This window comes from Nicotiana tabacum, chromosome 4, assembly GCF_000715075.1.
Source record: "Nicotiana tabacum cultivar K326 chromosome 4, ASM71507v2, whole genome shotgun sequence".
Classification (NCBI taxonomy): Eukaryota; Viridiplantae; Streptophyta; class Magnoliopsida; order Solanales; family Solanaceae; genus Nicotiana; species Nicotiana tabacum.
Window position 1 is genome coordinate 49,190,245 of NC_134083.1, and position 71,461 is coordinate 49,261,705.

The window sequence follows — 71,461 nt, forward strand, 5'->3', positions numbered from 1 at the left end:
GGAACAAATTTCACTTCTATTCTTCTCTGTCATGCGATTTTGTTCTCTCATTACTAATGGAACTCTTGTACTCTTGTTCTTTCACAGATGGCGAGAACACATACTGCATCTTCAGCTGAGCAGCAGCCAGAGCCCCCAGTGGCAGCTCCTACGAGGGGCAGAGGTCGAGGCCGAGGCCATGCCAGAGGCCGAGGCAAGGGTAGAGCTCAACCCAGAGCTTGAGCAGCAGCACCAGCAGTGGAGCCTCAAGTAGAGTTTGACGAGGAGGTTCCAGCCCAGACTGTTCCTGTCGGACCAGCTTAGGTCCCGGAGGGGTTCATCGCTACCCTAGTACTTCAGGATGCTTTGGTCCGTTTGGTGGGCCTTATGGAGAGTGTGGCCTAGGCCGGTACATTTCCTATTGCACCAGCCGTCTCTTAGGCTGGGGAAGGAGCACAAACTCCTACTACTCCCGCTCCGGAGCGGATTGCTCCCTAGTATCAGGCTCCAGCAGCCCCGCCAGTTGGAGTAGTTCAGCCGGTTATTGCAGCACAGGCCGGTGATAGACCAGCTATGTCTTCTGAGGGCTTATTGAGGTTGGACAAGTTCACCAAGCTCTTTCCAGTTCACTTCAGTGGTGCACCTTCTGAGGACCCACAGAATTATCTTGATCGCTGCCATGAGGTTCTGCGGAACATGGGGATAGTTGAGACCAATAGGGTCGATTTTGCTGTGTTTCAGATGACGGGTTATGCCAAGAGATAGTGGAAGGATTTTGTATCGACCAGACCAGCTGGGTCGCCTGCTCTTACTTGGGACCAGTTCTCTCAGATATTTCTTGAGAAGTTCCTTCCTGTCACATTGAGAAAGGATTTTTGCAGGCAGTTCGAGCGTCTCCAGCAGGGCAGTATGTCAGTCACTCAATATGAGACCTGTTTTGTAGATCTGGCTCGTCATGCTATTCTCCTGCTTCCTACCAAGAGAGAGAGAGGGTGATGAGGTTTATTGAGGGACTTGATCAGCCTATCAAGTTGCAGATGGCTAAGGAGACCGGGAGTGATATTTCTTTTCAGACGGCTACCAATGTTGCCAGGCGAGTCGAGATGGTTCTTGCACAAGGGGGAGGTCAGGGGTCTGACAAGAGGCCTCGTCATTCCAGTGGGTTTAGCAGTGCCTCGTCTGGAGGTAGGGGTACTTTTGGTAGAGACCATCCTCACAGGCCATTTTATTCAGCACTCCAGGCATCCCACGATGCTTCAGGTGGTCGTGGCCCTCATATGCCTTATTCCGACCAGCTAGCCTACAGTGCACCACCAGCTCCTATTAGTGCACCTCCGCTCCAAAGTTTTCAGGGTGGTTACTCAGGTCGGCATGGTCAGTTTCAGGGCCAGTAGTCATAACAGCTGAGGTCCTGTTATACTTATGGTGATCCAAGGCACATTGCTAGATTTTGCCCTCGTGCATCGAGCAGTTAAAATCAGGGTTCTCGTGCCATGGTCCTGGCACCGGGTGCTCCACCGCCCGCTTAGCCAGCTAGAGGTAGGGGTCAGGCAGCTAGAGGCGGAGGTCAGGCCATTAGAGGTAGAGGTCAGGCCGCTAGATGTGGACGCCAGCCAGTTAGGGCCTGTCCTAGAGATATAGTTCAGAGTGGTGGGGCCCAGCCCCGATGCTATGCTTTTCCATTCAGGCATGAGGCAGAGTCATCTGATGCTGTTATCACAGGACTATTTCAATTTTCAGTAGAGATGCTTCAGTTCTATTTGATCCAGGTTTTACTTATTCCTACGTGTTATCCAATTTTGCTTCATATTTGGTTATGCCTCGTGATTCTTTGAGTGCTAATGTGTATGTGTCCACACCTGTCGGAGATGCTATTGTTGTAGACCGTGTTTATCGTTTGTGTGCGGTCACCATTGGGAATCTTGAGACTAGTGTAGATCTTCTACTTCTCGATATGGTAGATTTTGATGTTATCTTGGGAATGTATTGGTTGTCACCTTATCACGCTATAATGGATTGTCACGCTAATACAGTGACCTTAGCCTTGCCGGGGTTGCCTCGATTAGAGTGGAGAGGAACTCCTAGCCATTCTACCAGCAGGGTCATCTCTTATATGAAGGCTCGGCGTATAGTCGAGAAGGGGTATCTAGCTTATTTGGCTTATGTACGTGATTATAGCGCGGAGGTTCCTTCCATAGATTCAGTACCAGTTGTCCATGAGTTTCCAGATGTGTTTCATGTAAACCTACCGGGGATGCCACCCGACAGGGATATCGACTTCTGTATTGACTTGGTTCCGGGCACTCAGCCCAATTCTATTCTGCTGTACCGTATGGCCCCGCCAGAGTTGAAAGAATTGAAGGAGCAATTGCAAGATTTTCTTAATAAGGGCTTTATTAGACCTAGTGTCTCGCCCTGGGGTGCGCTTGTGTTGTTCGTGAAGAAGAAGGATGGATCGATGAGGATGTGCATAGATTATTGGCAGTTGAACAAGGTCAGCATCAAGAACAAGTATCCATTGCCGAGGATTGATGACTTATTTGATAAGCTTCAGGGTGCCAAAGTATTCTCAAAGCTTTATTTGAGGTCTGGCTACCATCAGTTGAGGATTAGGGCATCTGATGTCCCTAAGACAGCTTTTCGGACTCGGTACGAGCATTATGAGTTTCTAGTGATGTCCTTTGGGTTGACAAATGCCCCAACAACATTTATGGATTTGATGAACCGAGTGTTCAAGCCCTACTTGGACTCCTTTGTGATTATGTCTATTTATGATATCTTGATCTACTCCCGCAGTCGAGGGGAGCACAAGCAGCATCTTCGGATTCTACTTCAGACCCTAAGAGATAGCAGTTATATGCTAAGTTTTCAAAGTGTGGGTTTTGGTTGGATTCGTCGCTTTATTGGGGCATTGATACACGTTGTATCAGCAGAGGGCATTCGGGTAGACCCTAAGAAAATTGAGGCAGTTCAGAACTAGCCCAGACCCACTTCAACCAAGGAGATCCGGAGTTTCTTGGGTTTGGCGGGCTATTACCATCGGTTTGTGGAGGGGTTCTCATCTATAGCATCCCTATTGACCAGGTTGACCCAGAAGGGTGCCCCGTTCAGATGGTCAGACGAATGTGAGGCAAGCTTTCAGAAGCTCAAGACTGCTTTGACTACGGCGCCGATGTTGGTGTTGCCCACAGGTTCAGGATCTTATACGATATATTATGATGCATCCCGTGTTGGGATCAGTGTAGTATTGATGCAGGATGGCAGGGTGATTGCATATGCATCGCGGCAGTTGAAGGTTCATAAGAAGAATTACCCTGTCCATGACTTAGAGTTGGCAGCCATTGTTCATGCGCTGAAGATTTGGAGGCACTATCTTTATGGCATGTCGTGTGAGGTTTTCACGGATCATCGGAGCCTACAGTATTTGTTCAAGCAAAAGGATCTCAATTTGAGACAGAGGAGGTGGTTGGAGCTATTGAAAGACTATGATATCACCATCTTATATCATCCCGGGAAGGCCAATGTGGTGGCCGACGCCTTGAGTAGTAAGGCAACGAGTATGGGCAGCCCTGCGTACATTCCAGTCGGTGAGAGACCATTTGCATCAGATGTTTAGACTTTGGCCAATCAGTTTATAAGGTTGGATATTTCGGAGCCCAGTCGTGTCCTAGCTTGTACAGTCGCTCGGTCTTCCTTGTTTGAGCGCATCAGGGAGCGGCAGTATGATGACCCTCATTTGCTGGTCCTTAGGGACATAGTGCGGCACGGTGGTGCCAAGCAAGTTACTGTTGGAGATGATGGAGTTTTGAGGATGCAGGGTCGTGTTTGTGCGCCTAATGTGGATGGACTTCGTGAGTTGATTCTTGAGGAGGCCCACAGTTCTCGGTATTCTATTCATCCGGGCGCTGCCAAGATGTATCAGGACTTGCGACAACATTATTGGTGGAGGAGAATGAAGAAGGACATAGTTGCATATATAGCTCGGTGTCTAAATTGTCAGCAGGTAAAGTGTGAGCATCAAAGACCTGGTGGTTTGCTTCATAAGTTAGAGATTCCTGAGTGGAAGTAGGAGCGTATCACTATGGATTTCGTTGTTGGATTCCCACGGACTCAGAGAAAGTTCGATGCAGTTTGGGTCATTGTGGATAGGCTGACCAAGTCAGCGCACTTTATTCCTATGGCAGTTACCTATTCTTCAGAGCGGTTGGCAGAGATTTACATCCGCGAGATCATCCGTCTTCATGGTGTGCCCGTGTCTATCATTTCTGATCGAGGTACGCAGTTCACCTCGCACTTTTGGAGGGAAGTACAACATGAGTTGGGCACGTAGGTTGAGTTGAGCACGACATTGCATCCTCAGTCGGACGGACAGTCTGAGCGCACTATTCAGATATTGGAGGATATGCTCTGCTCTTGTGTTATAGACTTCGGAGGTTCTTGAGATCAGTTCTTTTTGCTTACGAAGTTTGCTTACAATAACAGCTACCAGTCGAGCATCCAGATGGCTCCCTATGAGGCATTATACGGTAGGCGGTGCCGATCGTCAGTTGGATGGTTCGAGCCGGGGGAGGCTCGGTTGTTGGGTATAGATTTTGTACAGGATGCCTTGGATAAGGTCAAGATTATTCAGGATTGACTTCGCACAGCTCAGTCCAGGCAGAAGAGTTATGCCGACCGTACAGTTCGTGATGTTGCATTCATGGTCAGAGAGAGAGTGTTGCTTAGGGTATTACCCATGAAGGGTGTGATGAGGTTCAGAAAGAAGGGCAAGTTGAGCCCAAGGTATATCGGGCCTTTTGAGATTCTTGAGAGAGTGGGAGAGGTGGCTTACAGGCTTGTGTTGCCACCGAGTTTATCAGCAATTCATCCGGTGTTCCATATGTCCATGCTCCGGAATTATCACGGCGATCTGTCCCACATGTTAGATTTCAGCTCTGTCTAGTTGAACAAGGATTTGACTTACGAGGAGGAGCCGATGGCTATTCTAGCCCGACAGATTCGTCAGTTGAGGTCGAAGAGTTATCCTTCAGTCCGAGTGAAATGGAGAGGTCAGCCCATCGAGGCAGCTACTTGGGAGTCAGAGTCGGACATGCAGAGTAGATATCCCCACCTTTTCACCAGCCTAGGTACTTTTCTATGTCCGTTCGAGGACAAACAGTTATTTTAGAGGTAGAGAATATGATGACCCGATAGGTCATCTTATGTTTTAAAACCTAATTCTGCGCTATGAATCCTTATATACCTCATTCTAGCCTTCCTCGATTTGCATGCGCAGTCCGGGTATTTTTTTTCGAAAAGCTTTTATGTTAAAAACTAAGAAAATATGAAATTTTTGCCTTAAAATCCATTTGAGTTGACTTCGATCAATGTTTGTGCAAACGGACCCGAATTCATATTTTGACGGTCCCGGTGGGTCCGTATCGTAATTTGGAACTTGGGCGTATGCCCGGAATCGAATTTGGAAGTCCTTAGCTCGAGTTATCGCACTTTGTTGAAATTTGAAAGTTAAAGGCTTAATGACTTTGAAATATTTGACTTTTTGGATATTGGGTCCGTATTTTGGTTCCGGAATTCGGTATAGGTCCAATACTATATTTATGACTTGTCTGTCAAATTTGGTGAGAAACGGAGTTGGTTTGACGTGATTCGGATGTCCGGTTGTGAAATTAGAAGTTCATGAGTTTTCTTGAAAATTTCCTTTGATTTGATGCTAAATTCATAGTTCTAGGTATTATTTTGGCGATTTGATTGTGCAAGCAAGTTTGTATGACATTTTTAAACTTGTGTGCATGTTTGATTTGGAGCCCCGAGGGCTCGGGTGAGTTTCAGATAAGCTACAGAGTGGTTTGGACTTAGAAAACTCAGCTGGTTCTACAATTTCTGGTAACTGGTGTCTGATCTCGCAATTGCGAGATCAGTGTTCGCATTTGCGAACATTCCCCAATCCTGATAGGTTCGCATTTGCGAGCAAATTCTTCGCATTTGCGAAGAGTACCTGGGTCAGCATGAGTTCGCATTTGCGATCAAGAGGTCGCAATTGCGGGGAGGCCAGAGTTCGCATTTGCGAACAATACTTCGCATTTGCGAAGTGGGGCTGGGGCAGGCTTGGTCGCATTTGCGATCAATTTGGTTGAAAATGCGGAAGATCAATATTCGCATTTGCGAATAAGTCATCGCAAATGCGATGAAAGCGGAGATGGGAGGACTTCACTTTTGCGATTGATTCTTCGCATTTGCGGGATTCGCATTTGCGAACCCCAGGTTGCAAATGCGACATCTGCAAATGATCAAAATGGGACTTAGACGGGATTTTGGTTCATTCTCTCAAATTTTCAAAACAAGAAACCCTAGAGGCGATTTTTCAAAGAACCTTTCTTCCCCAAATCATTAGTAAGTGATTCTAAACTAGTTTCTTTCAATCTTTCACTACATTTTCTAAGATTTCAACCAAAAATCTTGTATTTTCATGGTGGAAATTGGGGGGTTTGGGTAGAATTAGGGATTTTTGTAAAATGGGGATTTAGACCTCAAATTGAGGTCGGATTCCAAAACAAATTACATAACCGGGCTCGGGGTTGAATGGGTAATCGGGTTTTGGTCTGAATTTCGGGTTTGAACCAAGCGGCCCCGGGAGTTGACTTTTGTTGACTTTTTCAATAATGACCTAAATTGAATCCTTTGCAATCGTGGGTAGTTCCTAAGGCTTAATTTGAATTGGTTGGTTGGTAATTTGCTAGATTCTATTGGTTCGAAGGCTTGTTTGAAAGGCAAATCTGTGATTGAGCTTTGAAGTGGACCTTGGGAGCGAGGTAAATATCGTGGTTAACCTTGACTTGAGGGATTAGTACTTGTTTGTCTATTTGCTACATGTTTAGATATTGGGTACAATGTATATGTGAGGTGACGAGTACTTATGCATTGTTGTCGGGTTAAAGCATGCAGGTGGGGACTTGTTCCTTGTAGTTTATTGCCTACTTTGATCTTGTTATCCATGATTAGACTAGTTACTTACTAAATTGATCGTTCTTATCGTGTTTACGGGCTTTTGTGATAAATTGAGTATTGATTCCAAAGTTGAGATTGGTATTGTGGAACCATTGTTGAATTAAGGCTTGTTCTTGTTGATTCTATCTCCCTACTATTACTTATTCATTGGTAAGTGGTAAGGGAGAGTGTTAATGCATGAAAGGTGATGACGTGCCATATTGTGAGTATTAATGCACGAAGGGTGATGCCGTGCCATATTGTGAGTACTAATGCACGAAGGGTGATGTCGTGCCACATTGTGAGTGTTAATGCATGAATGGTGATGTCGTACCATGTTATGAGAGTTAATGCACGAAGGGTGATGCTGTGCCATATCTATTGATTTATATTGTAAGGCTGAGAGTAAAAGCACGAAGGGTGATGCCGTGCAGTATTATTGTTTCATTGTGAGGTTGAGAGTATAAGCACGAAGGATGATGCCGTGTAATATTCTTCATTGTGTTTAGTTGTTTTCACTGGTTAAAAGCATGTTGACTGTCCGGGTAATCATTTCCGTTGTATATCTTACATCTTGTGCCCCTTTATCATGTCCCCCTCCCAATAGTACATGTTTAGTTGTTATTGTTATTTTCTTGTACATATATTATTATTTGCACAGGTTTATTATGTGGGTGTCTTGTTATAGCCTCGTCACTACTTCGTCAAGGTTAGGCTCGACACTTACAAGTACATGGGGTCGGTTGTACTCATACTATATGTTGTACTTCTTGTGCAGATTTTGGTACCGGCCCTAGTTGATCGCGAGACTCGGTAGTCCGGACCTGCTTATTGGAGACTCAAGGTAGATCTACTGGCGTCCGCAGACCTTGGAGTCCCTTCCTAGTTTCCTTATTTTACTATTTCTTTTCATTCAGAAGAGTTGTATTTTCTTTCAGACTCTATTTGTAGTAAATTTTAGAAGCTCGTGAGTTATGACTCCAGATCCGCATTGTATCAAATATGATGGGCTTTATGTTATTCCGCATTTTGGTTTTAGCATCTATTTAGCTTTATTGATTCTGCTATTGAAATTGACTAAAAAAAAATTAGTTTAAAGAATCCTCTAACGTTGGCTTGCCTAGCAAGTGAAATGTTAAGTGCCATCACGGTCTCGAATGTAGGAATTTCGGGTCGTGACATGCGACCTGTTGAAGGTTATGTCAAGAAGGTGGATCAAATTTATTTTGTCAGAAAATTCAGGTCAAGAGGAGAACTGTTAGGTGTTTCTCTTGATTTTCTTACCATATTTAGTTTTTCTATCTTTTGAAGGAAATGGCAACATATTTACCATAATTGAGTTTTTCTTTTCTTGGAAGAAAATTACAAATCTCTCATATTTGGCTAGTCCTTTTTCTTGTAGGAAAAGGTTTGGACTTCTATAAATTAATAATCCTTCCTTGTCATTCGGTAGCATCTACAATATAGCCATATAGGGTTTGAGAGTCTTGTTTAGAGAGAAAATTTCGGGACAAATGTTAGCCTGCCACTTGTGTTTGCCTCTTCGTGAGATTATTTTCTAGATATTTTGTACTCTCTTTTATATAGTGGATTGCTCATCTCCGCCCGTAGACATAGGTAAATCGACTGAACCACATTAATATTTGTGTCTTTGTAAAGCCCCGTATGTTTTTGCAAATGATTCGGGTTGATTTCAAGCTTAAAGATTATAATTTAGATATAACGCGAGGCTAGCACGAGTGGAACAAGTCCATTGGAATACTCGGATATGAAGATCATCAGGGCCGGAGGTCCCTAAGTTAAGTGCCTAAGAAAGTAATTTTGGAAAATCAAATAAAGAGGATCAGAAAATCATTGATGCCCTGCGTGGCCCACACAGGTTACGTGGCCTATTCCAGAAGAAGGGAGGAAGAGTAGAAGAAAGGACTCAAGCTACGTGACCGGGTTAGGTGGCCCACACATGCTGCTTGGCTAGGATGCGTGGCCCACCCAGACGCATGTGCTGTAAAATAGGGGAAGTTCGGGGAGAGAGAAAGAGATGATATTTTTGGCTAAGTCTTGGGTTCTAGAGAGAAGGTGGAGCATCCCCAACCCAAATACACTTAAAAGGTGAGTTTCATGATATTTTTATGATGGATTAACATTGATTAATACTAGTATTAACATCTACATGGATTAAAATTCATAGGAATTGATCCAAATCTTCAAGAACACCAAGTGAACCCTAGTTAGGATTTTGACTTTAAGAGGTAATTTTTCTACTCTATACTTGCATATAATTATGGATTATGTATGTGGAGGAGATTGTGATTTAGAAAATGTTACTTCTTTGGAATATTACACGAGTCTTGAAAATGGGTATTGTGAGCTAGGGTTCTTGAAAGAGAAAGATGGTGAATAATAAAATTGTGAACTTTGTTAAGTTGTTTGGTGGTTCTTTAGTTAAAAAATACTAAAGTATCCCATGGATTGAACAAGACCTAAAATATATAATTCTTCACCATTGTTGAGCTAAGCGAAGAAAACGATAAATAGTGTTGATTTGGTAAAAATGAGTTAAATACTATTCTTTATTTGTGAGCAATTCATGATTGAATAACCTCAAAATGAGAGAATTAGAGTTAACAACTCAAGTATCGACATCTATGATGAGAATATGAATCTTTACTAGACTTGTGAAGTTGGACCTAAGTATTGAACACTTAGTTGACTTAGTTGGTATTGCCGTAACGCATCGTTGATGTATATGAGTTCATTATGTAGATATCGGCTTGTTTGGCAATGTTTGAGTATGTTAGTCAATTTGGAGCTTGGAATTGAGGTAAGTTGATTAAATTTACTTTTCTCGAGGGACTTACATGAAATGCATGATATATATATATATATATATATATATATATATATATATATATATATATATATATATATATATATATATTATGTATGTTGTGTCCGTATTTGTGGGAACAAGCGGGTGTGAATATCTCCATGTACTAAAATATTATATTGCATATGAAGTGTCATGTTATTTTCTAAAAACTTTGTTTTAAATATTAGTTGGTAAAATGACACTTGAGACTAACGTTATAAGTTTTATTAAAGAACTTATGTTGATGATAAAGGGATTAAACATTTGAGTTTTATTGTTACCTTTATTTTATAAAATGAGAAATATAATATTTTTAAAATATTTATATTTCGAAGTACCACTTGTTAAATTTTTAAGGATTGAAATCTCATTTTGTTAATTGATTAATATGAAATAAGAAAAGATTTCATTTTATTTTGTTCAAAAGGCTTGGATTGACTGTAAACGTCATGGTTTGATAAAATATATACTTTGAGTCTATTTTCTATGAATCTATTTTTGGGTATCAAATATTTTGGGAGTTACGTGTGTTCGCCAAAATTGACTTCAAATATATCGTATTTGTCGTCATAAAACTACACGTGCCGGTGTAGGCGTAGATGGTCACTTCGTGGTATAGACTACGACAAAGTATCCTCCTTAAGAGGGTGATATTTTGTGCTATTAATAGCATGGATGATTCAATTCGTACGGCACTGCAATGAGACGACCTAAGCAAGTAGGGTATATGATACTTGCCGCTAGGTACATAACCTAGTTGACCTTCTTGTGTCGGTGATGGCATAGTACTCCTGGTAAAAAGGTAAAAGATAATTTTGTTATGTTTAGGCCTAAGGAGCCGAAAGGAATTTCAATGACTTAATGAAGTTGAAATGGTTTTACATGATTTTTATTAGAATCATGGGTCGATATAAATATTTTAAAATTTTGTATCATGATTTACATTTTTCAAATCTTTTTATTTGAAAGATAAATTAAAGAACATGAATTGATATAATTGTTATTGTTTTATATCAAATAGTGGTTGCATTATTTTTGTAAAGCCTTGTCCCAAGAACTTGAGTTAGAGAGAGCTTATGATACTTATTGAGTACCGTGGTGGTGTACTCAGCCCTCAGGGGCCCCTCTCCAGGGTCCCGCTTACTTTACATATTTTCAGGATGAGACGTGGTACCTTATGGGCAGATGAGGCTTGGATGACTCTCTTTTCGAGGCATATAGCAAGGCACCACTTCTATTCCGTGGTAGCCTTCATGTTAATCTTAATTACTTTTAGTTGGGGTTTATCCCAAGTATTTATTCCATCTGTGTGTCTTAGAGATTCCATACACAAATGTTATTCTTTTAGAGTTGTAATCGAGAGTAATTCATATGGCATGCATGAAAGAAATATTATTATTCTTTTGTATCTTTCAATTATAAAAAAAATGATGGATTTAAAGATTTTGTTTCATGTATGGTTTTTATCATTTCAAATGATTGTGTTTTCAAAAAGGCTTTCGTATGTATCTATTTTGCATATAGATGGGCATTCTTGTACGGTTTGGTTCACCCGGATTGGATTATGTGTCGGGTGCCGGCCACGTGATTTTGGGTCGTGACAATCTCTTTTGGTATATTTCTCTTTTGTTGTCTGATTTATCGTCGTTTAAGGTTTACTTTACTAACTTTCACATGACACCTGATTATTTCGATCATAACAAATGGTATCAGAGCAAGGTTCAAGACAGGTTCATCTTGGCGGGTTTAGTTCTAGCCGCAATCTATTTAACGGTAATCATAATTTTTATCTGAGAAATTTGATCGAAATGCTACTTACGTTGAGACAAATTTTGTGATGGAGATTTGAAGATGCTACCTGTTTAAGGTTATGTGAAAAAGGTGGATCAAGTTTATTTTATAAGAAAATTCAGGCCAAGGGGAGAATTGTTAGGTGTTTATCCTGATTTTCTTACCATATTTCGTTTTTCTACCTCTTGAAGGAAAGGACAACATATTTACCATAATTCAGTTTTTCTTTTCTTGGAAGGAAATTATAAATCTCTCATATTTGGCTAGTCTCTTTTTTTGTAGGAAAATGTTTGGACTTCTATAAATTAAGGATCCTTCCTTGTTATTCGGTAACATCCACAATCTAGCCATATGAGGTTTGAGAGTTTTGTTTAGAGGGAGAATTTGGGGACAAGTGTTAGCCTCCCATTTGTATTTGTATCTTCGTGAGGTTGTTCTCTCGATATTTTGTACTCTCTTTTATATAGTGGATTGCTCATCTCTGCCTGTGGACGTAGATCGATTGAACGAACCACGTTAATGTTTGTGTCTCTTTTGGTATATTTATATTTTGTTGTCTGATTTATTATCGTTCAAGGTTTGCTTTACTAGCTTCCGCATGACACTTGATTATTTCGATTATAACACCTATATGTCTAGAGACGGATTCAAAATTTGAATTTTATGAGTTCAGATTTATAATTTTACCGTATCATATCTAATTTAATGGATTCAAAATTTATTATTTATATATATTTAATGATTTTTTAGGCAAAAATACATGGTATGAGCAAAAACTATAAGTGCCATACGTATTTATGTGCCTAAAACACAATATGTAGGTTGAACCGAATTAATGAAGTTGATTAATTATCTTCACATATTGCTCTATATATCCACGAATTCACTTGTCACTTGAGATACACCAACACGTTTTACGACACATTTCCTAGTCTCACTATACTAATTTAACAATAGTAATGAAGCTCAAACCAAAAAGGAAAAAGAAACAACTCTAGATTTAAAGTTTTAATTATAGGCTGTATTAATTAATTTGCACATGATTAGAGACAGCCGATTTGAATAACCTTTCATGTTTTCTCCTTGCGTTAGGCATTAAACATCACGAGATAAAGCAAAGGGTGGCTGACTGGCCTCTCTGCCGCATGCAGTTTTTATATTTTAGTGAAAAGAGCTAGTTTTTGCAGAAATAACCACTAAAGAAGTAGTAGTACGTAGTGTTAACCAACCAGTAGTATGAAAGAAGACAGTACTAGTAGTGCTTGAGAGAAACGTTTTATGAGAATCTGGAAAAGAGATAAAGTGAAGGAAAAAAAAAATGACTCAATCAAAGACAAAGGACTTTGAATCCCTTTTATATATATACACTACATTATTGTATCATAGATACTAATCCTAAAGCAAACTAAAGGCCCTGATCATTCAATAGGGAGTCTCGCGGTGGTGGCAGTGGCTGACGGCGGCGGAGGAATTTAAGAGATAATGGCACCCGTTGGACTACCACCTGGTTTTAGGTTCCATCCCACTGATGAAGAGCTTGTCAATTATTATCTAAAGAGAAAAATTCATGGTCAAGAAATTGAACTTGATATTATTCCTGAAGTTGATCTCTACAAATGTGAGCCTTGGGAATTAGCAGGTTAATTTAATTTCCTCATCTTACACTCCCTTTTCAATCAGTATTAACGATAGATTTGTTTAATTAGTTCAATTAATGCTGCACTTTAATTTTTGACTACCCTTTAGTTTTCGTCAAATATGTCATGATTATCGACAATGTAATCATTTCATTAAATTAAAGTACCTTGCAACATTTTCTTTTTGCAGAGAAATCATTTTTGCCAAGTAGGGATCCAGAATGGTATTTCTTTGGTCCAAGGGACAGGAAATATCCAAATGGATTCAGAACGAATAGAGCGACAAGAGCTGGATACTGGAAATCTACAGGGAAAGATCGGAGAGTAAGTTCACAGAATAGGGCAATTGGAATGAAGAAAACACTGGTTTACTACAGGGGAAGAGCACCTCAGGGGATTAGGACTGATTGGGTAATGCATGAATATCGACTGGATGATAAAGAATGCGACGAAATCTCCAGCATTCAGGTAGTTCGTATGTGATTCTAATTTATAATTAATTAATATACCAATTTAATCACTGGGATCATTACAGGTACCTTAATTAGTTAACAGCAGTCCTGATTGAAATGTCGATCTAATAATCCATGAAAAATCTTCATTACTCTTTCTCTCTCTTTTTTTTTTTTTTAATTTTTTTTTTTTTTGTGATTCTTATTTATATACTAACAACAAGCTGTATTCTGCTTTTCGTAATATACTCAGAATAGAAAGGTAATCATTAAAACAGATTGTACCATGTGTGTTTTGAAAGATTGCTTGGCGAGATCAGTATGATTTGGCTCCTTAAGTACATCATTATCGACTTTCCTGCATTTTCTTCTGCACCATATCTTCATTTTTTTTATCTATTGATGATTTTCCTGCGTTAATATTTGGAGCATTCAAATAGTTGGAAATGCGTGTAGAGAGATTGTAACAAAGAAAAAAAATTACAAAAGAACTAATTACTCATAGAATTTAAGCTGTATATAATGTGAAATTTTATACACTATAAGTGGATTTTAATATGTGACGTTAGATTAGTTATCATTTTTATGAGATTACCAAATAATGCTAGTTTTTCAAGAGATACATGCAAGTGAATTGATCATGTAAATATATTTTATACTGTGCAAGTACGAAAATTTTCACTGTTTAAATATCAGCACACTAAGTCTTGTTTTTAAAATTCAAGAGAAAGAAACGCTTTCTTGTTTATGGGAAATTTGATCTAGATCATTTAGTCTACATTTATTTAAATCATTTTTTTTTTACATTTAGCTTTTACAATCCCTCCCTGTTAGTACCTTTTCTCATGCGTTAATTACGATTTCAAAACTTTTAATCTCTTTGAAAAATTACCAACCAGGCCTCTCTTTATTACTCGTTAACATCACTTAGGCGCAGGTGTCAGCATTTGACTTTAAAAGCATGGATTTTGTAAGCCGTAATTTGCTGGAAAATTAAAAAAGCATTAGCTCTCGATATGTCTCATCAATCCTCTTTTTACACTTAAAGGATGGATAAAAAGCAAGAAGATTAAATGTCTAAATGTCTTTACCATGTGCCCCATGTTATCTGGCTTTTGATTTACCCTCTCTCTCTCTCAACTCAAGAGTTATTTGAGAAAGCAAGGGAGAAACACGGGAAAAAAAGAAAGTAAAAGAACATCAAAAGAGTGAAAAAATTATTTTCATACAAAAGCAAGGGAAAGGGTGTAAAAACCATTTTCTCAGATCATAAGCTAAGATAGTACAACTTAAAATTTGATAAGGAGATAGTAAAAGAGATAGAGGAACGTGGACTGCATGGCATTGCATGGAAAGCTAGGGCTTTTGTCTCTTACTAACACTAACTTTCTCTTTCCTTCTTTAGTTCTTTTTCTCTTTTTTACTATTTTGTGTTATATTATATAATATATGATAAGATTCTCTTATGATGATTTTAATTTTATATGAACAAATAGCTAACTGACATATTCGTTACTTGAGTGACAAAAGTGTATAGTTTCACTTTGTCTTTTGGATAGTAAGACAAAAGTAACATCCTTCCCTAAGACTGAATCTGTTATAGCCTCCAATCATCAAGTACTCCACTTGCTTTATTTTTTTGTTGATTTTTCTCCTCATCTTTCATGATCATTGATTAAAAAACACTCTGATCTCGCAATCAAAGATTCTTCCACAAAAAACTGAAATCATTATCCCTTGGTTTTTACCTAAAAGCACAGGGGGGCCACCCCTCCATTCACTTTCATTTTTTGTAAGAAGCTAAGGTGTCGGTTGCTTTTCACTTTATTCCAGTTTACTTGAATAAGCCAATGGATGTTCACTATTAGCCATTGCCCCAACGTATACATTTAACAATGACCTTAACCATAGAACTGAATTCTCCTTTTTGTTCAAACTTTCTTGATTTGAAGTTAGAACTCCCTTAATTAGAAAATATTAAATAATAAAATGATTCCATTCTGTTAGTGTCCATTGTTTTGCTTATTATTGGCATTTTAAGTTGAGTGAAATTGTACTTTTAAATTCTAATTAAGATTGGATAGCAAAGGAGAGAGAGAGAGAAGAGGGAGGGGAGAATTAAGGAATAGGGACAAGAAGAATCTGTGAACTATACTTTGTTTTACATAGAAGTAGAGAAGCGAATGATCTTCCCTTTTTCAGCATTTGTCCCTCCTTTAGGATCTCTTCTAGGGAGCTAGCTATTTTTATCAAATCAAAATCCAGCAGCCCCAATTATTGACTAGTACAAAGTCTATGACTCAATCTTTTGTTGTCAGCAAATGTACTTGTTATGTTCTCATTTAGCAGAAAATCTTTTCTTCTCTCTCTGAAAACAATAAAGATGCTAGATTTGACAACTCATACATAATACTAATATCACTTTTGTTACAGTTACTTAGTTATCTGATATTATAGTATAATTTTTTTTAAATTATCGTTGTATAGAAGTTAATCAAACTCGTACCAATATACCTAATTGACATTCTTGTTTGTTTGTTTATTTGTTTGTTGTTATGCGAGCAGGATTCATATGCATTGTGTCGTGTTTTCAAGAAAAATGGTGTTTGTTCTGAAATAGAAGAGCTAGGCCAACCTAGTACTGTACCATCATTTGAGTACCCATTAACCCAAAGCATTAATGTTCATGAGTACGAAACGACATCGCCTGATGTACCATTAGCATCATCTTCCTGTATGGAAGAAGAAGAAGAAGAAAAGGATGATTCTTGGATGCAGTTCATTACAGAAGATGCATGGTGTTCTTCCAACTCTCCCTTTCAAGGCGAAGAGATCTCTCCACTTGCTTTCACAAACTAAACACGAGCTTTCTGTGACCGATGACATATAATTCTTCTTAATAATCCATATTATTTGATAAAGTTTGTAACTTTTGTTTATCTTGATTATGGACAATGATTTCACTAATTGTATTTAGGGGTTTTTAAATTATATATCTATACAGCCGGCCAGTTTATCTTGTGGCTTTACAGGTTCAGATTTTGGCCTCTTTCTTGAGGCTGTCATGGTGTTATACTTGTGAAATAAAGGGTAATGGGTTGTTATTTTCTGTTTTCTTCTTCTTATTTCGTTCTTCTTTTTCCAATTCTTCTGAGAGCAGTACACAAATTGTATGGAAATTTGACTACCATAAGGTAATATTAGGTTGTCGATAGCCACTATCTAAATATCGCAATCAGCAATTACTCTATACACATTTGTAATGAGCATCATCTCTTTTTCGCCTTTCTTGTTTCTACTATACTTGAACCGATGTCGATAAATTGGTAGGGGCCTAATTTTATAGCACAGTCTAGCTTAATGATGGGCCAGAGGCTATATGGAAAATGGAAAATGCGTCAATGTCTATAGACCATATTTCCTCAACGAGACTCCTGACCTGGATGTGACAATCCTTAAACATATTTCAGATTATAGAATCAATGTGATAATGGAATTTCAGTATTAGCAAAAACAGCTATGTAATTGGAAAAGTTGCGCCAACCATAAAACAATAGATGTTCGTGACAATATGGATGCTGTATTCCAATATTTCACGCGGAAGCAAATAAAGGTTCATACTGAAATGCAATCCAACTACTAAAAGAAAGTTATTGCCGAAAGAGCACCAATCAGCACTACCTAGACGTGAGAAGATGCTCGGCATTCTTAGTTTCTCTGTGTTTTATCATCTGAAATCAATAAAATTGTCCATTTTTGTCCAAAAGAAAACCACCAGAGACTGGACCACTGCATGCCTTGCAAAAGTAGATCCCACTACACAAAAGGATGATTCTCCAGAATTCAACTAATTCCAATTCATCAGCAGTAAATAGCATAGCAAGTGCTCCACATTCTTTTAGATCAGGGAGGTTGTCACAGCACGTCACACTGGTAAAGTTTTTACATAAAACATAGAGCTATATTGACCACCTTTGACTCTAAGACTGACACTAGTAGAAGGTTTGAAGTCTAGCTCTAGAATGAACAAGCAATCCTATAAATCCCGACTGCATTTGCTGCCAAGAGATTATGCTACTTCTGTTGTCATGGGACAAAAGATGTATGCAGATAGCAAGTAGGGATCATGTGCACATATGGAAAAAAAGTGCAGCATGGGTAGGCTCTGGATTATTCAGTTTTGACTGTTAGCATTTCCTAAGACCTAGTTGCCAGACAGTAAATAGCCAAGACCAAGGGTCAAACATCAATTAGATCTGGCATTTCAAAACATTCAGGGTAATATTTCACCTATGTCGAAGTTCTATTTGAAACCTTCCAATTCTCAAACTCAGCTGAGTTTAACATAAACGAACTGGCATTTCGATGCCCACCACCACCAAATGCCTGCGAAATCCCAAGAAATACATTATATATTACGACAAACTATATTTTATTACTCATTGAAAGATAAGAAAAGTAAACAAAGCAAGAAGACCCTAAGAACCTGAGAGATAGATGTCGTATCCTCATCACCAATGCTCCTCAGACTAACTTTTAACATTTGATCATTTTCAAGCTCCGGTACCTTATAAACAACAGCTCCAATCCCCCTGACATACAGCCCACGAGAACAATGAAGTATTATTTCTACAAGCATCATTCAGCAATTAATTAAATAAGATTAATGATCATTGCTAGCTTGATTTTGAAGCTTCGTGAAATGATATGATTATCGAAATTCAAAAGTATGGTTCAAGAAGAAACCATGACTATTTTTCTTTAAAATTAGTTCAAGTTATCATTATTTTTCACGAAAGGATAAAAAGTTATCTTCTTTTTTATTCACCAATTTCTTCTTTCATCATCATATCATGATCATCCACTTTTTTTGGGCTATATGACCGAGCGACATTGAGTCAGTTTGTCACTCACCCTATACCATATATATTCAGTAATCAAGTCTTGGTTTTTATATGACACAAAGAACAAGTTTACTGTTGCATTGGAGGTATTAGCTGCAGTGGTAATGAAGAATAATTTTTTTAAAAGTTAGAACTAATGAAGACCCTTTTTTTTTTCTGTTATAGTTCTTGTAACCTCCCTTCTGCTATTCTCCTGCACATTAAGACAAGATTCATACAGAAGTCCACACTGTTCCTGACCATCTCCCAAAATTACAGCATTCTAGGACCTCCAGCAAAGACAACTTGCAGCATGCTTACTCAACAGCATCAACTCATTCTTTCATTTTCTCACTATCCCTAGAACATAATATTCAGCCAACTTTCTTTGAACTGTCCAATTCTATATTTTGCATAAACCCTCCAATATTTTTAACAGCTTATTGTCTGACAAAAAACTCGAAACAGCTGCTCTCTCAACTTTCTTAAGCAAGTCCTCAACTACATGTAAATCGGAACCAAATCTACTGATCTGTGAACATCTTTGGGGTCAAAATACTCAAATTGCTGCTCTTTCAACTTTTTTCAGCAAGTCCTCAACTTTATGCAAGTCAAAACAGATCTATTCAGCCTTCTGTTATATATAAATTCTTTAATAAACTATGCCAGAATAAGTCACGTCGATACGAATTTCTATGAATGAACTGGGCCAAATGCAAAAAATTGTAAACACTGACCAACACAATCATCGTATGCCAAGAGAGTAACACCACACTGCTTTGTACTCTCTAATATACCAAGTTCTGCTTATTATGTCATGTGAACTCTTCATTTGCCTAATACACAATGTCAGCTCATTTAGATCTTTCAACAGCCAACCTATCAAAAATTACAAAAACAGAAACAGAAAAAATGCAAGTAGCAATCTGGGTTCAGATTATAAGTATATTTGAAGTAGCCACCTGAAATCTACTTTTCAAGGTAAATGCCTTATAGTTTTCTGACACAAACCCCATTGATCCAACTTCCAACCTATAAATGAAATGAGTGCCATTAGCAAAACAAATTTGCAACTTCGACATGCAAAAAGCCGTCTTTTTCATCGCTTTAGACTATTATAAGCTGTTAAGAACTTAACACATAACTAAATGTGTCCTCTATCCAACCAATTTATCTTCTAAATGAGGTCATCACGTACTTCAACATGGTAGTTGAGCAGGTAGAGATCCTTGATTCAAGTTTCACCACTACCAACTATCAAAAAGCATTTCCACGTCCTTGACCCAAGGAAAAAAAATCAAGCTTCATGTTAGAAGCATGTTAAGACATAATTAAATAAATAAAGGTATCATCCTTTTACCAACTTAAGCTTTTCGATAAGGTGATCATATACTTCAAAAAATTGAAAGTGCATTTACATCACAATTTCTTTGAATAAAGCATGTTCATGAAATCAAAAGTGCTTGCTTCAACTATAAGATCAGCAATAAATAATATTAACCTTTATGTCAAACTTATATCATGAGCAATGCATACAAGAAGCTGGGAAGTACAAACCTCAACTTCATATTACGACTTCTAACAGCCAACTGGTTCCCAAGCTCACTTCTTAACTCGGACAAAGAATCTGCATTAACTGCCTGCAGAAACAGATTGAATCATCTTGTCACTCAAATCATCAGAGCAATACGTAAATAATTTAAAAATCTAGTCTATAGTAAATATTGCACCAAACCATAACATCTGGTTGCTGATAATTTCTGAGTTTAAGCATTGTGCCCAAAATAAGGTATATTAGTATTAAGTGAAATTAGAGGAGCACCCTTAGAAAGAATTCATGTATCAGGGAAAGCATAGCTTGCTTGTTGCTAAGGAATTATATCTTTTAACGTACACTTGAAAAGTTTTTTTTCGTCAGCCACAAACACCGGGCATATTCATTCATTTCTTCCAAGGCACCAGATACATATAAAGTAGTTTATTGAGCCATTGAGCATTCGCAGATAAGCAGCCTCCATAGTCCTTCGGGGACATCTTATAAAATTGGAGACATAAACAGCGTCCAAATAATAGACACTGATATCCATACCCTCGAATGAATTAGATAAATAAATGACTTCATCCCCATGCACACCTTTGAATTGTTAAATTCACATACCTTAAACAGGCAGGAGCTTTCAATAATCAGGACACCACTAGGGAGAAATGACACATTAAGATTCAACTTCCACTTGATAGAAGAATGAATGACACTTTAGGAATTCTTGACATGAGTGGGATAAACACAAAACAGGAGTTTCCAGGGGTAAATAAAGGCAATCTAGAATTTAATCTACTCAACTACAAACCTTATATTACGTGACTGACATTAAGTATGATGATTATAAGACATAAAACAGCAACCTCACATGATTACTACAGACCTTATATTATTTCTAACAGATTAACTCAATCTCCTGCCTGTGTTTGCTCTAAGTGAAGCACACAATTATCAATGAGCCAATAGATCGCACAAAATGTACAGAAGAACTATTTTTAGGGAAAACCTCAGCAAGCAACATAGCATGTTTTCTAGCTTTGCGCGGGGAATATATTGCACTTTTTCCCTGCCCTTGATGATTTAGCACATTGTTCGTCTCGTAGACCTTTGTGCAGTAAATGATAACAACTTCTCATATCACTCGGGAAAATGTACATGTGCACATTTCTGTGGGTACACTTTAAACAAAAAGAGTGGTAGTAGCTTGCCAGGCAGCCCAAGGCCACTTTACAATTGAGGTCTCTAATATGAAATGAACATTAGTCAGGAATTCCATTGGCAGGTTAAATGACGCAAAGAATATTCAAAGAAATGTCAGAACTACTACATTGAACCTTGAATGGTTTGACACTGCAAATCACCTCTCCAACATTATAATCTGATTTCTGGTATAAACTAAGAGATTGCAGCAATCTCACAAAATCAGATAGATTTTATGCTATTGTGTATGGTGAGCTTGCTTATCCTTAATCCAGAGAAATAAAAGGTACTGGGAGGATATATAATTAACTTAGAGAGTAAAATACAGATATCTTTGGCTTTCAATTCCTATATTCTGCAGCCAAACCTCAAAAAGTTTATAAGGAGTTGACTTTCTAGTTCCCATCTGATATTACCTATGTATATCTTTTGCATATGTATCCACCTGAATGCTTATGACTGGTAAGATTATATAGTCTCTTAAATGCCCTGCGAGGGGATTAGACACGTGGAAAGGAGGGAGGGTGATATTTTACAAATTTAAAGAAAAGGCTCTTAAAGGAGCAAGAAAATAAGGATGTATTTAAGAGATACGTTAAAGTGAAAAAGGAGAAAAGAAAGAATATAAACACTTCCAATATTACCTTGTCTTCTTGCTCTAAATATGGTTAAAAGCAGTTCCGCAGTAGAAAATTGATTTCTTTTCTGAAAAGAGGCTGAGTTTTACAGAATTTGTGCCTAAAGTGGCAGGGGTCATTATTGGACATATAACTGGTTAACATAACTGTTGTATTCCTCTTTTTTCTTTAGTTTTTGGCCCCCTTTGAATAAGTCAAAATCTATCACAAATGAGCCAATAGAAGCAAAACCTAGAAGTCGAAACAGCCAAACCAAAACAAAAAAGCAACATATCAGAAACAACAAAGTGAATGCCCTGCTCGAGCTCCATATAGCACAGACAGGGAGGGGGGTTTATCAAAAAACATGTCCCTTTTCAGAAAATTATCCTTCACTTCGGCAATTCCACACACGACTTGCCTACATCCTTTGTATTATGCCTAATCAGCTAAGACACTTTCCTTCCGACCTTCTACAATATTAAACAGTGCTTTCATTGCCTCCTCAAATCAAAATTAAGTAGCCAGACAATTTTCCGCAAGTTGTTGTACTTCTTTGTGTTTTCTTCTGCAATCAAGATAACTAAGAGGATCACTAGTAGAATAATAGCTGCTAAAGGATATGGTTCCCTACGACTTTAATACTTCAATAGCTCAATCTCATATGATCCGTAAAATCCTAAAGAACAGCCTTTGCATGATAAACAAAAGAAATCTCAATGACCAGTCATACAAGAGGAACCAGCCTAATCATTTGACTGACGTGACTTTGGCAACTAGTTCATGTCAGCCAAGAGTAAGATTGGGAAAGAGCAGGTTAGAGCCTGTGAAAGGTAAAGAAACACTGACCATAAAACAAAAGATCTCTGGCTAGTTATTTTGCTAAGCTTCTAACACAGCTTGAAGAGTCGACTCCTGAAAGAGTTGTTCTCATATGAAAACAAGAAGTAACAGACACATAACCTATATCGTAGAAGCTTGAAAATTTGGAGGGCAACACGTTATACGCTGTTCAATTTTTCATTCACCCTCCTCAAAAAGAAATAGTCATTAAGTACATCCCAAGATATTCAGATGTAGAACAGTGTTGTCAAAGGCGCGCTTAAGCCGTGAAGCGAGGCTCAAAACATGTTGCGCGCTTCGCCTCGCTTTGTGGGCACTTTAATGTCGCATCAAGGCTCTAAGGCATACTTTTCCTTGTCAATGAGTATAATCCTGAAAATGCGACATTAAACATTTGATATTTCACTTTATCGTAATTTTTTTAAATTTCTTTGTCCATATATTTGTTATTTAACAACAACAACAACAACAACAACCCAGTAATATTTGTTATTCATGCTTATAATTATTAGTCTTGGAATACATATACATATTTTTACTTTTTCTCCCGTTGCGCCTTTTTTCATTAAAGCCCACGCTTTATTTGCACTTTGCGCTTAAAGCCCCAACGGACCTTAGAGCTTTTTTGCGCATTTCGCCTTTGATTACACTGATGTAGAATACATAAGGCACCTTGTAAACTTTATTTTTTAAATAAGAAAAAAAAGTATCATTTTTCATACCTTATACACGTTCCACCTCCTAGACCCCCCCCCCCCGGCCCCATCATTTTTCATTTGAAAGCTTAAATTCCAATTACAAGTGATGGCAGCAACTTTTTTTGATGAAGTAAGATAATATCATTGAAAGAGCATCGGGATACAAGTGATGGCAGCAACTTAGTCTTTGGCTCATTGACAACTTCCAAAAAGTGATCTAGTACTATTAAGATGATCTCACAAGCTCTAAAGCCATGAAAGGCGTATCATGGGTTATAAGAATAACAATACTCGCTTTTAACAATCAAAAAATAAATACTCGCTTGCATTTGTGCATTCATCATTCTTCAGAAGGATTCAAAACCCGGTGTGAGTCCTTCAGCAATCAATAGATTTTCCGTGAGCATTGGGAGTTAGCACAAAGTCATTTGTTTATCCATGTGTGAAGAGCAAGCCATAAAGCCTAGAATGTGTTCGTGCTAATTAAATGCATATGATGGCATATTGCCTATTTAACAACCAAAAGTTCATTACAAAAAACCTCCATGGTCACGAGATGAACAAGTCTTGGATCTTTACCAGGCAACAACCAAATGTTCCAGCTCCAAGTGCTATCTCAAATGACTTCTCAAGGACCTCATCAATTCGTTTCTGCTTGTGGGACAAACTTATCTTTCCTTGCTCAATAACAGATTTTAGATTCAAAGCAAGCAACTGCAGGAAAGGAAATCATTAGAGTAGGGAACAGCCTGCAAGACACAAATTTGGGCAATAGAAAACTGCTTTGATTATGTTCAAGTATATGAAATTGGTGCATGTAACCAGGATTCAAAAATTCAACGAATCTGCTGGACTTTGTGCCAAAGAACATCACCAATTTCCCCAAACTTCTAAGCCTCTCAGTTATTTACGGAAGCAAAAAGGGTCGGAGCTATACTGAGTTGCTGCATCAGTTCCTTACTTCAAGTGGATCTAATTCTGGCATGTGATATAACTAACACTTCTTTATTAAGAAAACCTATTCAACCACGGGTATATTCTGTGTGCATGAATACATCAGCCACGAAATCGACACTTTAATTATCATTTGCACTTCAATAGGACTCTCAATTAGTTGGGTTTATAACCACTTCAATAACAAAACAGTTGCTCATTAGAAAATAACACAGCCAGTAGGAACAACCTGTTGAAACAAGGAGGGGTTCAAATTGACATCATATTCAATATTACGATCATCCAAGCCGCTGCTGAATGCTTTACTGTCTGGAAGTTTCCATCTCCACAAATCTCTGTCCTCTATATATTCGAATAATCTCCTCACTCTGTCAAATTCACCAATCTTTAGTGCATTGCCATCGGCAGCTCTGTTATTGTCCCCCCCATTTATGAGCTTCTCCTTGAAATAATCATAAGCAATCGTAGCCCCACTTCTACCCATGTCGATCACTTTAATCAAATTTTCACTCACATATGTCCCTCCACCTAACAGCTCTCGTGCAGTCTTGTGATGGTCTAATACAACAACACTGCATACCAAATAAAAGGAAAAAGAAAAAAAGCAATGAGCATAGAAACTGTGATTCCATTAATTTCTCGAATACATACAGAAATACAAACATTTTTGCCCAAAAAATGAACTTTAACCACAGAAAAATCAGATAGTTGATTTTGAAAAAAACTGCCACTGCAACCGTGTTCAAACATTTATGAAGGCATTAGTAAACATAAATCCCACATGCTGAAATATAGAAAACTGAGAAGACAAAAGACTTACCAGTCAACTTTAGAGTGGAGTTGGGGAACAAAACCAGATGGACCCACAAAATCCAAGAGGTAAACATGATCAATTTCATTTAGAGGAAGGTCTTCCGCCCTATAAATAAAAAGATGGTTAGAAAACAAAAATAACCCTTTAACAGTGACTTAAAAGGGAATGTGCAAAGAAACAAAGAGAGATATCTATCTACCTGAGAGGAGAGTAAACGGTGTTTGGGAAGTAAAGAGGAGTTATGTGTATGGAAGAAAAATAAAGGTGAGCGGCCAAAGCAGCAAAAGCTCCATCGGGGCAGGGGTAATGGTAAAGAACTGCGGGTCTCTTCATCTGGGTTGACGGCGGCGGTTTTGTTTCTCCTCGGGAACAGTTGCTGGTAACGCTAACGCCGCTTCCTGTTGTTATACGAGGTACTGAGGCAATTGTCGTAGTCCTAAACTTGGAAATCAAACTGGGAACTCTATGATGTCTACACAAGCAGAACATCCACTTCTAGTTCTAGGTTAATAACGCCGTTCGGTTTAGAAAGCTCTTTTTTCTCAAAAGGTCTAAGGAAAGCACTGTCTCATAAATTCACAGTTTAATACTGTATTTGTTTAGTTTAAATAAAAGATAATTATCAAAAATTAAATACTACTCGTACTAGCTTCTCCACGTTACACTAATTCCTTTTTCTTTTTGTGCCCTAAATGATCATGCTATTTTTCTGTCCCACATCACAGAAAAACAAAAGGAAATAAATAGGAAAAACAAAAATTAGAGACTCTAAAGATTTCTCCTTTTTCATATTCCTTGATTTTCTCTTTCCAAAATCAGTGTTCCCCCTCACTCGCTTTCTCTCTCTGCAGACCTCTTTGGGTGCTGTGGAGAGTGCTAAAATCAGCATTCTAACGGCAGTTTTCAGGTAATAATCGGGTTTCTGATGTTTTCTAATAGATGTGGTTGGTTTGTGTACTTTTGGTCTATCTGATTTTCACCTGTAAGCTTTACTCTCGTTACAGATAGAAGGATAATGGGATCTCGGTTACAGATTGAAGGAGATGAATCCGTACTTGTACGGGTCACTCACTCCAATATTAAGAGCTTTTCCCCTGAAATCCGGTTTTCTCTTCAGGTACTCGCAAGTTTCTTACCTTTGCTTAGTGGTAGTATCAGTTATGCAGGTTCCACTATTACTATAATTAGATCAATTATATAATTGGAACTTAAATTTTAAATCTGCAAAGACATATAATCGGCTTTACATCTGTTCTCGATGAGTTTATTAGTTAGACTTTCAAATGGCTCATCTTTGATATAATAGAAGTAACGATTGAGGCTCGTAATTCATTTTGAATGTACTTGTGCGGTGCATTACAGTCCATTGTCTCTTTGTTTTCAGATGACAGTGGAAGCCGTTAAAGAGAAGCTTTGGAAAAAGTGTGGTACTTCCGTCAATTCAATGTCCCTAGAGCTCTATGATGAAACTGGTGCTAAAATCTCAGTCCTAAGTGATAATGCAAGACCACTTGGTTTTTATTCCCCATTGGACGGGTTAGTAAAATTCTTTTTGTCCGAAGACCTAGTATATTTTAATTGTCCTTTTCTAGACAATGAACTCTCTGTATTATGTATTGAAATCATGTCCTGTCTGCATTTTGTGCAGAAAGAACTTGAACTAATACAGAGATATGTATTTGGATTAACCAGTCTGCCTTTGCAGTTATCGCCTGCATGTTATTGATCTTGATCCATCATCAGTGACTTCTGGAGGTTGGCTTGAGGACACATCACTTGTGGAAAAGTACACTATCTCTGAAGAGGCTTATGGGAAACTTGGCGGTAAATGCTGACGAGTTTCACTTGGCATATTTGCTTTATAAAATGTCTTCTCTAATTTTATTTATCCTTGGCTCGAATACAATGCCTCTTCAAGTCAATTTAATCCTCAATTTGTTTCCCGGCAATTAGGGTTTATTAGTGGATGACATAATTTGAAAAATAATTCCCTGAGAAGTAGAGCCTTTGGATCTTCCTGAATTTGCTTCAGTTTCTTGCCCTTGTGGTTCTAAGATGACTGTAGAACACTCATACTCTTTAGATCTTTGGTTTTCCTCCATTTTTCTGACGTAAGTCACTATGGACATCTTTCTAATTTTACATGACAAGTTACCTATTATGGTTTAACCAGGAAGGAGCCACACGGTACAAATGATTATATATATTAGAGCACACTTTACCCGTTCCAAAAAAAAAAGGATATAGATTTTGTAGCAAGATTTGTTTGTCCAATCAAACATCTTTTGTTTTGCTATTACGTTAGGTGCAAGTTTTATCTAATTAATCACGTTCCTAACCTACAAATGATACTCTTGTAATTTTTGACTGGTTGACTTATGTCTTAATATCCAACTGCATGGTCCATGAAGTTAAAATGGAGGCATGTTCAGTCTATTTGAAGATGCAAAGAAGTAGCCGTATGACTAATTCTTTTTTTTCCATTTGTAGAAGAAAATACATTCAAATGACAGTTTCGCGATGGATTATAGTATGTTTTCAGTCGCTAAATTAACATGATTTCATTGGAGGACCAAATGCTGCCATATGCTAGCAAATATCTTTTTTCTTTGATAAAGTAATTTTTTTTTTTATAAATGTGGAATTACTCGAGCATATAAGTCGTGCACCAAAATATAGATACCCTACATGATAATACGGCTTTCTACAAATGACATTCAATCTTGTAAGCAAACATGGATTTCATGGGTGCCAGAAACTAAGTATAAAAGGCTATACCAGAACTTATTTTGTGTCCCCTTAAAAGCTCTGATATTTCTCTCTTTCCACAAGAACCACATGAATCATGATGGCTCCTGGGGTGGCGTCCCATGCTCTATGTCTTTTCTTCCTGGGATGGGTCCTAGAGGTGACAAGTTTGCTGTGACTTTCTAGGTACTTTCAGAAAATTCAAGGATACATTGCCGCTTAAGCAACCGCCTGGTCAAGAATCTAAAGTAAGTTTTCTACTAATATTCCAATGTTTATAAAAAGTTAAAAACTTATGGTAAATTACTTAGACTTCTGCTCAAGTTTAACAAAATATCATGGATCTCCCCTTTAGTTTACTATGTTATTAGTTAGGACCTTAAATGGCTAAATTGTTTTGAAATTTTCAACTTTATCTCCAAATTAACCCTCCAATCCGATTATATTACCCCAATAACATATGGTGGAGAGTAAGAGAAAAAGGTTGTTACTATGTTGATAGATCATTTTGTACATATATTTGGCAGCAGCCTGATGCAACAATGGCAATAAAATTATCCTGATTTGTATAAATAAAAAGAAGATGAAAGGGCTGTTTTTCAAACTTTAGCTGATTAACAGTTAATTCAACCGGCTCATTTTAACTGGATCACTCCCTTTCCCCTTTTCCCAGCATATTTAGTCTCCCACTCCCATCTTCAGAGCAACCACTTTCACTTGACAAGCTCTAGCCTCACAACCCTCCCAGGCTCCCAGCACTTCACCCTTTCCCTCCCACATATCTTGTCTTATACCCACCTCTTCAGCACTTCACCCTTAAATGAAGGGCATTTTTTGGCATCATACCAAATTTAGATGCCATTTTTTTTTATAAGGTAAATTGTATTAATCAAAAAGGAGAAAAAACTCCCGTATACAAAAAGTATACCAAAAAGTAGAGAATTTACATCAAAACATGATTCTCTACAAAAAACGCCCAATCTTCTACACAAGTAGGGGCTATATGAGTGCACCAAAAAGCGATCAAAGATAAAAGACTATTCTTAAGATGTGAAAAAGGAGACGCAATCCCCTCAAAAGCTCTCCTATTTCTCTCCCCCCAAACTATCCACATGAGAGCTAACGGGGCGAACTTCCACGCCTTTTGCTTGCTTCTTCTACGGAAACCGGCCCAGCTATATAACATTTCCTTTACAATGCTTGGCATCACCCATTGAACACCAAAAAGATTCAGGATTGCCCTCCACAAACCTGAGGACACAGGGCAATGCAATAAGATGATCAACTTCTTCCCCTGAGCTTTTACGCATGTAGCACCAACTAACAAGCGTAATTCCTACTCTTTCGCAGATTTTCAGCAGTCAAGATCACTCTCCTCGCCGCTAGCCATGCAAAAAAGCACACCTTCGTGGGCGCCTTAGGAATCCAGATCGAGGAGTATGGAAAAGTAGCCTCATCTCTCACCAACATACTCTGGTAAAAGGACTTTACGGTGAACAAACCATCGCCACGCAACCCCCATCTCCAAGAATCACAAAATGGTTGGGGCCTGTCTTGCCCATATAGCAGTGCCAACAAATCTTGGAGCTCCGCAATCTCCCAATCTTGCATGTTCCTTCTAAATGAGAGGTCTCATACTACCCCATCCATGCTCCTTGCGAATCTGTTGGACCATCAATTCCTTCTGGTTTGAAACTCTGAAGACGTGGGGGAAAGAGACCCTCAGAGTATCCTCTCCACACCACCTGTGATTCCAAAAGCTGATTCTCCTTCCATCTCCCACCCTGTAAGTGATGTTGCCATTGAAGGCTTCCCAATTCTTCATGATGCTCCTCCACATGCCCCACCCAAAAGGTGCTGTGATTGCCTTGGTCCTCCAACCCCTTCCCGTGGAATCATACTTTTCTACTATGACCTCCCTCCATAGAGCATGCTCTTCTACCCCGAATCTCCACAGCCACTTCTCCAACAAAGCTCTGTTGAATACCCTAATATCTTTTACTCCAAGTCCACCCCACTTCTTTGGGGAAGTGACTGTCTGCCAATTCACTAGATGAAATTTTCTAGTTTCATCCGCCGCATCCCAAAGAAAATTCCTTTGAAGATGCTCCAGTTTATCTATGATGCTCACAGGAGCTTGCCACTGGGACAAGTAATAGGTAGGCATACTCGATAAAGTGCTTTTAATAAGCACTTCCTTACTGCCTTTTGACAAGTACCGTTTCTGCCATCCTGCTAATCTTTTTTCAACCCTTTCAATCACTTGATTCCAAACTATAGTATCCTTATGCGAAGCGCCCAATGGGATACCTAGGTAAGTAGTGGGAAGAGAGCCCACCTTACATCTGAGAACATGAGACAAAGCATCAATGTTAGCAACCTCACCCACCGGGAAAATCTTACACTTGTCGAGGTTGATTTTGAGTCCTGATACTATCTGAAACCACTGCAGGACCTGCTTCAGGTAGGTCAACTGATCCATATCGGCATCACAGAAAACCAGGGTGTCATCCGCAAAAAGCAAATGAGAGACTCTTCGGGCACTGAGCACCCCGATCGGAGTTGAGAATCCTCTCAAGAAGCCTCCGCCCGCCGCACGATCCATCATTTTACTCAGAGCATCCATCACTAGAATGAATAGCATGGGGGATAGGGGGTCACCTTGCTTGAGACCCTGGAGCTGCCAAAGAAACCACACGGGCTACCATTAACCAGGACAGAGAATTTGACTGAGGAAATGCAGAACTTGATCCATCCCCTCCATCTTACCCCAAACTCCATCCGCATCATAATGAAATCCAAGAACTCCCAATTGACATGGTCGAAAGCCTTCTCAAGGTCCAACTTGCACAGTAAGCTGTGTTCTCTATTTTTCCTTCTGGAGAGTACAAGTTCATTTGCCACCGAAGCAGCGTCCAGGATCTGCCTACCTTCCACAAACGCATTCTGGGATGACGAAACAGACACGTCAAGAACCTTCTTGAGTCTGTTCGAGAGCACTTTAGAAATAATCTTGTAAATGCTCCCCACGAGACTAATAGGCATGTAGCCTCTGATATAAGATACACCTTTTTTCTTAGGCACAATAGTAATAAAAGAAGTATTGATACTTCTCTCGAAAACACCATTCACGTGGAAGTATTCAATGGCTTCCATCAACTCCTCCTTAATGGTGTCCCAACAGAGCTGGAAGAAGGCCAAGGACAAACCATCAAGCCCGGGGGCCTTATCACCAGCACAACTCGACACAGCCTCGTGCACCTCCTCCTCCTCGGAAGCCCTTTCTAGCCACTCGTCGTCTCCTTCCCCTATGTGATTGAACTCTATTCCCCCAAAGTAGGCCTCCAACTAACTTCCTCTTTGTATTAGTTCTCATAAAACCCCATTATCGCCCATTTTACCTCCTCCTCTCCCTCAATCCTCACCCCATCCACAACTGAGGACTCTATGAAGTTTCTCCTTCGATTTGCGACCGCAACCCTGTGGAAAAACTCGGTATTCGAATCCCCCTCCTTTAACCAGAGCGCCCTCGATTTTTGCCGCCAACTAGTCTCCTGAGCTATTGCTAACTCGACTATTTCCCTCTTAATCTCCCCCAATCTCGCTTTCTCAGATTCATCTAGCCCCCTCGCCCCTTCCCCTCTCTCTAATTCCCCCAATTCATGCATAAGCTCCCTCATTTTAATCTCTACCCTTCCAAAAACCTCCTTATTCCACCTAATAATATCTCCCTTGAGCAATTTAAGTTTCTTCGAAAGACGGAATGAAGGTGACCCTGATACCCCGTAGCTTGTCCACCATTCTTTCACTTTGTCACCAAATCATGGCACTTTCAACCATATGTTCTCGAATCGGAAAAGAGCATGCGCCCCCCTCCCTCTGCATCCATCTAGCAAGATAGGCAAATGATCCGAAGTTAGCCTAGGTAAAGGAATCTGCAGCACATTCGACACCAGCTCATCCCAGGCCAGGAGGGCGATATCAGAAATCTATCAAGTCTAGACCTTGAATTGGAATCCTCCGCCCTGGCCCAAGTAAACCTTTCCCCTGACAGAGGAAGATCAATGAGAAAGTGATCATTGATAAAGGCAGAAAACTCCTCCGTGGCCCTCGAAATCAAACTACACCATAATCTCTCCTCCGGGAATCTATTAGTGTTAAAGTCTCCCCTAGAACCCATGGAATGTCCCATTCCCCCATAACATTGGCCAGTTCCTCCCAGAAAGACACCTTGGACCCTTCTCCTACCGGTCCGTACACTCCCCCAAACCCCCACTCCACCCCACTCATTCTATCTTTGACAAGAGCTGCTAAAGAAAAAACTCCCTTCTTAATCTCCTTTACCTCCAAGCTTCTATCATCCCACATAAGAAGAATGCCCCCGGCACTTCCCGCTACTAGGACCCAGTCATATTTCACCCAACTACCTCCCCAGACACTCCTCACAATCGCATCCGACAAAACTTACATTTTGGTCTCCTGAAAACAAACTAGGTTGGCACCCTACTCTCTAACTCCCACTTTGATGATGGCCTTTTTGGTTGGGCCATTCATCCCCCTCACATTCCATGAAAGAATCTTAACTTCCATAAGTAACAATATCCCTCTTTTCCCCACCCCCACCCCTCTAGCCGAGCTCCCTTCCTCCCTGTCACACACCTGACCCCTTCTCTGGTACACCACTACATCCCCTAAATTATTTTGCTTAACACCTTGACCCAACTCCCTCCCTGCACCATCATAAAAAGACTGTTTGCTCAATCTCCCTCAACAGTTCTAGCACCCTATCTTCCTTCCCTTCAAAAGAAACACCTAATAACTTTCCAAAGTTTAATAGTTTATCCTCCATCTAGAAGGACATATCCCCTCCTCCAATCCGTGACGAAATTGGATAGGCGTCTTCTGTATGTACCATTTCCTTGCTCCTACGGGAGGAATACAAGACCATAGCATTGCTAGCAATAGGAACTTTAGGTGCCGGAAGGATCTCACCATTTCCTTGAGAGGCACCAACCTCTGAAATTAACACCCCGCTGCTATAGGAATGACCAGAAACGCCAGCAGGGTAGCGGGAAGGGAGAGAGCATGGAACCCTTGGCGGTATATTAACTGGAATTACTGGTCCGGCACTAACATCAATTGGGGCAGGCGCAACAATCTCCCCAGGAATCTAAAGGCAGAAAACTCCTCCGTGGCCCTCGAAATCAAACTACACCATAATCTCTCCTCCGGGAATCTAATAGTGTTAAAGTCTCCCCCTAGAACCCATGGAATGTCCCATTCCCCCATAACATTGGCCAGTTCCTCCCAGAAAGACACCTTGGACCCTTCTCCTACCGGTCCGTACACTCCCCCAAACCCCCACTCCACCCCACTCATTCTATCTTTGACAAGAGCTGCTAATGAAAAAACTCCCTTCTTAATCTCCTTTACCTCCAAGCTTCTATCATCCCACATAAGAAGAATGCCCCCGGCACTTCCCGCTACTAGGACCCAGTCATATTTCACCCAACTACCTCCCCAGACACTCCTCACAATCGCATCCGACAAAACTTACATTTTGGTCTCCTGAAAACAAACTAGGTTGGCACCCTACTCTCTAACTCCCACTTTGATGATGGCCTTTTTGGTTGGGCCATTCATCCCCCTCACATTCCATGAAAGAATCTTAACTTCCATAAGTAACAATATCCTTCTTTTCCCCACCCCCACCCCTCTAGCCGAGCTCCCTTCCTCCCTGTCACACACCCGACCCCTTCTCTGGTACACCACTACATCCCCTAAATTATTTTGCTTAACACCTTGACCCAACTCCCTCCCTGCACCATCATAAAAAGACTGTTTGCTCAATCTCCCTCAACAGTTCTAGCACCCTATCTTCCTTCCCTTCAAAAGAAACACCTAATAACTTTCCAAAATTTAATAGTTTATCCTCCATCTAGAAGGACATATCCCCTCCTCCAATCCGTGACGAAATTGGATAGGCGTCTTCTGTATGTACCATTTCCTTGCTCCTACGGGAGGAATACAAGACCATAGCATTGCTAGCAATAGGAACTTTAGGTGCCGGAAGGATCTCACCATTTCCTTGAGAGGCACCAACCTCTGAAATTAACACCCCGCTGCTATAGGAATGACCAGAAACGCCAGCAGGGTAGCGGGAAGGGAGAGAGCATGGAACCCTTGGCGGTATATTAACTGGAATTACTGGTCCGGCACTAACATCAATTGGGGCAGGCGCAACAATCTCCCCAGAAGAAGAAGGAGCTTGAAGTGTAACCTCAGCACAGCTAAGCATAGGAGAATATAAGGGGGCGATGTAGCTGGGTCCATCAGAGGCGGGAGGCCGTGGAGTAACACCACCAGCTTTAGCCGGTGCTGCCCCTGAAGCAGGGGCCATCGAAGAGGGGCGCGGGTCACTAGAGCTCGGTGAAGAAATACCACTGTGTGAAGCACCATTGGCAGAAGAAGGAGCGACTGTTCCCATATGCTTAGGAGCCTTATCAGACGCAGCTTGAAATAATCAGGCCCCCTTAGGATCAATTCTATTAGAATTGGGAAAAGTTGCTGGGCCCATGTGTGGAAGCCCAGGCCTATACTTGCTGAAATCTTGATCGGCCCTATGATAATTAAAAGAGGACCGTCCCATTCTGCCTTTCCAGCCCTCATCACTAACCCAGGGACATTCACGTCTTTTCCTCCTGATAAAATTTTGTCGTCTTCTCCCAAATTCAAACCCCCCGTCTCTTCTCGATCTAACGTCTGATTCCGGCTTAGTCCACTGATCCGGTGAGCCCTCCCCTCCCTTCAGAGACTGATTTCCCCTCATCTCCCTTCTATTTGACCTTCCCTTTTCTCCCGCCACTATCACAGGCATAAAGATAGGGCGAAATTCAGGGCTCAACCAAACCCTATAACTCAAGTAGCCATCCTCCACCACAGTGGAGACATGGATTCTGCCCCTTTTCCTCACCACAATCCTCATTCGCGAGAGATCATGTAGGCTGCAAGTGACATCAATAAAACCCCCACAGATTTTCCCAATCTTCTTAAATAGGTCAAGGCACCAAAGATGCACCGGGAGACCCACCATGTTGACCCCCAATGTTTCGCCGGAGAAACGAGGGTCGAGACACCCATCGTGCTCCACCCATCTGTCTAGCTTTAAGAAGTTCCCATCGAACCACCTGTTTCCTCTGACAAGAATTTCTGAAGCTCGAGACTCGTCAACAAATCGAAAGAGATATTGCGTGTCCCCCAGTTGCGATATTTTCAGCCCGTCCTTGACGTTCCATACCTCTACTGCCCAGTTCCTAACAGCCTTTGGAGAACCAACCCATTTGGAGAAAGACCCAATCAGACAAGATTCCAAGAAACCCTTGCACCTGAGAGTGTGCTACTCAGACAGCGAGAAGTGCGGCTCCTGCCCTACATCGAGCTTTCGATGGCATCTTCCCCCACGTTCTAGGGCTGGCCAAGAGGCAGCTTTGATGGAAGACATGTTTTCTAGTTTTCTAGATTCTAGAGAGAAGTACGAGCTTCTCTATGTAGAATCCATCATATCTAAATTCGGTTGTCCGAAAAGCCTCGCGAAGAGGCTGGCCGAAGAAGAAGAAGTGAAATCTGGTCGGAAAAAGCCTCACCCGTCGCCGAAAAATAGTTTCAGACATCGGATTTTGGAGATACTTGGGTAGGTAGGCTCGGAACAGCCTCGCGATGAGGTTGTCCCGAAGAAGAAACGGTGAGATCTGGCCGGAAAAAGCCACATGCGTCGCCGGAAAAAGAAAAAGTCTTCGGATTTTGTTAAAACTGGGATGGGTAGGCTCGGAAAAGCCTCGCGAAGAGGCTGTCTGAAGAAGAAAAAGTGAGATCTAGCCGGAAAAAGCCACACGCGCCGGCGCGTGGCTGAGATCTCGCTGGAGCTGGGCCGCGCATGAGGGGTCGTACGCCGGAGAACTTTACTGGGTTTTGGTTGCGGGAAGCTTGGCTCTTGGTGGGTGGTGATGCAATCCTAGGAAGCATGAAGGAGAAGTGTCTCAGGGAAAGTGCCTGAGAGCATTTTCCCTTTCAGTTTCTTAACACAAAAGCTATTTAAAATTTAGATGCCATCTAGAGTGGATGTTTGGAAGGGAAAGTCAGGTGGTTATAGAACTGCTGCAACGTTTAAGTGAATCACTGTCACTAAAATATAGCAAGTTCCTTGCCTCACTACTTTTTGGGAAGAGCTTTTTGGTGCTGAACAATACCAGTTGCTGAAAGTACTATTTACTTGTCATTTTTGTGTCATGTTGGTATATTTTGCGATGCTAGATCTTTTATTCATTTCCTCACTTTGCGTTTTCTAACAGATATCTGACAACTATATGGGAGATCTATGTGTTAATTTTAAGGTTAGTTGATCTATCTCTATTGCAGTTCTCTTTCAAGCTATGTAATATGTCTATTGCATTCTCATATTAAAGTAGTATATACATTCTTGACCATACTTCAGTTTTCTCACGTGAGCCTTTTAAATATGCAGTTATTGAGGCTTGCCTTTATGTACATTATTTTGGTATACGCTATCTCTTGCTGAAGCAAAGAGTTTGTTTGCTGATTGTCAGAGAAGATGCTATTTACAAAATGAAATAGTTGACTAATATACCTGCCCTAAGTACCCAAAGAAATTTCCTTGTATGCATATGTACTTTTAAACAATTTGCAACAATGTATTTTCCTGCGACTAAAAGTGCCTCCAACCCAAATTAGAAAATATATACATTCAAATAAATAGAAAGAGAAAGGTTTAACTTAGCATAAATTAGTGAGTTATTGTAGATTAATTTTGTTCTTTGATTGGATCATTGATAGTTTGACTTGTAACTAAGGGTGGAGATACATAATCTATAGTAACACTTTTCATTTCATAGTTGTCACTACTGATACTTGATGGTAGGCCATCAATATGTTTATGACAAAACCATTTATACCTCGAGTGCTTCTATTTCTGAATGGAATTAAATTTGCAATTTGTTACCTAACCTGAAACACAACAGATAGGTTCTTTAGTTCATATACAGTACTTTTGTTGTTAAATTTGTTAAGATTCTTCCTTCTCTTTTATGTTTTTCTCTTCCCCTTTTTAGATATTTTTTTTCGCAGTGGGGGTGCAGGAGTTAATGTTCTTCTGGACACTTCTTTCCTTTATTTTCTTTCTGCAACTTAACGTTTTCTGTTTCAGAAGAATAATCGTTTAGCGTTATGGTTAACTTGTTTGGCTCCGGTTTTGTTATCTTCGTGATCGCAGATAGGGGACAGATGTGAAGTGGAACCTGGAGAGAGAAGAGGGACGGTCAAATTTGTTGGTCAGGCAGAAACACTTGCACCTGGATTTTGGGTTGGAGTTCAGTTTGATGAACCAGCAGGAAAACATGACGGCATGTATGTCAGAAACACAAACTTCCTAGTTAAATCTTAGTTTGAAGTAGCTATACATATATTTTATTGGTAGTAACTAGCAGTAGAGAGTTTACTCTGTGAGGAAGCATGTGTTATGCATCTCTCTTATGAATGACTTGCCTACCGGTGAAAGATCGTATGGTTTGCTTGTATTGGCTCGTTTGCACCAATCCTTATTTTAGAAACTTTAGCCATGTTTACATGTCCAATTTCAACTGTAGGACATGCGTTAACCAATTCTTCACCCTTGGTGCTTATTATAGTCAGAAAAAGTTTACCCTTGCATCCACAAGCTTAATCGATCTTTACTTGCATTAATTATTTTGAAGGAGATTTCAGATGATAAACTAGTTACGTGTTCCTTCTGTTATGGTTGAACTCAATCTGGTGTTGACGATCCTGTTTTCAAACAGCAGCATTAGATTTCTTCTTCTCCAGGTCTAACCAAATATTTAGTCAATTGACTGTAAATTCTTTTACTAGCCTCGAGTTATTTACTACTTTAGTTTCACGTCCTAAAGTTGGTGTACACAAATTTATGGCAGAGAACATACTAATTTTTGAGAAATGTGATTTTCTTTTCTGGTGGGGGTGTGGGGTGGGTGGGCAGGTAATGGTGCACGTAAATAGCTATTGGTATATGCATTCACCAAATTAATTGGAAAATTGTATTTGAACTATTGGGGTGCTACAGTATATATATATATAGGAGTGGAATATATCCAGTTCCGATGGGGTTATAACTTAGAGTTACTACCAAAGCACGGATGGTGCATAATCTACTCGAGATCTTGCTTCACAAGAGGTTGGGATAAGTTTCATTTATGTGAAGAAAATGATTATCAACAGAAAATTGGGAATTTTAGAATAATGGGATAGCAATTGATAGGTAACAAGTCATATGGAACTCACCCGTCATGAGCAGCAAATGATGTATCTGCTCTGCTGCATTATAAAGTGTAATGCTTGGCCAGTGTTCTCTTAAGCTCTATTGCTGCAGATTACTTATTCCAGAAATGCTTGCCTTGTGTATTGACACACCGCACAAGTGCTCTCTTTTTTACTCTGATACTCCACACTTGCAATTTCACTTCTGAAGAAATGCTATATTTCGGAAACTGTTCAAAAGGTTCCTACAATAATTGCTGCATCTAAACCAAATTCTTCTCATATGTTTCACAGGGTGAAAGGGAAACGTTACTTTGACTGCCCTCCCCTTCATGGTGCAATGGTCCGACCAGACAAAGTAAAGGTTTGTATTAAGGGTATCGTTGCCATATTTCAATGCCCTAATAAACATGCCGGATAATTTTCTGATAAAAAAATTGTACTTGTCAGTTAATGTTGCTAGTATCTGTTTCATGCTTGGGCTGAAATGTGATATGGTTTATCTTTCTTGAGATGAATATATTTACACTTATTACAAGTCATAGAATCTTGATTTGGGAATATTCATAATGTGAGAAGTTGGAGATGCTGTGATTAGAATGTCGTAAACAAACATCCAATTCCACTGTGCCTTTAGTGATTTATAAAATGAAGAGATTATTCTCAGTTGTTAATACTAGGCATTCAATATTAGCTATGGGACATCTAATGCAATTCAAGCTATACAACCTTGTTGCTCAGTTGAATATCAACGTTTAAGAGCATGCTATGAAGATAAGAAGAGTCAGAGTTGTATATCCTTTTCAAAAAAAAGTCAAGAGTTGTATATTTTAAATCAAATGACTGATAATTTAATGAGGAACATGGAGGACTCATGGCTTACCTTTTTAGTTGTAAGAAGTTGATAAAATAGAAGTCAAGCTGTATTGGAGAATGTAAAGGTGGGTTAACTGTTAAGTTTTGTGACTTGGGGGATACAGAACAGGATGTGTGGTTGACTTCACATACTCTGGCTGATCTAAAACTACAATTTTTGAAATTTCGTTTTCATAAAGGAGTCAAGAAATTAGAAATGGCTACCGGAAAACAAGTGCACCCCTATTCACCTTGACCGACTTCCCCAAGAAAAATGTTTGGGATGCAAAAGTGAAAACAGTTGTGTTAGTGTTGTAAATTACATTAGATCTGGCCTTTTGACAAGCTCTAAATTCTGCGTTGCAGATTGGAGATTATCCAGAAAAAGACCCCTTTGAGGAAGAGGAAATTTAAATTTCAAGAAATCGCCAGTCTGCTGCTCCGCTTGCTTTGCTTTGCTTAATCTTTTAATAGATAGGAGATGCCGGTTTTAAATATACAATTGAGCAGAAAAGATGAGCAAGCTTACCTAATTGAAAGTCACGGTAATACTCAGAAAAATTTTCACTTCGATGACAAAACCTGAGTGAGTTATAACATTTACTCGGCAGTTGTATACCAATTGCTATTGTGATTGTGAATGTGTTCTTACTGTTGATTATAAGTACAAATCGGTTAGCAAGTTTCAGAGATGTTTATTTCAGTGGACAAAAGCTAGTGATGGGGTGACATAGCAACCTAAGTGAAATATATCGTATAGGATAGTCTCCCTTTTAAACTTCATCCTTCGGGAAACATTCTCCTTAGCACTTGTAGCCATATATTCATCCCTTTCAAATCATTTACTGCAAGTGTCCTACTGTCTTTAACATTTATGTGGTCGCAATATTCAGATAGGAAACTATAGCTAACTTTCAGCCTCTCCAAGAGGGTGCAAACCTGCAAGATTATTGAATGGAATGACGTGAATGCAAGAACATGTGGCATTGGCTGTTCCAGTGTATACTTATCTATTGTAGTGGTTATCTACCTAGAAGTAATGCTGAAGAAATGAAAGAAACAAGAAATCAGAGGCTCAAATAATGATAAATGTAAATATGCGGCTATTGTCACTCATAACATAGAGAAATAGATACCAGAGAAATCCTCAGGGTCAAGAGAAAGGACATGCATTTCCCGTAATCCTTCGCAAGACAATATCTTTTCTTTTGGCTAATTCTTCTGTTGTTGGTAGAACATCGAGGGTAGCTGAAACATCAACCATCCACTTACCAAGTTACCAATGTACCACTACTAGCTGCTGATTTAATCACGTTAGGATGAATGATTACAGAAAAGGCATCACCAGGCTGTCATACAACCACACAAGTAATACACACGCAATATCTACAGTTTCTGTTATCTTCAATGGAAAGAAACATCTTTCTTTCCACTCACAACATGACAGTAATCAGCATGTACTAAGAGCAAAGGCATCACTCACGCCCTTGTACGAAGCCAACCAAGGGCAGGTGCTTCATAGTTAAGCCCTGACAACAGCCATGTAGCAGAATGTGACACGTCATATAACAGGCATGTAACCCATCCCAAACTGGCGAAATCTTGATTTTCACGACTTAAGATTCATCATCATCTTGCAATAGTATTTCATAAATATCAGTCCTCAAATTGAGTTCTTTATCCCGCATTACTTCCTGGAGATCCGACAACTCTTTTGCTGTAAGCACAGAAGCTAACTTGATGAAACCATCAAGCCAGAGCCTCTTTGACCTGTGAAAATGTAGAGCAACAGAAATGAGGTTATTACAAAGCACAGCAATAAAAATTAACTGAGTGGTGTTAAAATGAATATACTGCAATCTTTCAGGGTTGCAAACTACAGTTTTAAGGTTAGGTCAATGCTAAAGAAATATTAAAATAAGAGAGTAAGAAAACCCTACAATTGAGCGACATTTGTGTTATGGTAAGCAAGGAGACAACTTGGGAAATGTAGGAATCGACACCATAGTGCTAGAGGGACAAAAATGGTAGGCCATCCATGGCAAACAAAAAGTTATACAATAAATCCATGACTCGATAGAAATTGCACCAAGGCTACAAGATACGAGTAAACAGAGGCTCACTCCCTCAAGGGCATTTAACTGCTGAAGTGAAATGGGAAGCTCTAATACAAAGTACATCAATATTGTCCAACAGTTGGAAGAGGGGAATGACTAGAAATAAAGAGTTTGATTTCCCTTCCTCTCCCCGTGAACCCGGCTCTAGTAACAATTTCCTCTCTTTTTTCTTCTTTTTTTTTGTTTTAATAATATTATGTCGAGTTCTTTCCTTCTTGGCCTCTTAAAGTATGAAATTCCTTTTTATCCTGAATCATTTCACTGTTAAAGCATATCATGAATAATATACTCACCACGGGCAAGCATGGATGGCACGAAAAAAAGCTCTTCTAGCTGCAGAAGGGTTGCATGCTATATCACTTTCATAGGCAATATACGAGCGCCAGATTAAAACTGAGTTACGTAGCTTCACATTCTCCAATGCTCTCTCAAAAAGTCTGCGTATTCTATGCTCTGTACCACCTTTGCTCATGTCGAATGATAATGCAAAGAGCCAAGCAACAAGCGATGGTTTCCTGGAAGTTTAAGCAAGGACACAAGAAAGAGTGAGAATAAATCTTTGAATCCAGTAGATGCAAAACAATATAAACACAGCTTTAAACAGCTACATGTTTGGGTATGTATGCTTTCTGCATCTTCTTTCAAAAGGATAGATTTCAAATACAAACCAAGAAAGATTATAATACCGTCAAAAAAGGCGTCATCCTAACTTTTCTTGTTCGTGTTTTATTTTCATTTTTGAATTTACTGATTAAAGGAGGAGGGAAATTAGATCTAATTGTCCATTATAAGGCTCTCCGACATGAAAGAGGGGGAACTCGACATTGGAGACCTTCTATAATACATGCTTGACACAGCTTTTCATTCCTAAAGCCTGCCACAAACAGAGCCCTTAGAGAAAGATCTTTTAAGAAGTACTCAGATAGAAAAACGCACGTATAAACATGCATTTGAAAGTCAGATTAAATACTTTTAAGAAGCACTCAGATAGAAAAACGCATGTATAAACATGCATTTGAAAGTAAGATTCGCAAACTTAGCCGCTTGAGAAGTAGTACAAAAAATAAGAGAACTAACAGGGACTGACTACTGACATAGAATTGGGGGAAAAGTTAAGAGGGTCATACTTTTGGAAATTTTCATCAAAGATCCACCGCAGCTTATTGGGGGACACATACAGATGGCCAATTTCAACTAATGCATTGTAAACATTTGGACTGCATGGATATATATCCAATCCTTTCACTATATATTCCCAAAATTTTGACAGCTTCATTTCTTGATGATGTCTGCAAAGCATCGTCATGTAAAAGTTGAACAAGCGCTCCAGATGATAACTGTTCCGCCTCCTTTCTACAGCAAGGTCATTGCAGTAACCCTCAGTAAGATGAAATATTCCATCGGGAAGAGATGTGTGAGATTCAAGACAATGGTAAAGTACATAGATTATCAATTAGTAACACAACTTCTAAAAAAAAAAAACAAATAACATATTGCTGTTCCTCTCTTTTAATTCTTGGCTGTGAGGGCGTGGAGGAGAGGATTCCAAACTACAGAATAAGTTATAACTAGAGAAAGGTATGCCCGACAAGGATAACTTAATCTTAATGCAGCTTGGAGGATTCACACATAGTTAGTACTGTCAGTACAACTTTTAGGTCTAGCAGTATTTACATAAATGCAGGAGCAACTCAGATATGACTCCCCTCTCTTCAACTATCTAAACTCATCTACTTAAATGGACATCTACAACATACAAAGTATTTATTCTACACCAGAATTGCTCTTGAGTATTAGTAGAATTTCATTTGAATATAGTCCTACTCTATTGAAACAGACTCTGAACACCGAATAGTGGACTTGTATCCAACTAGCAGCTATACTGAAGACCTCTTTTTGATAAAGTAATACGTTTTTGTTAATGATGCTTGTATACAAGAAGTATATCAGAATGTAGAACCCTACACAAAGATATGGCTTTCTCCGAACAACAACCAATCTTCTACACATAAAGGAACCTAATCGATGCACCAAAAAGAAATAAGAGATAAGAGGCTACTCCTCAAATGTACAAAATCAATCTCTACACCTTTAAACACTCCTATAAAGCAAAACCCAATGAGAAAATTAGTTTGGTTCCAGACGCATATTACACCAGTATTCAGATGTCTAATTAATATATAACTTCCATGATCACAATCTGAAAAGAAAATAACCCCTTGATTCAAATAGCATAATAAACAAATCAAAATTTGTCTTTTCATTGGTTTCGGCTTCTTGTTCAGAAACACACATCAGGTAAGTTACATTAGATAAAAATGTTACTAGTTGCATTGATTAAGAAAACATTATCCAAAAGAGAAATCAAAATTCTCATGGAACTGCAAGATGAATTTCCAACAATCAATACTCCCACCCCCCACCCCCCAACCCCACAACAACCAAAAAAAAGGGCAAAAGAAAACGAACACCCAGTTTAAACATTTATATAGACACATTTTCAATAAAATTCATAACATTCAACCAGAAAAACAATAAGAAATCAAGAAATTAGAATGCCATGAAGGTCTAACTATGATATCCATATCCCCCTTGATTAATCTCCAACGGAATTAAAAGGCTTCGCTTCAACATAATGAAATATTTTTTAATTTAGGGACAAGTCCTCTGCTTCATATTTGCTGTCTAGTTCATTAAACTCTCTTTCTTATTAAAATACCAATTACAACGGTATACAATAATAACAATAATATGTGATATGACATGATAAAGGCACATAAATTGTTCACCAATTAATACTCCTCATGAAAGAAAGGAAAGCAAAAGTAATATAGTAAAATAATATGGAGCATGGAGATATAGCATCACCCAAGAATGCCGTTTACCCTTAACACAGTTTACATTTATCCTTAGCATCACGAAAGAACATAATTTACCCTTAACATTCTTTAGGTAAGACCATTTGTGCTTGAAAAATGAATTATGCAATAGCTTTAGAGATCCAGAAATAAACGTATTACGAACAAAGCTTGGAAATATCAAACTGAACGAGGGTATGCAAACAGGTGCAGCTAGCTACAATAGACCCAAAGGACATGAAATTTCAGGTTTAAAAGGGAGAAATGAGAGGCAGCGAAAAACTGATTACCAGGAAGCACCATCGTGAATGCTTGCTCCAAAATTTGAACACCTTCAGTCCATCCAATTGTTATCTCTTCAAATAAAGCAGCTGAACATATGAGAGCAACTGATTGATCATCAATTAAACCGCGTGTCCATGATGAACATAGCATATTCACTTGTTCTTTGAATCCTTGGTGTGCTTTCAGCTGTTGCAGGCTTGATGGTTTACATTTATATGGACTGTATTTCATACCGCTTCCCAAGCAAGATAAAATATGCATAGCACGTAAAGATGATTCCGCAGATACAGAGCCTCCACGAGAACCATTCTCGAGCTCCACTTCAGCGTACCAGAGATATAGGAGAGATGCACTTGTCTGAAAATCCTGCTTATTCAATAAAAAGTAACACTGCAACATCAAATGACAAAAAAATTTTATTGGAGTGCAAGTTCAATGATGGGATGCATGAAGAAGAAGTGGAAGTGAGGATTGGTACTCAGGTCATCCCTAAAAGAGATAGTTTCAAGTATCTTGGGTCTATTATGCAAGGCAACGGGGAGATTGACGAGGATGTTACTTATCGTATTGGAGCGGGGTGGATGAGATGGAGGCTCGCCTCGGGGGTTTTGTGTGATGAGAATGTGCCACCTGGACTTAAGGACAAGTTCTATAGAGTGGTGGTTAGACCGACTATGTTGTATGGAGCTGAGTGCTGACCCGTCAAGAAGGCCCATGTCCAGAAGATGAAAGTAGCTGAAATGAGGATGTTGAGATGGATGTGTGGGCATACTAGGAAAGACAGGATTAGGAATGAAGTTATTAGGGACAAGGTAGGAGTGGCATATGTGGAGGACAAGTTGCGCTCATTGCTTCAGCTTACCGAGGATATGACCCACGATAGGAAGGTGTGGAAGTCGAGGATTAGGGTTGTAGGTTGACAGATAGTAGTGTGTTCCTCCTAGGCCGACCAGTACTACTAGGACTATTTTTTGTAATTTCCTATTTATGGTTCTTTATTATGCATGTTGTGGCATTCACGCCCATTACCATGTTACATTGTTGCTAATATTCTTTGCTACTTGGTTGCTTTATCTTCACTGTTCCTTGAGCTGAGGGTCTATCGGAAACAGCCTCTCTATCTCTATGAGGTAGGGGTAAGGTCTGCGTACACACTACCCTCCCCAAACCCCATTTATAGGATCAAACTGGTTGTTGTTGTATAGGTAGTGAAGAAAAACTAACCAACAAGAAATAAGACCAGTAATTGACTGAGATTGCCAGATAAAATGTTGGCTGGAAAACCTTATTTCATGGTGAAGGAAATGGTGATTTAAGCACTATCTAGAAGAGGCCTCTTATAAATCACAGGGCCCGTTGAAGCGGTGCTGCTCTCCCAATGAAGGGATACAGCACGCGAACATCACGTTAAACAGGAAATAGAATATACCTGTGGAAGTCCATCTATTGAAGACAATGCCATGTCGAAAATCTTTCTAGCATGGTCAATATTTCCAAATACTGCTTCTCTTCGTGCATAAACTCCACAAAGCAATACATCCTGTGAGAAAAAAAAAGGTAAAAGACAAACAAGTGACTTTCAAGTTGAGCCATCAGAAGCAAAAACCCAATGGAGGCATCAGAAGCACATAAAAATTATAATACATATCCATTTATGACACAAACTTAATAAAAAGAATTTCGTGGTGAACAGGGACGACGAAAAGCAAATGAACCAAAATGACAATCCTGGGGAGGGGCAGGGGCCAAGAGAAGTGTACACCAATCGTTTTCGAGGATACAAATCAATATCAAGTCTCTAACACCTATTACACTGCTACTGTCTCTAAGCACCTAAAGAGCAATGAGGTAAACTACAAAGTTGAGTTTTGATCAACAAATTATGCAGCAGCTGTAATCACATGAGATCCTGATCAATCTCCAACATATTCAATAAAGTTCAGAGGAATTGACAGAAGACCATAAAAGGTGCACATTATTTTACTGTCAAGCTTTTAAAAAAAGAAAACGAGCGAGAAAGAGAAAAGCTGACATCTCAGTAAAACAAACAAGCACCATTCTGATGAGGACTTGCAAAACCTCAATAACTTATTGTCACCAATGAGAGCACTTTTTGTGCGTCGATGTTCTTACACAAAGATTTCATGAAATAACATAACCACGAGCGAGTTTCTGTTTCTTTGATTGTTCAAATTACCTCTCTATTTATTTGCAAAGCAATTATCTTATTAAAAAGTGACGTGCAATATGAAACATTAAAGACGTACTCTACTATTTTAGAAAACAATGTGAATATACCACACACGTAGAATACTTGACCAACAAGATGAATAAAAGATATACCTGACGGTTACTCTTCAAAAGGCTTTTTGCTAAAGTTCGACATGGTGTTACTGAACAACTAGAAGTATTCATCATTGTATTTGATAGCTCCTCCGCAATAAGAACAGCTTCTTCCAAAATGTGATTTTGGGGAAACACAGTGCAACAAAGCAATGTAGCATTTCGAACAAATTCCATCATGCTAGTCCTCATAGAGATATCATCGGAGCTACTAAAAACTTGCTCCAAACTTGTATCAATCTGGTTCCTTCCTTTTTTGGTTAAAACATAGTGCACTCTTCTTAGTTCATCAAAGAGAGAATCTGGCATTGCCTCCAAACTAAGGCTTTTCTCAGCCCAACTTGAACTGTTTGTACAAGTCCTGCACGCATTAAAAGGAAGTAACTTACATACAACCAAGTTTTTTTTTTATGAAGGTGTTTCATCAAAAAAAGCATCAAGAAGATGCATAGTTACAGGAGGCCTAGTTACAAAAGACAAAAACAAAAGAGAGAAGTTAGGCCCTATACAAAGTGTCAATCTAGGACAAGAGTATTAACAAAGTCCAAAAAATGTCCAGTACTAAGTACTGGTGACAGTTTTGTCCAGCAAAAAAAGTTCAAGTAGGCATTTTGTTTAAGAGAGTGATTTGGAGTTGAGATGCCATCAAAACATCTTCTATTCCTCTCTGTCCATGCAACTAAGTATATTACTCTTGTTTCCATTCCCTCCTTATATAGTTTACCAAGCACCTCCATGTGGCTTCTCTCATTTAACAGTATCCATTGTCAAAGAAGAAGAACCATAGTAACACAGAGAAGCCACACATCAAACCATATATTTTGACATGATTAAGAAACCAAAATATAAGTAATAATCTCTGAATCACAACTCACTCGCAGCAACTTGTAAATATTTACTTATCAAAAAAAAAAATCCTCAGCAACCAAGAAAAAGAAGACCTAATTGAATGTCACAAGGAAACAACTTTTTAATGCAGCAAGTTTTTAGTCGATCCTTCTCCTAGATCTTCTCTGAATATTTGGTTTCATATTGCGGCCTGCATTTTGGAAACGATTATCAGAATGTGTAGATTAAGAAGTTTCCAGCTCTCCATCTAGGTTCCCTTAACCTCTAAATGGAAGTCAATTATATCCTGAGAGAGAGAGAGAGAGAGAGAGAGAGAAACTAGTTGAGTTAAGCCTAAAAAGTTCATAGAACTATCCAAAATCCTTTTTCTGCATAAGATTTTAACTTCAACAAATTGACCCTTTCCCTTCTAAACTATCAAGGTCTATGTTGTTCGGACTCTCCGAAAAGTGTCTCTGGGTGCGTGTCAGATCCTCCAAAAGTAGTGTACTTTTGGAGAATCCGACACGGGTGCGACAATGTTTTGGAGAGTCCGCGCAACATAGGTCAAGGTAAAGCAGGGCAAATTCAGGGTTTTAACCAAAACAACGTTCTTTATATTCTTAGGCAAAGCATTAACTAGCCAATGCTAGATGCGAATATGTAGAACAGTCAACACACATAATTTAACAATTTAAAATCATTCAAGGTGGAAAAAGTATCAGGACATAAAAAGGATGATCCCAGCTAGTTGAGCACAAGTGCCAAAAGTTTAGGCTCACCAAGTCATAGCAAGCTCAGGCACTTCCTAAACCAAGCTGAACCTAGATAGCATTATCCAACCCTACTTGTAAATGTGACAGGATGACTTAGTTCTCAGAGTTAAAAAGTTCATAACTTTAACATATGAGATCCTTCCCAAGTATGCTAGAAAAACACCACCTTTTTCTATCCAGAGACATTCACACAGTAATTAGATCCTCAAGCATGAACTACTCTAATGTGTGACATGGACCTCTGCGTTTTATTTATTGCAGCAATATGACATGTTTAACTCTATTATCTAGTAAAATCAATGTGAGCACTAGTGAAATCAATCTAATATTCAAGTTAAGAAGACGAACCATTGAGCCATCCTCCCGCCATAAAAATCAATGAATTGCGATACCAGGGAAAAACGTCCTTCTTCAGAACTTATCGAGAACAGGTAGTCACTCACGTCTTCATATGCTATTACTCTCAAAAGCTGCTCATCATCCGGTGCATCAGCAGGATCCTCACTATGAGAACTCCCAGCTGTTTCACATAAATACGCAAGAAATTAATTCTCTACCAGATAACAGCTGCAAAGACAAGAAGAGAAAAAGGAGGCAGGGAGCAACTCATTGCTTGGAAACTACAGGCAGTACACTGACACTTAGAACAGTCAGTTCAAAATCTTTACAAGGAAAATAACAACTAGCCTATCACACTCCATTTGCAAAAGCAAAACATTCTTAAGCATAAAATTAGCCCCAAAATCAAAATAATAGCTTTCATAGTCATGGCAATGGATAGAAAAGACTGGGTGGAGTTAAGCATGATAGGTGAATGCTGCTAACAACACAGCGAAAATGAAAATGAAACTGGAGCTATTATAAGTACAGGGTAGAGAGCATGATACTGAATTTTATCCAGAAAACTACTATTGTTCATGACTCAGTCACATGATAAATAATTTTGGACTGCCGCTTTATTGGCATGTCTACTGTCATTAGCCTTTGGAGACAGTAAAAAGAGATAGACTTGCCAAGCTTTTTAAAGAAAAGAGATAGAGAAGCTAAGCCATTGAAACAGAAATTGACCCTAAGTGTTCAGAAGTGAACAGTCCTTTTATTAGGAGTGAAAAGTAAAAGGTCCATTAAGTGACAAAGACAGTATTTAGTACAGAGATTTTTTCAGCTTTCCACCCTAGCGAGTGAACCATCCAGAGAACAGTTCTCCCTGGCAGAAAGATCAACCTTGCTTCTTTTTTTCTTGGGGAAGGGGAGTGGCAATAATACAAATGCCAGCCTTGTTATCCCTCTGTTCAGTCTATATCCTAAATTGTATATTTTTCCCTGATTTAGCTAGTGATGGCCTCTCTTCCATCAATTCCTTCGCTTGATATTTCTTCCCAAAAAAGTGTAATTAAACTTAATAAGGAAAAGAAAGATCAGAGTAATGAAAAAGGGACGGGAGAAAGAGGATTACTTTTAGCATGGACTGGCATCCACTCGCTTGAGTCTCTTGCTACCTCTTCTTCTGACCACCTAGTCCAAGTTCTTGTGTCTTTAATCTCACCATTAGCTTCAGCAGCAGCATCAATCCCAAGCATTTTCAGCAAAGCTTCAGTATCATCTGTCTGCTCATCATCTTTCATTTCAGATCCATCTTCTAATTCGTCAAGAGCACTATCTGTCTCTGTTATATTTTCTATAGCGTCATTATTTTCTTTACTTTTAGATAACGGGTCTGACCAACCAGTCCAACCACCTTTTTCAGAATCATGTGAAGGCTCCTCCCTCATAGTTTGCCTCAGCTCTTCCTCTTTCTCTAGCCACTTTGACCAGCCGAGTGCACCATCTTCCCCAACCCTGGCACCATTACTGTTCCAAAAATGCTCAAATAGTCTTTGCTTACTTTGCTCACTAAGAAGTAAAGAAGGGCAGAACAAGCTGTATTCAATCTGCGCCTGGAACATGGCAGTAGCCAACTCTCTGTACCCAGCCTGCCACTCAAACCGACAGAGACTGAGAAATATATCAACCAGACCATGTTCAAGTCTTACAATAGCAGGATCCATAGAAGGCGAATTAGCACCTCCGGAAACCTGTATCCAGCAAATACATCTCCATCAGCAAATGGAAGGGTGACGGAAAAGATCAAGATGAATTCATTTGTCAGTAACTCTAAACTCTTGCATTGCTAACCCTGCAAGATTTCACATACATAAAATCAAAGAGAATATACTGAACTATTTAAAGGATTACTTCCTATTAGTTTCATCTAAATTTTAAAAATTGCTTTACAATTAATTTCTAAATATAACACAGTGGAAACTTACAGTACTTAATGCTCGTGAGATGCATGCAAAATTTCATTTTTACAAGGTAGTGCTGCGCCTACAGTAAATTTTTATCTTTAAGTTGTGAATGAATCCAATATTCTGGATATACATGGACACTAACATGTATAAATTCAGTAATGATCATACAGTTTCACCCTTGAGCCATTCAAGGCCTCACTTAGCAGCTTCTTATTTGGAAATCTTTCACTATTATCCTACTTCAGCAACCAAATAAGGAAGTTCTAGGATATGCACACACCAATATTTGTTGATCTGGTCCTCGCCAAGTTCATGCTGGAAACTACTACCCACCCTACCCTTCCCCAACAACTTCATGGAATTATCCTTCATAAACATTTCAATACACTCTCTCCCAAGAGTCCAGAGAAGGTGCTCTTAGGACAAATGCCCTTTCAAGGATCCATGGCCAAGCAGAAGGATATTACTATACAGTTTCTCATCTATTTGACTGTTAATGATACCATCAGTTTTGACCAAGAAAGGCACAATCATCTTTATCATTTACATTGTACAAGATGATAAGGACTTTATCAGAAGCCACACGAGCACCCAACACAAAGATCAAATTTTCAGAACAGCAACAAAAACTGAAAGTCTGTATGCTCAAATTAATAAATATCTTATGCACAAAAAAAAAGAGCATAATGTGTCAAAGGTGAGGACCTGCCTATGTTGCTTAGACCATGCACCAGATAAAGCTTGGATTGCATTTGCATACATTTTTCTCATTTCAGTAACCTTAAACCTTGAAAAGTCACCCTGAACAACCCGCAAAAATTCTCTCCACAATGTGTAACTACCTGAGTTCTGGAGAAGTATCTTCTCCCATCGACTAATCAGGTCATCAATGCTATCTCTACTCTGATAAGCATTCATAAGAGAGAGAAGCAGGTCTTCACTGTCAGGGTTCAGCTCAGTAGCCTTCTCCAGAATACTGATCTTCTTTTCAAGTGTTTGCAAACGGGCACCTTTCTGTGGCTGCATTCTTGCTACCTTATCTTGGAATTGCGCAAAAGCCAGCCAAATTTGCGCGTCATGTGGTCGTTCCCTTGTCATTTTGTTGAACTCCTTTGTTTTGCGAAAGACCTCATCCTCCCAAGATTCCTCGACCACTGCATTACCTGAAACAGTATCTCCTCTGATTCCTTCATCTGACTTAACTTCATCTGGCAATGAGATGAAATCAGCTGGCATGCTCATCATTGGCTTGAGAGGAGACAAAAATCTTAGACGTTTCAAGTTCTTATGGTGCTCAATTGCAGCATATGTTGCAGACCAATAGCGACCTCCAGACCTTAGTTTATTGTCCAATGCATCAATATCGCTTTCTCTTTCAAAAGATCTCTTATCATTCCACCTATAGTAATTGAGCTCAGAGTTTTTCCTCGAATTATGAAGCTTGTAACGAGCAACATCCATTCTACAGTGCAGCAGAAAATATTCTACAGTTAGTAAAGCAAAGTGAATCAAGCTAAGGACTAATGCGAATTAGGTGTGTCAAATGCACCTTTTTGTGTAAACATAATTAAAAATCATTCTCCTCAATGATGAAATCAAGTATGATTGTACGAAAGCTCAAAAAAATCAATTACATAAAGTCAGTTTATTCCCTCATACATTATTTACCTTCACCATAATAGAAAAGAAAGCACGAGTTCACTGTGTCCATGTGTAACTCATAAAATCATAGTGCATGCCCCTATGATAACAATGGACACTAACCTCATTAACTCTTTTTTACTACACACAAAAAGGAAATCACAACTGATCCATGTTTGAGACGTAGTTGATTGATTAATCGACTTTGCTGCAAATACGAATAGGTTAACTTAAATTTTTGCATTGTAATGATTTTCAGATGACAATTCCACCGTTTTAACTGGTTGAATCGCCATTCTAACATTTTCAAATTGCTCCTCATTGTGCTAGATGTTGAGAAAAAACCTCTCTTTATGTTTTACGATTGCATTGCCCATAGTGAGCAAATAACTGCTGCAATCCACATATAAGTTTCAATAATGTGTAGTTTTAAATTCTCTTGACAGCTAACAAAATCAAATTACAGTCAAATTAGAAAAAATAAGCAAGTTGCATCGCGACTCTTATTCTGACTACTTGTTCTACGTAGCTTAAAAGAATGCATAGAAAAGCAGCATTCGCACCTGTAGAGAGTACCAAAAGCTAAATTGTCTCGATCGCCACGAGAGTCAAAGTAATAGTCTTTAACATTATCAGTAGCTGAAGAAGAAGCCCAAGTTCGAACATCACGTTTTCTAGAAGAAGAAAGTGCATAGTCATAATTTGGGCCCTCATTACTCAGTCGCTGCCTTTTCTTCCTCCTCTTTTTCTTCTTCTTACTCTTTCTTTCTTCATCATCAGAAGTAGACGAGTGGCCCCGCTCCGACGCGGACGAGTCCAGCAACTCATACCGTGCTCCCTCTCCTTTTTTATTTTCCTTTTCTATATCTTCTCCTTCTTTATCTTCTAGATTCTGGGGGAACTGGATATTACTGTAGTTCGTTGAAACGGTGTTGTTTATAACGGAGATGTCGGTTGTGAAGCTGGAATTGCGAAGCCATTCAGGAACGGCGTCGTGTGAGGTGGAGGGATTGAGCGGTGTACATATCTGAGATTGGGGGAAAACGGGAAATAGCGATGAACTTTTTGGTGCTTCTTCTGTTTCGATTTCTTCCATGGCGGATTCTGTTTCAATCTTCTTCTATAACTACTACTAAATAAACCCCCCGTATTTTCCAAGTCATAATGTCATACTCCTGAAAATATACAAAGAAAAAATTATTAATAATAAATTAATTAAAATAATTATTACAAAAAATCAAAATAAGACGAGATATTAGTGTGCCAAAACGGGAGATCTATGAAATTATTCTTTAATTTTAAATAGATATTCTTCTAACTAAGATAATTGTTAATATTATTTTATAATTTATGGAGACGTTTGAAAAATTATTACGTCTTTTTATCTAATTAAATATATTAAATAGCATAATTTAAATTTTCAATTTACATTTCTAGCCCTTTCAATTCCAATCTAGAGCGTGTTGTGATCTATACAACTTGAAGTGGGTTTACCAAGTTGAATCTTACTATAGATAATCAGAACCGCAATGTGCTACTTGGAAGAAGAATTGTGAGAATTAAATAATGCTAGTTCTCTTATTCTGCTCAAACTAAGTGATGTCCAACCATCGAAACAAAATACTTATTATTATGAAACAAAAGTTGCAGCAAAACAAAGCTAAGCGGGAAATAAAATAAAGACGATGATTGCAACCCTTTAACTTTGTAACGTTAGTTTTTATGACTCTACTAACTCCTAGTAGACCTTAGTTTTTCTTAACTAAGCTTGGTGTAGGTAAGTACACCATTCAAAAACCATAGTCATCCAAGTCCAGAAAGAAGAATGCATTATTTTCACCATAAACTATTGAACCATATGCTGCTGCCTGCCCGTAATCATACAATAGCAACTAAGGCATGTATTCACAGTTGCATAACCGAGGACTGTGGTGGAATGGTAAGTACTCCTTCATCCTTAACCAGAGGTCTTGGGTTCGAGCCCTGGTATGGAGTCGCCTTTGTTAGGGAGCGATTTACCCCTAATGTGGGACTTTCCGGCGCGAATTCGAATTTAGTCGGCCCCAATACAGGTACCGGACACCGGATGTGAAACCAAAAAAAAAAAAGGAGTTGCATATGAGTCAAATAGTGATTTAAAGATGATAAAGAGAGTGCCACACAAGAACCCAGGATTGCTTCTGTGGTGTTGAAGTAAACAGAATACTTAAAACCGACCAATGATGAAAACCAAGAAGACGAGGATTTTTTTTTATTTTTGGTAAACAATAATTAAAAAAGTGTGATCTAATTAACTTGAAGCATGTCTACTAAGACCTTGAAAGAAGAAATTTTATAAAGCCAAAATGTAAAAATATTGATCAATCTATGCCCAACATCATGATTAAGTAAAATTTGTTGGGATTTTAAGCTTGTATAGCTTAAAGAGTGTGAATGAGAAATGGAGGGAAAATGAAATATTTGAGTTTTTCTTGGCAAAGGGACATTGTCCTATATAGGAGGAAGAAAAGGCTTTTGATGGGTATATATATAATTGCTCTTCTTCTAGCTCTTAAAAAGTTAAGAAAAAGGCAAGTCTCGCGTCGTTGTCGCTCAGCTTCGGCTTCGGCTTTTTGGACAAAGTTTGATTGATTAATTTTTTTGGACAAAATTCCTTTCAATTATTTAATTAATTAATTAAATAATTAACGAAAAATTCAATGAATAACCCATGACCCCCGGTTCGGTCAGGCCCGTTTTCTTTCCCGAATTATTTTAAATACATTTTTCCCGCAATATTTCAAACAAACCTTTCCAATAGCCATGGTTGTTTCTGAAAGATTGCAAACCTTTTCAGAAACAATGCCAGCAACTCTATAAATAGAGTTTGAATCCCAGAATCTTTCCTTACGAAATTTTCTGAGCTTCTTCTTCTGCACAAAAATTCCAGTGTGTTCTACAGCCTTCGAGTGGCTCGCTGTTCACCGGCGTTTTTGTACCAACACTGGGGTGACTTAAATCGTTCTATCCTGGGAGGATATATTCCAGCACCTCGGGTACTTGAGGGGAATAATTTCTTTAAGGACACACTGTGTATTCAGTGGGCTCGATTTATTCCTATTCTGTTTTTCCAGAATTTATTTCGTTAAACAAGTATTACTAACTTTCTGTTTTGTTTTTTCAGAAAGTTTAATTGTTTAATACAGCAATAACATTCTATAACAAAATGTTAAACTAGATTTGCGTCTGCGGCCATTGAAGAAGCACAATCGTCAAAATAGATCACAAATAGATCACCAGAAGAAGATTGCATTGTTTTCTGCCTACTCATAATCTTACAATCAGAATTACAATATGTATCCAGAAAATTCATATAATTCAAATGGTGATGTTAAAGATAACACTAGAGAATTTTGAAGCTAAAGAAAGTGCCTCACGAGAAGAAGCCGTAGTTGCTTAAATGGTGTTGAAGATTGTTAGTACTATAATGAATAATGAAACAGTAAATTTTCTGAAACAGAAAACAGAAATAGAAAATTAGCAGCAACAGAATGTCGAAATAATATCTGAAAATAATTTTAGAATAAATCGAGCCCATTGAATGCACAGTGTGTCCTTAAGGAAATTATTCCCCTCAAGTACCCGAGGTGCTGGAATATTATCCTCCTAGGATAGAACGATTTAACTCACCAATGTTTTGGTACCAAAAACTCTTATGAACTGCGAACCACTCAATGGTTATAAAACACACTGAAAAATTTTGTGCAGGAGAAGAAGAAGAAGAAGATCAGAAAATTTCATAAGGAACGATTCTGGGATCAAGCCATATTTATAGCCATTTTCGGGCACTGTTTTTGAAAAGGTTTGCAACCTTGGGAACATTTCACGTTTGAAATATTCCGGAAAAAAGGATTTAAAATAATCCGGGAAAGAACTGGATCGGGTCGTGTCGCGGGTCCTAGGTTATCAATTTTCATTAATTAATTAAATAATTGAAAGAAATTTTGTCCAAAAAGATTAATCAATCAATCTTTGACCGAATTCGAAGCCGAAGTCGAGCCGAGCGAGTGACAACGATGGCGCGAGGCTTACTGTCTTTCCAATCCATTTAACACCAAGAGAAGTGCTTTCTCAATATAAGCACTTTAACTCTTTTTTTCCACCACCAATGAGGGACACTTTGTTCTTTCCAAAGCAAAAGGGAGCTCACTTTCCCTCCATTTTCTTCCCTCAATTTTCTATTCACCAATCTTTTAATCCCAACAATCTCCCACATGAATGGGGAATAGCTATAAGACAAAGGAATGTACGAACGAGTGTGTGATTTACATGCAAGGATTAATTGCATCTCGATAAATAGGTTTCCCTTTGAACTTTCCGTAGTGAACTTATATCGGATATACTCTGACAATCGGTAGATTTGATATCTTTAAACCGTCGAGCTTTGTTGTATACTGTTACATCCCGCATTTCGTACGTTAAACTTTCGTCATAAGTTAATCGACGTAGACTCGGGAATGAGATTATTTTGAGACCATAGGCATTTATGCTATTTGTAACAAGTGATAAGCAAGTGTTATAAAGGTCGGAGGATTAATGAATCGAAGAAATTGAATATCGCCGAAATTTGTTATTTTGGGATAACATACGGTCCGAGCTATAATACCCGATATTTATAGACTAGTACCATACAAGATACTCTATGACCGTGATAGTAAGATATATAAAGTGTATTAAAAGTGAGTAGTATTTTAAGATAATCCTTAATTATGTGAATTAGTGGATAATGGGGGAACTAACTAATTAATTAATAATTAAGGGTAATGATCCAAAACGTGGCAGCACAATGAATCTTCATCAAAGCCAAAGTATGACTCATTATTTCATGGAATTAGGTGGCAAAATTTAAGGGATTTTTGTGGCATGATCAATTGGACTTTTAAAAAAAGAATCTTTATATGTCTTAAAGGTATAAGAATCATATCAAATCATATAACGTGAGTTATATCTGGAGATCTCTATATTTATAGTTCAATACAAATTATTAGACCAAAGTCTATCTCTCAACTCAAGATCATTCGTATGAATTATTACCTCTACTTTTTGTTTGTTTTCGATTTACTATCATACATCTTTGTTGAAATTAGATAGGTTGTTGCAGAAGTCTAGCTTGAGCCGCACATCATTTTAGTAAAAGAGAAGCATTATATGTCTAAAGAACATGAGAATCACATCTTCATTCTTAATTAACGTGAGATTTTGTAATATTAAGGGAGTACGGTGTAATCTTTCTCAAGAGTATCATACGAATTTATCCCTACTCCAAGTATATTAAGGCTAATCCTTCATTTTGGCATGATCCAAGTAATGATACATAAACGTAATGTTATTTCGTAAGTATTTCTACTCTTAGCAGTTAAGGATGTCTACGTTATTCATTCCTGTAAAGCGATATTTAAGCATGTCTAAGTATGTTTCTAGTTCCCTGTTGAGGTATTTTATAAAGATGTTAATATTAATAGTATTGTGATATACGCATCTTCATTTACCACCGAGTTACGATCGGTAGGGCAGTTACGCATTTACCACCGAGCTACGGTCGGTTGGGCAGTTATACATCTACCACCGAGCTACGGCCGATCGGACAGTTACCACTGGTTGGGCAGTTATGTATCATTATTTACCACCGGTTGGGCAGTTATGCATTTACCACCGAGCTACGGCCGGTCGGGCAGTTACCACTAATCAGTTGGGCAGTTAACGTCACGAAAATGAGGTAACTAGAACTATTATATTATAGTTTTATTTATATATACGATATGGGTTTTATTCTATATGTTACGGCCCTTAGCGGCAAGTCAGAAGTTATAAGTTGACTCTTATCTCTCCCCGAGATAGTATCTTATTATTATTCGGTTTTATTGTTGCCTTACATACTCGGTACATTCTTCGTACTGACGCCCCTTTTTTCTGGGGCGCTGTGTTTCATGCCACGCAGGTGTAGATAGGTTAGGTGAGGACCATCCACTGTAGGCTGCCTTCATATATCAGCTTTTGGTTGGTGAGCTCCACATCTTCCTGGAGTATTGCCGAGTCACGTTCTATATATGTTACTTTGTTTTATGAGGATGTCAGGGACCCTATCCTGACTTATATGTTATGGTCATGTTTTCTTAGAGATTTTGCAAATAGTGTCCTTTGTATAGCTTTAGGTATGACATGTCAACGGCTTTGTCGGCCCCTATGTATCTATATAAATCTTTTTGAATTAGTTATATGAGTTAAGTTCTAATATTGTTAATTACATATATAGATGTGGCATATCATGGCCCGTGACGAGTCTTATAGAAGAAAAAAAAGATAAGGTACGTGGCGCTCGGTTGAGTAGGCATCAGGTGCCAGTCGTGGCCCTCTAATTTGGGTCGTGACAAAGTGGTATCAGAGCAGTTCTGTCCTAGGGTTGTCTGCAAGCCGTGTCTTGTAGAGTCTTGTTTATAAATGTGTTATGCACCACGTTGTATAAACAAGAAACTACAGGGCATTTAGGGACCGATTACCCTTCCTTCTTGATATTAGATCGTGCAATAGAGTAGAGTCATATGGAATAAAGCCCTTGACCTTTAACTTGTTTTATATATGCAGCAATGTTTATGACCAGGAAAGCTACGGCTAGTCAGAAGGGTAAAGTAGTGGCATATGAGGGCATGAGTAGAGTACCAATATTTAGTGAGGGCCAGAGTGAGGCCCCGAGGGGAAATACGACACCCTCGCATAGTTCTCCGATTTCGCCAGCACCCGAGGAGATGAGGAGGAACCCAGTACCCCCACCTATTATTCAGGATGAGGATATGGATATGCGGAGTGCAGTACGATTGTTGACTAGATTGGTAGCCGCTCAGGCTCAGCGACAGGTAGGTACAGGTGTTGGTCACGTTAATAGGGTTATTAGTGCGAGAGTTCGAGACTTCATCAACTTGGACCCTTCAGTGTTTACCGGATCCAATAAGGATGAGGACCCGCAAAACTTTATTGATAGGATGCAGAGGACTTTGAGGGTGATGCATGCATCAGACACTGAGTCAGTAGAGTTGGCCTCTTACCGATTGCAGGATGTTACAGTTTAGTGGTATGAAACTTGGGAATTGTCTAGAGTGACAAATGCATCTCCAGCGGTATGGGAAGAGTTCTCAGGGGCTTTCTTGCGTCATTACTTGCTGGCAGAGATTCGTCAGGCAAGGGTAGACAGGTTCTTAGCTCTTAAACAGGGGAATATGAGTGTGAGGGAGTATAGCCTCCAGTTTGATTTCTTGGCGAGGTATGCCCCCTCGATTGTGGCTGAAATGAGTGATCGAGAGCATCGGTTTGTGGTAGGACTTGGGCCGCACCTGATTAATGAATGCTTCACAACCGCTCTGCTCGATGGTATGGATATTTCCCGCATCCAGGCTTATGCTCAGAATTTGGAGGATCGGAAACGACAGCAATATGAGAATCGTGATGAGGGTCAGCGTAAGAAGGCTAAGTCTACTAGGCGACCTGAGTATTTTTCGGGCAATCCTATGTCACCATACACTGTTGAAAGTGTCCGATAGTTGTAGAAGCCGTATTATGAGGGATCTGTCTATTCTGAGTTAGGTCAGGGCTCGAGAATTTTGGGTTTTCAGAATTGGAGGGATTCAGCGCAAATGAGGGTGCCCCCTCCGCGGTGCAGTCAATGCAGTAGAGCTCATTCTGGACAATGTCGCCAGTGGTCTAATGTATGCTATACCTGTGGAGACCCTAGTCATTACATGAGGGATTGTCCTATATATGACAGAAGCGGGATGGTTCAGCCCACCAGATCTATAATAGTCTCCTCCTCTTTAGTACGCCATCAAGAGTGAGGCCCTCAGGCATCAGCTGATAGAGGTAGAAGCAGGGGTGGAGCATCTAGCTCCGGCGGTAGTCAGAACCGCATATATGCTTTGGCAGGTCATCAGGACCCAGAGGTTGCACCAGATGATGTGTCAGGTACTGTGACTATGGGTAATGTTTGATCTTATTAACGCAAATTATCCAGTTAATATGATTAATATAAGATTGAGTTGGTATTACGTCTGAAGAGTTAATGGAAACCAAGGCTAGCTTGAAAGCAAAGTATGAACCTGGTTATTAAGATTACAACTAGTAGGTGTCAGCGCCTAGAAGATAGATTAACAGAATTATAGGTGACGAATGGATTAGGAAGTATTTTTAGGGAGGGACGGCGTCCTGGCCCCGTGAGAGCCTGATATTTGTTTCATTGGAGTATAGATCGGGAAGATATATACATTTATAATTGATGAGTATGTATGTATATCTTGCAAGTTTAAACATTCGAGGACGAATGTTTCTAAGGGAGGAAGGATGTTACATCCCGCATTTCGTACGTTAAAGTTTCGTCATAAGTTAATCGACGTAGACTCAGGAATGAGATTATTTTGAGGCCATACGCATTTATGCTATTTGTAACAAGTGATAAGTAAGTGTTATAAAGGTCGGAGGATTAACGAATCGAAGAAATTAAGTATTGCCGAAGTTTGTTATTTTGGGATAACATACGGTCCGAGCTATAATACCCGATATTTATGGACTAGTACCATATAAGGTACCCTATGACCGTGATAGTAAGATATATAAAGTGTATTAAAAGTGAGTAGTATTTTAAGATAATTCTTAATTATGTGAATTAGTGGGTAATGGGGGGAACTAACTAGTTAATTAATAATTAATGGTTGAGTAATTAAAGTCTTTTGGATAAGGATAATGATCCAAAACGTGGAAACACAATGAATCTTCATCAAAGCCAAAGTATGACTCATTATTTCATGGAATTAGGTGGCAAAATTTAAGGGATTTTTGTGGCATGATCAATTGGACTTTTAAAAAAAAGAATCTTTATATGTCTTAAAGGCATAAAAATCATATCCATTCATATAATGTGAGTTATATCTGGAGATCTCTATATTTATAGTTCAATACAAATCATTAGACCAAAGTCTATCTCTCAACTCAAGATCATTCGTATGAATTATTACCTCTACTTTTTGTTTGTTTTCGATTTACTATCATACATCTTTGTTGGAATTGGATAGGCTGTTGCAGAAGTCTAGCTTGAGCCGCACATCATTTTAGTAAAAGAGAAGCATTATATGTCTAAAGAACATGAGAATCACATCTTCATTCTTAATTAACGTGAGATTTTGCAATATTAAGGGAGTACAGTGTAATTTTTCTCAAGAGTATCATACGGATTTATCCCTACTCCAGGTATGTTAAGGCTAATCCTTCATTTTGGCATGATCCAAGTAACGATACGTAAACGTAATGCTATTTCATAAGTGTTTCTACTCTTAGCAGTGAAGGATGTCTACGTTATTCATTCCTGTAAAGCGATATTCAAGTATGTCTAAGTATGTTTCTAGTTCCTTGTTGAGGTATTTTATAAAGATGTTAATATTAATAGTATTGTGATATATGCATCTTTATTTACCACCGAGCTACGGTCGGTAGGGCAGTTACGCATTTACCACCGAGCTATGGTCGGTTGGGCAGTTATGCATTTACCACCGAGCTACGGTCGATCGGGCAGTTACCACCGGTTGGGCAGTTATGTATCATTATTTACCACCGGTTGGGCAGTTATGCATTTACCACCGAGCTACGGCCGGTCGGGCAGTTACCACTAATCAGTTGGGCAGTTAACGTCACGAAAATGAGGTAACTAGAACTATTATATTATAGTTTTATTTATATATACGATATGGGTTTTATTCTATATGTTACGGCCCTCAGCGGCAAGTCAGAAGTTATAAGTTGACTCTTATCTCTCCCCGAGATAGTATCTTATTATTATTCGGTTTTATTGTTGCCTTACATACTCGGTACATTCTTCGTACCGACGCCCCTTTTTCTGGGGCGCTATGTTTCATGCCACGCAGGTGTAGATAGGCTAGGTGAGAACCATCCACTGTAGGCTGCCTCCAGATATCAGCTTTTGGTTGGTGAGGTCCACATCTTCCTGGAGTATTGCCGAGTCACGTTCTATATATGTTACTTTGTTTTATGAGGATGTCAGGGACCCTGTCCTGACTTATATGTTATGGTCATGTTTTCTTAGAGATTTTGCAAACAGTGTCATGTGTATAGCTTTAGGTATGACATGTCAACGGCCTTGTCGGCCCCTTTGTATCTATATAAATATTTTTGAATTAGTTATGTGAGTTAAGTTCTAATATTGTTAATTACATATATAGATGTGGCCTATCATGGCCCGTGACGAGTCTTATAGAAAAAAAATATAAGGTACGTGGCGCTCGGTTGAGTAGGCATCGGGTGCCAGGTGTGGCCCTCTGATTTGGGTCGTGACATATACCTAAACAACATAAGTCACACAATCAACCCTTAATCATTTATGGTTCTCACGGTTGAGTTTGTTTTAGTCATGAACACCGCTTGGTTTCATGAGTGCTTAGAGAATGGGCTTTACTTTCATTCCCCTTGAAGTGGCTTTTCATGAACACCGCTTGGTTTCATGAGTGCTTAGAGAATGGGCTTTACTTTCATTCCCCTTGAAGTGGCTTACACTTCACACTCACATAGGTGATTTCTAATCGTGTAATCCTATAGACACACTATCTGAACATTTCCTGCCAGACTTAGCAAATCATTAAAAAGCTTTAAGTTTTATTGACTCATCAAAAAGCCTTAATGCTTTTATTGATTTCTGAACATTGTCTTTATCACGAGAATGGGTTGAGTTATTTGATAATGTTCAACCGTCATTCATAACTTTATTTGATCTCTTTGAACCTAGCTCTTGGGATCTCCAGTCTGCTAGGTAGAGTTACAGCCATGATGACTTGTCCTAGGCCTTAACCCCATTCCCTTCGATGATCTTTCAACTACCTCTAGAGATAGGCCTTTTATAAGTGGATCCGACACGTTATCTCTTGACTTAGACAATCGTGATAACACCACTAGAGAGTAGTTGTCTAACGGTATTATGTCTCCGTCGAATGTGACGAGAATTTTTATTATACATAACGCTCCCTACCTGCCTATTGCCGCTTGACTATCATAATATATACATATAGGTGCCAAAAGTTTGGGCCAAAATAGAATATCTTCCAAGAAATTTCGAAGCCATTCAGCTTCTTCACCGGCCTTATCTAAAGCTATGAATTCAGATTCCATTATAGAATGGGCGATGCACGTTTGTTTGGCTGATTTCCAAGACACTGCTTCATCCCCAATTGTGAAAACATATCCACTCGTGGAATTAACTTCAGATGATCCGGTGATCCAATTTGAATCATTATATCCCTCAATCACGGAGGGATATTTGTTATAATACAAAGCATAATTTTGGGTATGTTTCAGATACCCCAAAACTCGTTTCATTGCCATCCAATGTATTTGATTGGGATTACTTGTAAACCGACTCAGTTTGCTAATAGCACATGCTATATTTGGTCGCGTACAATTTATGATATACATCAAACTTCCCAATACTCTTGCATAGTCCAATTGTGAGTCACTTTCACCTTCATTCTTTTGAAGTACATAACTCACGTCAATTAGAGTCTGGCAATATTGAAATCTAAATACTTGAACTTGTCAAGTACTTTTTCAATGTAGTGAGACTGTGATAATACTAGACCTTGTGGAGTCTTGTGAATTCTGATTCCTAAGATCACATCAAGAACTCCTAAGTCTTTCATGTCGAATTTTCTATCCAACATGCGCTTAGTAGCATTTATATCTGCCATATTTTTGCTCATTATCAATATGTCATCAACATATAAACAAACAATGACTTCATGACATGAAGTGTTTTTAATGTAAATATATTTGTCACACTCGTTGATTTTAAAACCCACTTGCCAACATTGTTTGGTCAAATTTGACTTGCCATTCTTTGGGTGCTTGTTTAAGTCCATAAAGCGAATTAACCAGTTTGCACACTTTCTTTTCTTTACCCGGAATCACAAAACCCTCAGGTTGTTCCATGTAAATCTCTTCCTTAATTGGATTTCAAGACCATACACGGTCGCCAGTGCCACTACACCCTAATAGATGTTATCCTCGTTACTGGCGAGTAAGTGCCAAAGTAATCAAGGCCTTCCTTTTATCTATAACCTTTGACAACAAGTCTTGCCTTATATTTGTCAATAGTGCCATCAGCTTTTATTTTCCATTTAAAGATCCATTTCGAACCTAAAGGCTTATTTCCTAGAGGAAGATCAACTAATTCCCATGTATGGTTATCCAAAATTGATTGAATCTCATTATTGACTATCTCTTTCCAAAATGCTGAATCAGAAGATGACATAGCTGCTTTGAAAGTTTGAGGCTCATTTTCAAGCAAGAATATCACAAAATCTAGTCCAAATAAAGTAGATGTTCTTTGACGTTTACTATGCCTTGGATATTCTTTACTTGAAGTATTTTCCTTTGGTTATTCCTGTGTTTCTTTAGGTCTTTCACTTAACGACTCACATTCAGTTTTATATGGATAAATGCTTTCAAAAAATTCAGCATTATCTGATTCAATTACCGTATTAACATGAATTTCGGGATTATCATATTTATGAACCAAAAACTGACATGTTTTATTGTTTGTAGCATATCCAATGAAAATGCAATCCATAAGTTTTTGGTCCGATTTTTACCCTTTTGGGTAAAGGTACTTGTACCTTTGCTAAACACCCAACACTTTGAAATATTTCAAGTTGGGTTTTCTTTCTTTCTATTTTTTATATGGAATAGATAGCGTTTTATTGTGGGGTATTCTATTGAGTATTCGGTTAGCTGTAAGGATAGCCTCCCCCCACAAACTCTGCGGTAATTCGGAACTTATTAATAAGGAATTCATCATTTCCTTTAACGTCTAATTTTTTCTATCCGCAATTTCATTGGATTGAGGTGTGTAGGGGCAGGAGTTTGATGGATAATTCCATATTCCAAACATATTTCTGCAAACGGATATTCATATTCTCCACCCCTATCACTTCTAATCATTTTGATCTTTTTATTCAATTGATTCTCCGTTTCATTCTTGTATTGCTTAAATGCTTTGGTTGCTTCATCCTTACTATTAAGCAAATAAACATAACAATATTGAGTACAATCGTCTATAAAAGTTATAAAATATTTTTTCCCACCTCGAGATGGTGTCGACTTCATATGACAAATGTCAGTATGAATTAAGTCTAAAGGATTTGAATTCCTTTCAATAGACTTATAAGGATATTTTACAAAATTAGATTTAACACATATTTGACATTTTGATTTATTACACTCGAATTTAAGCAATACTTCTAAATTAATTAACTTCCGCAAGGTTTTGTAATTGACATGTCCTAAACGAATATGCCATAAATCATTTGACTCTAATAAATAAGAAGAAGATGAAATTTTATTAATACTGTCAACAACCATTACATTGAGTTTGAAAAGGCCCTCTGTGAGATAGCCCTTTCTAACATACATTTCATTTGAATCCATTCTTAACAAGTAAAGAAGTTGAAACTAAATTCTTCCTAATAGTAGGAACATGAAGAACGTTGTTGAGCATTAACACCTTATCGAAAGTCATCTTCAGGAATATCTTTCCATAACCCTCAATCTTGGCTGTTGCAGTATTTCCCATGGAAAGCTCTTCTTCGGGACTAACAGAAGAGTAAGTCACAAATGCTTCTTTGATAGCACAAACATGTTGAGTAGCTCCAGAGTCAATCCACCACTCCTTCGGATTTCCAACTAGGTTGCATTCCGAAAGCATTGCACACAAATCATCGATGTCATCATTCTTCTCCACTATGTTGGCTTGTCCCTTTTTCTTATCCTATTTTGGGAGACAACAATCAGGGGCTTTGTGACTAGCGTTTCCATAATTGTAGTAGTTGCCCTTGAATTTTTTCTTGTTCTTCTCCTTAGTTTGTCCAGAAGACCTCTTTCTCTTCTTGCTTTTTGGAGCAGTCTCCTCAACGATATTAGCTTTCATAATCGTTGAATTTCCACGAGACTTCTTCTCCGATGTTTTGTTGTCTTCCTCAATCTTGAGATGAATCACAAGATCTTCCAACTTCATTTCTTTGTGCTTGTGCTTAAGATAGTTTTTGAAATCTCTCCATGAAGGAGGCAATTTTTCAATCATTGCAGCCACTTGAAATGCTTCATTCACTACCATACCTTCAACAATAAGATCGTGAAAAATAAGTTGAAGCTCTTGAACTTGGGTTCCAACAGTTTTGTTGTCTATCATTTTATAGTCTAGAAACTTGGCAACCACAAACGTTTTCAAGCATGCATCTTCAGTCTTGTACTACTTCTTAAGTGCGTCCCATAATTCTTTCAAATTTTTTATAGCACTGTAGACATTGTACAAGTCATCCTCCAAAGCACTTAGGATGTAGCCTTTGCAAAGAAGTCTACCTGTTTTCACGCCTCAACAATCATAAACTTCTCATTGTTTGGCATGTCGCCGGCAGGCACTGGAGGGTCTTCACTTGTGAGCTTCTGCATACCAAGCATGGTAAGATAGAAAAACACCATTTGCTGCCATCCTTTGAAGTTGGCTCCAGAAACTTTTCCCGGTTTCTCGGCCGGTGGCACAGCAGTTCGGCTTGACGAGGCTACCGTCGTTGCCGCAACAGTCGCAGAAGGATTTCCATTATCAATTGCCATTTCTCACTGTCAATAACAGAAGAGTTCAATTAATGGCAAAAAATTAAACTGTAAACAGTATTATAATTAATGATAAACAATACGTTTAATAAATAAAAACCAAAATTTTTATATACTGTTTCACAGAAAATGATGAAGTTTTTATGTTCTTCAAATCGTTTCTAAATTTTAATACTCTCATGAAGTTTTTATATCTTCAAATAAGAATAGAAAAATTAAGAAGAAGTAGAAAACCACACAGGTTTAATCTCCAAATACAGAATACAGATTATAATTTAAAAAATTAATTTTCTTAAGATTGTTAGCTAATCTGTATTACTATAATGAACAATAAAATAGTAAACTTTCTGAAACTGAAAGCAGAAACAGAAAGTTAGCAGCAACAGAATATCGAAATAATATCTGAAAATAATTCCAGAATAAATCGAGACCACTGAATGCACAGTATGTCCTTAAGGAAATTATTCCCCTAAAGTACCCGAGGTGCTGGAATATTATCCTCCCAGGATAGAACAATTTAACTCACCAGTGTATTGGTACCAAAACTTTGATGAACTGTGAACCACTCAATGGTTGTAAAACACACTGGAAAATTTTGTGCAAAAGAAGAAGAAGAAGAAGATCAGAAAATTTCGTAAGAAAAGATTCTGGGATCAAGCCATATTTATAGCCATTTTCTCGCACTATTTCTGAAAAGGTTTGCAAGCTTTCAGAAACAGTCATGGCTGTTAGAACAGGTGAGAACATTTCGCGTTTGAAATATTCTGGGAAAAGGGATTTAAAATTATCCGGGAAAGAACCGGACCGAATCGTGTCACAGGTCCTGGGTTATTCCAAGTTGAATTTTTATTAATTAATTAAATTTAATAATTGAAAGAAATTTTGTCCAAAAAGATTAATCAACCAATTGTTGGCCGAAGTCGAAGCCGGAACCGAGCGATGACGGCGCAAGGCTTACTTTCTTTCCAACTCATTTAATACCAAGAGAAGTGCTTTCTCAATATAAATACGTTTACTTTTTTTTTCACCGCCAATGAGGGACACTTTGCTCTTTTCAAAGAAAAAGGGAGCTCATTTTCCCTCCACTTTCTTCCGTCCATTTCCCATTCACCAATCTTTTAATCCCAACAAAGATAAACAAGGTCATAATTTGTGTAGAATAAAAGTTACCTTATATTAGGTACTATATTCCTTGTTCATAATGAAAATATTAAAAAGTGAAAATACTTCAAACTTTATACATGTAATAGGCTTTAAAGTTACCTAACTGTGTACGGAAAAATTATAGCGTGCTGCTAAGGTCCATACCAATGAAGACAGAGAAGTTTTAGGTTTTATATATGATTTTCTCCTCTACCTCCGCCGACCCCATTTGTATGATTTTACTAGATTGTTTTTGTTGTATATGATTTCCTCCTTGCAGTTATACTCGAAAAAAAGAAGAAGAAATCAAGTACAAGACAAACGGCGAGCAACGCAACAAAATATTACTATAATTTTGGGACTATGGAACTGAATGATGACTTAGTTATGGAAATCATCTCCTATTTGCCTTCGAAGCTTGCAGTTCAATGTAAAGTTGTAAACAAGTACTTTAACACTAGGATTTCAAATCTTAAATTTTCTCAAATTTGGTTTCCACATCAAAAGATTTCTTCAACACTATTCGTCTATAATTCATATGGACCCAAACGCTTCCACAAAATCTCCATATATAAACCCTCATTTCCCAACCACTCACTATGAGACATCTTTTTTACCTTTTCCCTCTTTAGTTTCGACATCATGCAGGGGTCTACTGATAATCGGCTTAATGTATGCATATTTTGATATATATCGCTTCATATTTTACTCATGTCTCGACTATTTGAGATGTTTAATATGATTATTTGTGCTAAATTTTGGTATTTCTATGTGTAGGAATCATTCGGATGTAATTTGGGATGAAAGGACGCGAATTGGAGCAAAATCGGGACAAAATCACAAAAAGGGAGATTTGAGGGCCACAGGCGCTGGCTGTGGCGCAATTTACAGCGGCCAAAATGTATGAGCGCCAGGGCCAGCTCCCCACACTGCCCTGGACGCTCAAGACGGAAAAGTGTCCTTTTTCGACTAGGACTCGGTTATTTCGACCCCTAGACGTCCCCAACTCATATAAAAGCCAACCTAAACCTATTTTTGAGAGGAGGACGTGATTTAGAGAGAAGAGGGAGGCGCCAAACACTCGAAAGCAAGGATTTGATCAATTCTTCCATCCTTTTCCTAGTATTCATTGATTTTATGTTTGAAAACATAATTTTTGATGATTGTATAAACATGAGTGGCTAAGAAACCTATTGTTCTAGGGTCATGGGTATACATGAATGTTGATGTTTGAAGTTTAATTTGACGAAGTTGATTTTATCATATTGGGTTGTTTATTTAATTTTGTTTTTAATTATTGTGCTGAGTAGCTAACAGTAAAATACTATCTACGAATCTAGAGTTGAACTCGAAAGTGAGAACTCTAGATTGCATATAGAATTAAATAGAGCAAGTTCTTAAACCCGGGCATCGGGGAACGGATTCGTAATTAGGATAGACATATACTTATTAGCCTTGCTCGGTTGCAATACAGGAATTGTAAATGCGTTCTTGTTAATCTTAATTCCATATACATATAGGTATTAAGTTAGCTTAAATAGGCGACTAAGGACTCGACAGATTCTTATGAGTAATATCAATCCTGTCAATCAATAATCCAGATAAATCAATTAGTTACTTTAAGCTAAGAATGCAACATGATTATTAGATAACCCGTGACCCTGGAATATTATCTCCTATTGATTGTTATTCAAAACTATTTAAGTGTTGTGTTGATTTCTAGTATTTCATTACTTGATAGTTTTTAGGTAGTAAATTAGAAAATTATCTATTTTATAAGAAATCGCTTGAATCAATAAGCTATTTGAGTTTGAATTAGTCAAAAGTTAATCATAAGTCTTCGTGGGAACGATACTTTATTCACTACTCCATTACTTGACGATCACGTATACTTGCGTGAGTGTGTTTGGTCGCAACAAGTTTTTGGTGTCGTTGCCAGAGACTTAGAAATTAGCTACTTGACTGAGTTAAGCTTTTATTAGTTATTTGTTCAAGTGTATAATTTTCAGTTTGCCTTGTTTGTGTTAACGTAGGATCTTCTCTTGAATGCGGAGGAATAGAAGTGCAAACAACCTCCTTCCTTTTGATACTGAAATTGAACGAACACTTCATAGAGTGAGGAGGGAAGTCGAAACAAGAACTAGAATAGAGGGAGAGTTGGACATTGTAGTTCAACCACAAACAATAGAGATGGCAGGTAATGAAGAGCGTGCGGTGATAGAAGCCGCAAGGCCCAATCTTGCGAATATGACTCAGGCTATTGTGAAGCCTGATATCACGGGGCATTTCGAACTCAAACAGTACATGGTACAACTGATTCAGTCCACGGGGCAATATGTGGGTCTATCTCATGAAGACCCGCAGAGGCACATTCAGAACTTCTTGGAAATTACGGACACTTACAATTATCCGAACGTTTCCAAGGACTATGTCAGGCTGACACTATTTCCCTTTTCACTGTTGGGAGAAGCTAAGGTATGGCTGCAAAAGGAGCCCGCGAACTCAATCCATACTTGGGATGATCTAGCAAGGAAATTCTTAATCAAGTTTTTCCCCACTAAGAAGACAAAGTCGCCGAGGAGCCAAATTCTTTGGTTCCAACAACGAGATGGTGAGACACTTCGTCAAGCTTGGGAAAGATATAAGAATCTACTCAGAGACTCCCCGCATCATTGTCAGACTGATGAAGCACTTTTGTTGATGGGCTAGATGAGGCATCAAAGATGAATCTTGATTCAGCTTGTGGGGGTAGTTGCATGTCGAGGCCGTATAGTGAAATACAACTCTTGCTAAATAACTTCACTGCGAATGACCATAATTGGCAAGGAGACGGGGACTCACGAAGGACAATTAAACAGAAGGCAGCTGGGTTGATTGAGCTTGATGATTTCTCAGCCATGAAAGTCGATATAGCAAAATTGGCAAATCAGATGAATAGAATGACAATGCAACAAACACAACAGATGCAACATGTACAGCAGATGTCTATTTGCTGCGAACTATGTAGTGACAGTCATATGAGTGACATGTGCCCCACGAATCCTAAATCTATATACTATGTGGGGCAACAGAGCAGAGGTCCAATGAATCAGCATGCACAATATGGGAATACTTACAATCCAAATTGGAGGAATCATCCTAACTTCTCATGGGGAGGAAATCAACAGAATCAGAACCAGTATAGGCCCCAAGGAAATTTCAATCAACCTCAGAAACCACCCCTACAAACAGAAGAGAGTTCGAATGACTTGCTGAAGAAGTTGTTGCTTGATAATCAACAGATCAGGACCGATTTCAGAAA

General features: G+C 38.7%; 4 protein-coding genes across 8 annotated transcripts; 2 read left to right on the plus strand and 2 right to left on the minus strand.

The window, feature by feature from the left end:
* The first annotated feature begins 13,025 nt into the window (after window positions 1-13,025).
* LOC107767111 (NAC domain-containing protein 54-like) lies at window positions 13,026-16,823 on the plus strand. Of its 2 annotated transcripts, none has more exons than XM_016586036.2 (3): window positions 13,026-13,262; window positions 13,451-13,728; window positions 16,278-16,823. In XM_016586036.2, exons 1-3 carry the CDS (start codon window positions 13,106-13,108, stop codon window positions 16,569-16,571), a joined length of 729 nt encoding a protein of 242 aa, XP_016441522.1. In that variant the 5' UTR covers window positions 13,026-13,105; the 3' UTR covers window positions 16,572-16,823. The 2 variants fall into 2 exon arrangements, with proteins under 2 accessions (XP_016441522.1, XP_016441521.1); XM_016586035.2 differs by having other exon boundaries at window positions 13,451-13,731; window positions 16,278-16,822.
* Window positions 16,824-17,272: 449 nt separating this feature from the next.
* LOC107767108 (uncharacterized) lies at window positions 17,273-25,845 on the minus strand. 3 transcript variants are annotated; one of them, XR_012708672.1, is made up of 8 exons: window positions 25,461-25,844; window positions 25,268-25,366; window positions 24,677-25,019; window positions 24,073-24,207; window positions 20,153-20,235; window positions 19,558-19,627; window positions 18,199-18,304; window positions 17,273-18,098 (listed from the first exon to the last, which is right to left on the minus strand). XR_012708672.1 is itself a non-coding variant. In XM_016586030.2 (7 exons), the coding sequence occupies exons 1-7, from the start codon at window positions 25,748-25,750 to the stop codon at window positions 18,003-18,005; spliced, it is 1,152 nt and encodes a 383-aa protein (XP_016441516.1). In that variant the 5' UTR covers window positions 25,751-25,842; the 3' UTR covers window positions 17,273-18,002. The 3 variants fall into 3 exon arrangements, 1 of the variants encoding a protein (XP_016441516.1); XR_001643835.2 differs by lacking the exon at window positions 17,273-18,098 and adding an exon at window positions 19,333-19,431 and having other exon boundaries at window positions 25,461-25,845; XM_016586030.2 differs by lacking the exon at window positions 19,558-19,627 and having other exon boundaries at window positions 25,461-25,842.
* Window positions 25,534-39,882, plus strand: LOC107767110 (tubulin-folding cofactor B). The gene is made up of 10 exons (XM_075251831.1): window positions 25,534-25,674; window positions 26,113-26,168; window positions 26,266-26,378; window positions 26,646-26,797; window positions 26,967-27,085; window positions 28,196-28,257; window positions 36,358-36,399; window positions 37,296-37,429; window positions 38,630-38,699; window positions 39,557-39,882. Exons 3-10 carry the CDS (start codon window positions 26,277-26,279, stop codon window positions 39,602-39,604), a joined length of 729 nt encoding a protein of 242 aa, XP_075107932.1. The 5' UTR covers window positions 25,534-25,674; window positions 26,113-26,168; window positions 26,266-26,276; the 3' UTR covers window positions 39,605-39,882.
* A 365-nt stretch (window positions 39,883-40,247) lies between these two features.
* LOC107785207 (uncharacterized) lies at window positions 40,248-53,482 on the minus strand. Of its 2 annotated transcripts, none has more exons than XM_016606448.2 (10): window positions 52,893-53,482; window positions 51,394-52,150; window positions 49,854-50,472; window positions 48,746-48,917; window positions 46,794-47,154; window positions 45,880-45,990; window positions 44,456-44,816; window positions 42,435-42,660; window positions 41,601-41,822; window positions 40,248-40,960 (listed from the first exon to the last, which is right to left on the minus strand). In XM_016606448.2, exons 1-10 carry the CDS (start codon window positions 53,423-53,425, stop codon window positions 40,807-40,809), a joined length of 3,516 nt encoding a protein of 1,171 aa, XP_016461934.2. In that variant the 5' UTR covers window positions 53,426-53,482; the 3' UTR covers window positions 40,248-40,806. The 2 variants fall into 2 exon arrangements, with proteins under 2 accessions (XP_016461934.2, XP_016461933.2); XM_016606447.2 differs by having other exon boundaries at window positions 44,456-44,840; window positions 52,893-53,480.
* Between the last annotated feature and the right edge of the window lie 17,979 nt (window positions 53,483-71,461).

Bases quoted from the DNA above. Each gene is read 5' to 3' on its own strand.
- LOC107767111 (XM_016586035.2), top strand. From the start codon at position 13,106: ATGGCACCCGTTGGACTACCACCTGGTTTTAGGTTCCATCCCACTGAT. The intron at 13,263-13,450 runs GTTAATTTAATT...TTCTTTTTGCAG, and splicing joins TGAGCCTTGGGAATTAGCAG to AGAAATCATTTTTGCCAAGT. The intron at 13,732-16,277 runs GTTCGTATGTGA...TTATGCGAGCAG, and splicing joins AAATCTCCAGCATTCAGGTA to GATTCATATGCATTGTGTCG.
- LOC107767108 (XM_016586030.2), bottom strand. From the start codon at position 25,750: ATGTTCTGCTTGTGTAGACATCATAGAGTTCCCAGTTTGATTTCCAAG. The intron at 25,020-25,267 runs GTAAGTCTTTTG...TTTGGTATGCAG, and splicing joins CTCCACTCTAAAGTTGACTG to TGTTGTTGTATTAGACCATC. The intron at 24,208-24,676 runs GTTGTTCCTACT...CCTTTCCTGCAG, and splicing joins ACCCCTCCTTGTTTCAACAG to TTGCTTGCTTTGAATCTAAA.
- LOC107767110 (XM_075251831.1), top strand. From the start codon at position 26,277: ATGGGATCTCGGTTACAGATTGAAGGAGATGAATCCGTACTTGTACGG. The intron at 26,379-26,645 runs GTACTCGCAAGT...CTTTGTTTTCAG, and splicing joins AAATCCGGTTTTCTCTTCAG to ATGACAGTGGAAGCCGTTAA. The intron at 36,400-37,295 runs GTTAGTTGATCT...TCGTGATCGCAG, and splicing joins ATCTATGTGTTAATTTTAAG to ATAGGGGACAGATGTGAAGT.
- LOC107785207 (XM_016606447.2), bottom strand. From the start codon at position 53,425: ATGGAAGAAATCGAAACAGAAGAAGCACCAAAAAGTTCATCGCTATTT. The intron at 48,918-49,853 runs GTAATCCTCTTT...TATGTGAAACAG, and splicing joins GATGCCAGTCCATGCTAAAA to CTGGGAGTTCTCATAGTGAG. The intron at 40,961-41,600 runs GTGAGTATATTA...ACATTTTCACAG, and splicing joins GCCATCCATGCTTGCCCGTG to GTCAAAGAGGCTCTGGCTTG.